The sequence below is a fragment of the Pyrus communis genome, chromosome 7, assembly GCF_041283825.1.
Source record: "Pyrus communis isolate YQ-2024b chromosome 7, ASM4128382v1, whole genome shotgun sequence".
In the NCBI taxonomy this organism is placed as follows: Eukaryota; Viridiplantae; Streptophyta; class Magnoliopsida; order Rosales; family Rosaceae; genus Pyrus; species Pyrus communis.
Window position 1 is genome coordinate 21029162 of NC_142571.1, and position 64957 is coordinate 21094118.

Consider the following 64957-nt stretch of genomic DNA (forward strand, 5'->3'; position numbering starts at 1 on the left):
AGTTTTGAACGTGAGACGTATGAATAAAACTTAATATCCTATTTACAAGAATATTTGATCATTTTCTGTGTCTTACAATATTTTCTCTCTCATGTTAAGCAATAGTTGAATTCGTAACAAGTAATTTACTTCCCTAAATAAAATAAATAAAATATCTTTTTTTTTTCCTCTCTCTTTTTCGATATAAATTTAACTCTATGTTTGTGTTACATTCATAAAAACAAAATGCAAAATTAGACCACTAGGATAAGGATTTCAAGTTCTAAGTGATAAACATTTCTTATAAGCATCATATCATATCAATGTCTCATTCTTTTGATCATCTAGTGACCAAGAATTAATACATGATTACTTTAAAGAAAGTTGAGGTTTCATCATAAAGCCAATTAATAATATGAGAAGTAGTCTAACTTACTTGTAAGCTAATGAACAAATCCAAAACTTATTGTGTGAAATACGAATTTCGAATACGTTCCCAATCACTGAATCATCACGCGGTAGTTAACATCAAGGGTTGAGATATTAAAACAGTTAAGCACATATATGAATTCCAATATAGAAACCCTGAGAATAAAACGCAACAAGCGAACAAATAATATTATTAGCAATGCTACTGACTATCCTAAACTTTACTGCATTGATGTTGTAATTAGGAAACCTACTCTTCCGGCTCTATTATATTATATACTAATTAGAAAATAGATTAAGATTCACTAGTTTGCGTCACGTTTTTGAAAGATTACAATTTTGAAACAGCACATTTTTTACTTTTTCAAAACACAACGTAATACTACAGTTTAGTGATTTTTTTTTTTACTTATAAGTGAGAGGTCTTAAGTTTGATTCTCATCAAAGTCGAATTTGTACCATATTATTGCTAACTTATTGTAAGCTCAACCCTCTTTCCACTTTTTTAATAAATATAATATTGTTTGCTAAAAAAACGCAACATTTTAAAACGAGGCAATGAAAAACACTAAATGCCATACCTCTCAGTCTCATGCATATTTTCAAACTATCCCACGCACGCATGTTACGTCTTCTACTTTGGCGTCTAATCACACACAATATTTAGGGCTTTCAGAGGGATATCGTGGATGGTGTAAAACTACTCACTACGTAATCAAATAGGTCGGCACGTGTTAATGTCTTTTCAATAGAAAAAAGGACCAAATTTAAGGGAGTGGTTGAAAAACTATAGCCTTGAGTTGGGGATGTGATCATGAATACTTACACAACTCAAACTACAAATTTTTACGTAATACATCATATTATTGCTAACTCATTATGAGATTAAGCCCACCTCCTCCCTCTTAGTGTGTACTATTATTTATTCCAAAAAAAAAAAAAATATCATGTGCTAGAGCAAGAAAAAGAGGTTTATCAACAGAAACAGCCGCACAAAATTCACTCCATAGTGCGTTAACGTAGCCTCCCCAAATTGTGAAAGCAACTTGAATAGCTCGAGAGCATCGCTACAATAGTGTCAAGTGCTAGTCCAATCAAATGATACATGGAGATGTCAACAAAAACTAGCACATGTTGTTATATTATCGCAAAATATCATCATGACGGTATGTACTTGTGTCATATAAATTCCCGAAAACTTTAACCCTCTTAATATAGTAAAACCATGTATTCATCCCGTGTCTTCTCTAGAAACATGGAATAATAAAAGGTGATCTATAATCTATGATATGATGAACTACAAATTCGAAAGATGGAATCGATGTTAGAAAGGCAAACCGTGTTTAAGTAGGAAACTTAATATGTGATTGATTTTGTGTTTAACATTGTATACTTAAAATATTGGTTTTCCTCTTGTACAAGGAACCTACCACCCAATACATCAGTGACATTATTCATTCAAGCCAATTACATTTTTCTACAATGTCAACTTACAAGTACTTTTCAAATTTAAATTATTTAATGGATTCAAATATATGTTTTTTCTTTTTTCTTCTGCAAATGATAGCGTTATGGGTTAATTAAGTTTGAGTGTCCCTTTTTATACGTTGGCAGGATTAAGTCCTCATGAGTATATGTTATTGTCCGGGGGATAAGGCTTCGCCCTTAAATCTAATTATTCCCCAACAAGCCTTTACTGTTAATTAATTGTACAATGCCACAATTCTAATATTAATCCCACGATTAACCTATTAAAAGGGTCAACTGACTTATATAATTTAGAGTAGCAATATCGCTTATAGCGATTAGAAAGAAATGTAGTTGGTTAAAAAAATAAAATAAAAGGGTCATCCCTCTCAAAGCTCAACCATATATATTTTGATCGAGACACCACTTTGGACCGATGACCAAATCTAGCCAGTTTTAGGTATGCTGGTGGATGACTTCAATCTGGACAATGTATATACATATTTTTGCAAGATTTGCAGTCGATATCTTAGTGGCAGATGCAATATGGTAGCTGAATCGAAAGTTTTATCCATTTATTGGTTTCGCTTGATTCTCCACTGATCATATCGGGATCCTGTACCGAAACTCAAAAATTCATTTCGGGATGGGATCTCAAAAATCGAAACCGAACCGAAATTATGAGATTCCGAATAATTTTCGGGATTTCGGTATGTTCGGGACAATTGCAGAAATCCAAATCCAGAAATCAATTGCAAAAATCCTAATTACAGAAACCCCGATTGCACAAACCGAAACCAAATCCAAATCCTAGAACCCAATTTTCACACACCATAGAAATCTAATCTTAATTCGAAACAAAATTGCATCAACCAGAGAAAATCAATTCGAACCAGAGCTGCTTCTAATTCTGATACTAGTGAGTTTGTGCTTGGGGCATCCCTTTCATCCTTATTCCTGCTTGCTGGATCTGATGCACCTGATTTGCATGTTGTTTGTATGGTGGCTGGAGTGAGATGAGAGGGTATGGTGTGGTGGCCGGAGTCGAGACTCGGAGAAGGTGGTGGTGTCCAGGTTCGAGATCCACCGACGGAGTGGTGGTGATGGCTAGGTTCGAGATCAACCGACGCAGTGGTGGTGGTGGATTGGGATCGAGGTCGACCGACGGAGTATTAGAGACGAGGACTGACAGAGGTGGATAAGGGAGGACGAGGATCGACAGACGAAGGATTAGGGGGGAGACCAGAGACCAGAGAACAGAGAGGGAGAGAGAGAGACAGTGAGAGTGCGGTCGATTGAGGTTAGGATTAATTTTAAATGAACGGTTGAGATTAAATATCAACCAAATCCAACGGCCTATAATAATTAAAACTATATATTTAATTATATATAAAATTGTCGGGTCGGTTGAAGATTCCCAAACCAAGGCAGGTTGAATTCTAAAACCCGTACCGAAAGCTTCGGTTTCTGTTTAATATGGGTTACCGAACTGTTTAGGATTTGTCGGTTTGGGATTTTTGGGCTTTGGGTTCGGGATTTTTACGGTCTGGGTAGGGAAATTCGGGATTTTTTTTTTCAGCCCTAAATATAGAAGTACTTTTTTAACCACGGAAGCTTTATTGATAACCAACAAATATAAGAAAACTCAAACTCAAATTGTTCTCTAGTATACAAACTAATGCCTCTCAAACTCACTCATACAAACACTATCCCACAGCTATCTATTTGTACTAACCGATGTAGTTGGTTTTACACAAAGTCCCGAGAATATAGGAAATAAAATCATAAAATGAATCCAGACCAAACTAGGAAACATACATACTGATATCTTGCGTTCAAGATATCCCAAATTCCCAATCCTTTCGTGATTCTTGTTTTAGTTTAGGCATGTTCATTTAATGTCAAATCCAACATATTTTAGTCTAAGGAGTTTTTTTCTAGCACACATAAAATAAATGCACATTTAAGTTACACAACTAAATAAGAGTCGTTAGCTCATTTTATCTAACGAGATCTAATGACTATTTTTCAAATGCGTAACTTAAACGTGCACTAAAGAAAGCCCTCAAGCCTTTTGTACCTCTAACTCGTCACTTGTGTATGTGGTTTAGGTCCAAAGTTTTGAAACATTAGTCGGGCCCAAAGTTATCTTGGTCTGGGATTTCAAACCCTAAGCCTTCAATCAAACCCAACTTAAGAAGGGACCAATGACAAACTTTGATTATGTTGCCAACAAATTGGGGTACCTTTGGCCCAAACCTTTCATGTGATCGGGTTTCCATTTTTCAAATTAATTATTTTCATTTATTTATAAATTTTCTTATTATTAGGAAGGAGGAGGATTCAAAATTATTACAATAATTTACGAGAGGAGGTAGTTTCAAATCCGGAACGCATGAGTAGAAACTCAAAACCTATCCACTGAGAGATACGATCACATGCAATCGCGTTTCCATATTTTATCAAAGTGTTACCTAGTCGAATGCATAAAATACAAACGTCCTTGATCTTATCCATGATAACAAAGATTATGACAAAACAGCAACTTAGCAAACCAACGAATTCTTATTTTCCTATATGCACTTGAATACCAGAAGAAACTTCAACAAATTCATAAAATAAGTTATCAGTTGACTTAATCTTTAATCTGGAATATATCTTAAGGTTTAATTAAATTTGATTTATGAGCGATTTTTTAAGAGTGTATGATAATTGGGTGGTTGGATCAGTTGATGAGGCATTATATCACGTAATCCTTCACCTAATTACTCATGAGTCTTGACCTTCCAAAATCCAATTAGGCCGGCCAGCCACCATGCAGTTGATGGTAACTGATGAGATTCTTGGAGTAGCTTCGAAGCGAAATCTCAGTCACTGCGACACACGTAAGTGCACATTGAAAATATGTATGCTTCTTCATCGATCGGTCGCCTCCTTTCATTTAAAAGAAGGCACATGATTCTCACTTTGAATGGAGTTGTTGGACTGGTAGCTGGGATCAATCATGGTAATAATCCTCAGTTTTAATATTCATCCAGTCATATATATGTGTGTGTATGCAGAGCCTTTATCCAAAAGGAATTTCTATTTCTTTTGTAAAAAAGAGGGCTAATTGTGAGATCCACTCCACATCGAATTTCTAGGATTCCAACCGTTTAATTTTTTAAGTTGTACTTTATAGATTGTCATGACAAATATTAGCTAAATTGAAAATGTTTGAGGCATTTAATTGAGTTCAAAAAAATTAATGAAAAACTATGTTCTCACAAACATTGAAATTTCATCATGACATTCAAATGAGTAAATGGTTTCGGATTGAATTGATGTTTTATAAAGATGATCTATGAATGAAGACTAAAAAAATAGATTGTTCGGCTCATTGACATCCGATGTATAATGGGCCCTACTACTAATCCCATTTAAAGAAAAATGAATCCCTTTAGATAAAAGACCTGTGTATGTATATGTATTGTAAAGCATAATAATGTTATTTACATAAGTAAAATTAATGACATTGTTGACATTCTTTATAATATAATTAGTTAGATTCAAGATAAAATAGTAGGTAATATGTCAGTAATGTGATCAATATTGTGTGTCTAAACAACATTAGTGAATCAGAAACTACTCCATTGTATCGGCAAACTTCTAGAGTTAAATGAGAACTAAAACAAGTCTCACCATTAATTGTCATGTCAACTTTTTCCGTTTAAGCTAGGAAATTGTTATAAACACTTCAAAATAGTCATCTTACATTCTTCCAAGTTTAATTTCTCCCTTCATAAATCCTTGAACAATTTTTCTCGCCCACTAAACTTGCATACATAGTGTGTTCGTCCTTTTAACCGCACGACATATAACGTTATTTGTTGAGAAAAAATTACACATGATTATATATAATTAGTTGCGTAAAACTTACTTATAATTGATAATTTATGTTAACTATTCAATTTCACAATTGCTAGTTGGAGAAATTAAAAGGCAAGAAGGAATGCAGGATCCAGATTTTCTCAACTAATTTAATTATGAAAAGCTAGTTTAAATTTTAATTAAGGAATATAAAAAGCATGATACTTGGCAACTCCTGGTTAATGAACTTATATGGACGTGAGTCTGACAAATTTGTAAGGGCGTCTGCATGTGATTGGTGTGGGGACCAGAAAAGGTCCACCGTTGGATCAATATCCTGCGGTAACACAGTAATGACAGATACCTGCATTGCATGGGTATGTTCACGTGCCATACCACCTTGCATTTATTACTCGGGCCAGTGGGCCACCCCGTATGCTTTATGGATCGGGCCTAAGGCAAGTTTCATTTGGGCTTTTAATTTTTTTTCGTCAATTTTTCAACAAAAATGGTTTTGGAAAGATTTTATTTAGGCCTTCATATGAGAAAGGGATCCTCTCTGGATCCCTTCCACCAAATCATCCCCATCAATTAATCTAGACTTTTGAAATTTGATTCAACGGCTAAAAACAGGGGTTCACTTTAAAAGTTATAATAATTTTAGCCGTTCGATTAAATTTCAAAGGCTCAGATTGATTGATGGGAAGGATTTGGTAGAAAGGATCTGGAGATGATCATTTTCCCTTCATATGCACGACATTGACTACAATTTTGAAACCCGTTGTTTGTTTTATTCATACCTTACATATTGTTGAATACACTAAATATTTATTTTTTTAATAAAAAATTAATCTTAACACATCCCACCTACTTTTTTAACTGTATGCTATCTACATAGACTCTACTCTTTCTACTCGCACTCCACGCCAACCTCCTCACGTAGTCCGTATCTATGTTTCAATATTTAGCTACGCTGATCAAAGCCAAATTAAAGAAGGGTGTTTTAACCAAATATTAGTACTACTGTTCATTTTAACGAAAAATCACATTATTACTCTAAAAAGTGAATCTTGGTACTATTCACTTACAACTTTTTGCCATTTTCTTTAAAACTCAAGGTTTTCAAGCTATTTTCATTAGTTTTCCTATTAAAGAATTTAGTTTGGAAAAATTATGTTCGTTTCTATTATGTAATGTAGTTCATGCTTAAGCAAATGAACAATGATCAACTCAATAATGAAAAGAATGTAGTCTACAACAACAATAAAGTCATATCTCATTAAGTTGGATCGACAGTATAAATTCTATAACGTTATTGCGCTTGATTTTATTCTAAATCTTTTGTTAGTCCAAGTACTTCATTTGTTTTCTTAAAATCTCTTTCAAATTCTTCTTAGATAAAGTTAGGATGACTAATCAACCAATCTTTGAGAAACGGTCTCTTATAATTAACTCTCTAACTCTTATACATAGAAGATGAAACTCAATCTTTTTTACTACGAATTCATATATAAGTTGTTTTCTATCACTCATACAACTATTTGATTTAATTCATCAACCCAAATAATGAATAAAATAGAAAATATCTACCCAATTCATTTATGGTCCAAATTTATTTTGTTTTTACCATGAATAATTTTCCTTAGTTACCGCTAGTCATAGTTTCGCCATATCAAAGTGATGGAAAAAAAAAAATCTTTATGTATGGATCATCATAAGACTTTGACCGCACTCAGGGTCCTTAAACCAATTAATAAACGATATCAAATTAACTCTACCTCTTTTGTCTTAATTTTTATCTCATAATTACATTTTTTTTAACTGAAGCATATGTAGGTCTTTATTTCAAACGTCCAAATCATTTTAACCGATTTTTTGTCATTTTATCTTCAATTGCAACCCTCCTACTTTACCTTGGATATCCTCATTTTTAATCTTGTCATTTCTTAATCCAATAGTTATCGCTTATTTTTTGTACATGTTGATATTTAACCACCCAACATTATGTGCCGTAAAGTATTGTTGGCCTATATAGGATTATTACCACTACGCGTTCAGCATCAAGAATTGCCTACAACAAAACGTAGTGGAATCTCAATACCCTGCAAGTTGTGATCCAGTCTCTGTAAAATCAAAATTCAGCCTAAAATGTAATCATTTTGTTGGTTACGATAGGGTCTTCTTTTGAACAAAAATAGTAAATCAACACCCAAGCCAAAACTTCCACGCCTTCACCTCCAAAAAAACATCAAGATCTCCTCTGCTTCAGGTTTTTTTGCAGCTTCTGTAATCTTACCAGAATTCATGAAATCAAACGCAATCGCTTATGGAGGCAGATTGTCTGCCCTACTGTTTGGGTGTCATTCTCATCCTCTCTTATTTGTACAGTCACGGTTAAACCAGCTCAACATTTTATATTCCTATTGCTTTTTGTCTTATTATCTCTATTAAAAAATCAATATAAAATGTTGACGTGGTTTAACCGTGATAGTACAAAATAAGAGAGGATGAAAAAGACACCCAAACAGGAGGGCAGATAATCTGCCTCCATCGCGTATTTGTTCGCTATCATGCAATGCACGTTCAACATGATTTGGGGAGCGTTTATGAAATAATTTTCCTTATTAAAATTTTATGAGATTTAAATAGTTAATTTTATATTAGAATATATAAAACATTTAGTAACAAATTTTATGTAGGATGTAATTAACAATATACGGGGTGCTAATAAATAAACACTTTTGAAAGCTCAATACTTTAGAGAAAAAAAATTAATTTACCTTGTTACACTATAAAAAAAATTAACTTCTAAAAATTAATTAGAGGTATCTTTTCTTTTCCTCCGATTGAGATCTTGAATTGTTTTTTTTAATAAATTAAAATAATGGTTGTTCATTCTAATTTACTAGTTTATATCTCTTTTTTTTTTTTTTAACAAACGATATTAAAGCGAAAATTGAACTTAAGATCTCTTACTTATAAGTGAAAATGATACCACTAGACCGTAGTACTAAGTGACTTTTCTTCCGTTTTGAAAGCATATTTAGCAACAATTTTGACACTTAGCTTTTAGTTTTTGCAATTCGAACTAAATGACCATACGAAGATAATTCTACGCACTTATGAATCAAACATAAATTTTAAGATAAACCCTAGATGAATATGCAATTGTAAACTACGTTATTAGATAAACTTCAAATATTATGTTGTCATAAGGATTTAAGCTTAGGTTTTTAGTCACTTAATACTACAATCTAATAATATTTCTTTTAACTTGTAACTAAAATATTTTAAATTCGAATCTTGTAACCATCTCATTTTCTTTAAAGTTAGTTTTAGTTTAATGGTGGTGTAAGTACTCATTAAACCACACCACTAAGATAAATTAGTAGTAGATATGGAACATCACATGTGGGCATGTGACTATCGTGGGGACTATCATGCAAAATACAGAAACAACTAGTCGACACCCTTTTTAATATTACTAAATAAATCCAAAGCCTCAATTCCAAAATTTGCTTCCTTGTCCTACCAAATAATTCCAACCTACTGAATTGCCAACATCAAACGTTAAAAGTGAGTAGTTTCTCCTTCCTTCACCTCATCCTGGAATTATTTGGAAAGTTGATTGAGCTACGTAGCTGTTTGTTGAGTTAGATTCTATCCCTCCCTTGTGGACGAGGGAACATCCAAATCAAAAAGTGTACCACAAGACTAAGCACGTGGGTTTGATAGATATAACCATGTTAATATACTATGTGTATATACATGTTTATAGATAGATATAACCATGTTAATATGCTATGTGTATATACATGTTTATACAATATATAGCTAATCCAACCTAAAACTTTGGGTGCAAGAATTAATGGTTCTAATTGCTTAAACTATAAGCCATTTGCCAAGCGCTGAAGAACTTAAGAGACTTTCACTAAATCACACAATGCCCCAACCATCAAACTTGTCATCATAGAAGTTGAACTTAAGACCTCTCATATACAAGTGAAATGATACAAGATTGTGTGTGATCTTTTGTTGTATCATAATGTCTAACAAGTTACAATAGATTTGTTCCCTTATGATACCTTTACCTCATCTCTACTAATTAATAAAACACTTATTGTCAACCAAAACCCTATGAAATTACCAGTTTAACCCTCTAATTAAAACATAATATGAATAATAAATATGGGGTAGAAATGTAATTTCACACAACCAAATTTTGCTGTTTTTTTTTTTCCCCAAAACCTCACCTACATGTAATCCTAACATATCTCTATAAAAAAAATAAAAAAAAAATATTCCCACTCCCACATTCTCTATCACTCTCTTCCTCTCTTCTTCTATTTCAAAAAAAAAAATAAAAATTTTTCTCACATACTTTGTGTGCCCATATACTAGTTACCAATTAACTAACCCTTTTTAGCAAGTGGATTGTCTTAGGCCCTGTTTGGTATTGTTTTATTTTATTTATTTTGTGTCTGTTCCATCAAAAGCTACTTCACTTGAAAGTTAAGAAATAAAAGGGTTTGGTAAAAACAAAATATCCTGCTTATTTTAAAAGTAATGGCCTTCATACAACTTTAAATAAGAACTTTTAGGTTGCTTTTATAAAAACCGAGTTGAGTCTTTAATGAATATTTTCAATTCCTTGAATACCCTCATTAGTTATAAACATGACATTATTTATCCTTCTATACATTTTATCCTTTGGAGAACAAAATGACTACCACTAACACCATAACTACAATAACCACCACCACCGTTGTGGCCACCACCACCACTACCACAACCTTCGTTGTTGTCATGGCCACTACTATCATTGCTGCCACTGTCACCATTGCCACCACAATTGCCATCTCTACGGCCCTTACCACCATTGTTCCCTATGCACCCCTAGCCACCACACCCCACTATTGGCACCACCACCATACCCTCCACAATCTCCGCTACCATCACGACCACTGCCACCACTATCGCCCCCACTACGATGTCCAATTTTTCCATTATACAATTATATCACTTTTATATTAAAATTTGACAAATGCTTTTCCACTTCTTTTCGTATTCACAACACTTTTAAAAATACAGTTTACCAAATGCCCAACTGTTGGTTTTAGAGTTGATTATTTTTATAGTACATCAGAGCAGTTTTTAAAAAAAGCGCAACAATCCCAAACTTGCTTATAGTGGATAAGGGACTTACTTTGCAACCCAATGCGTCTCAAGTTCAAACCTTCCCCCTTTCCTTAGTTTAGTTTAGATTAGTAATATCGCTTATCATAATAAAAAAATTGTAACATTTATCATGTCAATTAATGGAAAATCAATAATAATAATGGGTAACAAAAATAAATTTTTCTAAGGGATTAGGGCATGACAAATGCTAATCAAGGTGATTAATTAGGGTAACATAGTCTAAGAGGTCTAATTTAGAGGACAATCAACAATTCATACCATATGTTGGCGAATCAAAAGTGATCAAAGATTGAAATTAAACATTAAAGACATCATGTTTCACATTTTGTAACCGTTTGTTAATTGTTAGTGTACGTAAAATTTATCACTTATTAGCACACAAAACAAAAAAAGATAGTATATTTAATGACCTATAATGTTTCCTAAGTTACTTATGTATGCCTTATTTGGTCGGATTATACATAAACAACATAATTTAATAGAAAAGACTAGGGACATTAATTGGCACTAGAATTATTCATTCTAAAGTGAGAGAGATTCTTGACAAATGGATAGCTCTTGACATGAAGCAATGGCCCCCGCATTACTTGTATGAATAATTCTTTAAAATAATACATACATTTTAACGTCGCTTGAGTAACTTCCAAGACACACACTCACTCTCATAACTGGTTGTCTCGTGGTCAATTTCTTGTGACATTGCCTTCCTCTCTCTCTCTCTCTCTGGTATAAGAAGTTGCAATAGAACTCGAACAAAAACAAAGAGAGAAAAAGGTCTCCATCACCCCCACCATTCACCGCCACAGCACCACCACCACACCCTCCTCAAATTTCAACGCCAACCCAATAATAATCACTCATCCCTCTCTTCAAAGCAACCTTCTTTCTCCCCCACCTCTTCGTCACCACCAAACCAAACCCACCTCACCTTCTCTCTAAATAACCAAACCCCCATTTCACCTTTTCTATTATTCCTCTCTCTCTTTCTCTCTCTCTCTCTCTCTCTCTGTTGCTTCTTTCGTTTGTTTTAATATTATAGTTCAGTTCACAACAAAAGCAGCATGGCTCGGCTCTTCCGATCCAAATCTTGCGATCTCGTCGGACTCACTGAGTTCAACATTCCTCTTCCGAGTCCGTTTTCCCACCACCACAACACCAGCAAAGAAGAAGAAGAGGAAGAAGAAGAATATGAGGAGTTGGGTTTTGAAGACGAGCAGGAGGTTGTCGAAAACCATATGTCTGCCCCATTTCTGTATCCCACGATTAGAACCAGTGGGAAGAATGAAGATCGAGACTTTCAGGGGCATAACGGTCAACAGCAGCAGGAGCAGCACCAGTTTGCCATACTCGACATTTTGGTGGCGGCTCTGAGGAAGTCTTTGATAACTTGCAGCGTGGAGAGGGATGACGTGGCATCGTCTATCGACATCAGTTCTCCGACTGAGGTGAGGCATGTCTCGCATGTCACTTTTGATAGGTTTAATGGGTTTCTGGGTTTGCCTACTGAGCTCGAGCCTGAGGTCCCCATGAAGGCGCCAAGTGCCAGGTCAGAGCCCAACTCCTTTTTTCTTTTTCCAATTTTCTCCCTTGGAATTTGTTGATGATATATTTGTGGGATTTTCGGAATTTGTGAAGTGACTTTATGTGGAATTTTGGAACTTTGGATTTCTTTGAAGTACCAGTTGTCTGAATTTGAAAACTTTGACTTATTGAAGTTTGGGAGTTTCTATGTCACACATCAAACTCGTGAACATGTCACACATCAAAGTATAGTAGAATTGTTGTTAAAGTTCATTCGTACTTGCATTTCGTTTATGTTTGTTTTTCCTAATTGTTGTCCTTTTTGTAGTGAAAATGGAAAAATCTAGTGGCATTATATTGTTATTTTGCAAACTTGCAAATTGGTTTTTACGATTTTTTTTGGTATCCCGGCTTGTATAGGTTGGTCCATTTTATTCTCGATACACAAGAACAGTTATCATAAGATGGTTTCTTGTCCAACAGAAACGGTTTGAACGAGGTTGTGAATCCCCTTCTTTGCGTCAGTCACAAGTTCCGTTACTTCCTTAATCGATCTCCGCAAGAACAGAGTTTTACTGTACTTAGAATTGCCTGTGATTTTAGATTCATATGTGGGAGGGAATTTAGAGGTTAAAAAAGGATGAGGATATGGATTTTGGGAAGTACAAAGATGTGATTCGGACAGAGGCAATCGAGTTCAATTGTTTTACATTTACAGACCGAATAACATCTGCTTCCTGCTGTATGCCTGTACGGCAGCTTTTGTTTTATCCTGCCTTGTTCTTATTTTGGATAGGGACTTAGGCGGATAAGGGAAAGTAACATGGAGGATTTATTGTTTTAGTTTTAGGTTTATAAATGTTGGGTGAACTGGTTCCAATCGTCAATGCAAACCATTTGGTCCCTTCAATTTGTAGTGGCAATGTTTGAAAATGACCTTATCTTGCAAATTGAATTGCATAGGGTAGCACAATCATTTGATCTTTCGGTGTTGTTTTGGAATAATCGTTTCTTTGCGTAGTTTTTTCCTTTTGCTTTTGATTAGCATGTTGTCCTACCAAATTTATATCTGAAGGCAGATTCGGGTAACAATGTATACGGGATCCTGCGAGATGGAACTTTCTGCATCAGCAGTTTTAATACATGTTCGGCATCAAACCATTTTGTCCTAACGTATGTGTTTGTGTACCATTCTATTTGATTAATGCCTAATGGGATACACGATCCTTGTCATGCAGTGCAAGTGTGTTTGGGGTCTCTGCCAAGTCGATGCAGTGTTCTTTTGATAATAACGGCAACAGTGTGCCAACGATACTTCTTATGATGCAAAAGCGATTGTATTCAGGAGGAGGCCTTAAAGTAAGTTGGTATTTCAAATTAGTAGCTAAGATTTACTTTCATGCTTCTCAGCACCTTGTAACAGAACTGAAGGTTGTATTTCATTATTTTCCGTCGTAAAGGCGGAAGGAATATTCAGAATAACTGCTGAAAATGATCAAGAAGAGCGTCTTCGTGACCAGTTGAACAAGGGCATCGTGCCGCATGGAATTGATGTTCATTGTTTAGCAGGCTTGATAAAGGTAAAGCATATTTGACATTTCCAAGTGAAACTCCTACATATGCATTTGTATGCTTATTGGAATAAACAGCCACCGTCTCCTTCAGGATGTTTAGTAATGTTAAAGATGTTTCTGGATTTTCAGTTGCCTCTTCAAGCTTTCAAAATCGTGTAGTGTCTAGATATTTAATGACCCTTTTTTAACTAAACCTTTCATTTATGATATCTAAACTTTATGTTCTATAGTTCTTGGTTTGTGCTCCTTTTTCTCGCTTTTCGTTCTCAACTTCTTTTTCATCTTTTTTCTCCCCTTCTTAAACCCTGTAGGCATGGTTTAGAGAGCTTCCTACAAGGGTACTTGATTCACTCACACCAGAACAGGTGTTGCGCTGCAACACAGAAGATGACTGCACCGAACTTGTGAAGACGCTTCCTCCAACAGAAGCTTCACTGCTTGATTGGGCTATCAATTTGATGGCAGATGTTGCACAGAACGAAGAGCACAATAAGATGAATGCACGCAACATTGCTATGGTTTTTGCACCTAACATGACCGAGGTTTGTAGCCTTTGGTTTCACAAGTTTGTTTATTGTTCTACATGTGAAATGTCTGTGGTTGTGATATGCAGTTTTCCTTGTTTACTTTAAAACTTTGTTCATTTTGAATAATGGTCAAGCTTGATGATAATTTTAGCTTTGAAGTAGAACTACTGCTAATGATATCGACCAGCGTCAATCTCCTTGGCCCTCAAGGTGGGTCACGAACAAATATAAGCTTTGCTATGGACTAAACAAGATTTTTTGCTGCAGATGGCAGATCCTTTGACTGCATTAATACACGCCGTGCAAGTTATGAATTTCCTCAAGACACTGATCTTAAAGATCCTACGCGAGAGAGAGGAATCAGCTGCGGAGGCTATATTGCACTCATCATGCTCTAACCACAACAGACAAACTATGTATTCATTTATGGGTGAATCTTTTGGTCATGATAGCTCATTCATAACCGCCACTTTGGACAGTCCAAAAGCTGACATCGACGAGAAACTTTGGTGCTCTCCGGTAATGACTGATGAGGAAGATGAACTCGAGTCCACTTCACACAGCAGCGCATCTACTAAATGTGTACTCGAGTGTTCAGAAAATGAATGTAGAAATGGATACGAAGCTGGAGATTGGTTGAGTTTGAGGAAAGGAGTGCGGAAGCTATGCAGCCACCCGGTGTTTCAGTTGAGTAAGCCGGCTAAGAAGACTGCGAATCTTGAGATTGTAAATGCTAGGGGAGAAGGCGGAGAAGCATGGGCATAGAGAAATGGGAAGCAGAGGAGTCTGTTTTTGTTTATATGATTGTGGTTTGTGTAAACATTTCATAGTATAGGTGTTAGCATTTTGTTTTGTTCTTCTAGTCAGATAAAAGGTTTGGAAGGAACTAATTAGAGGTTTGAAAAGGGTAGTGAGCTCTTCTGTATGATTTGATTCACAACTTTGTGTGATTTTAATAACAATGTTGGAGATTTGATAAACAATAGGAATGTTGGAGCTTCATAACAAATACAGGAAGGGGTCCTCATTTTTGGAAAAAAAATGGGGATTAATTGTAGGGCTCACTCTACATTGAACTTCAACGGTTCAAACCGTCTATTTTGTGAGTCTCGATTCATAGATTATCTTTGCAAAAATTCAATTCAATCCGAAATCATTTGCCATTTTAATTATAACAATACAATTTCATTGTTTCTTATAGAACAAAGTGTTCGTCAATTTCTTTGAACTCAATCAGATGTCTCAAATATTTCCGATTTGGCTAGTTCTAATCGTTGAAGTTCGTTGTAATGTAAGCCTTGCAACTAATTCTCATTTAAAAAGAAAAAAAGAGAACACTTTCCTTTAGAGGAAAACTAATGAAAATGGTTTGAAAAATTTTAGTTTTAATAAAAAAACCATGTTATAAGTTTTGTTTAATGATTAGTACAAGGCCCATATTAAAGTAGTCCAACTAAAAATGGCCCAACTATAATAAATTATGATTTGTCGATTTTACCCTAACTTTTTAAGGTTGAGTTCTAGATTTTTGTCGTTAATGGAGTTCATCGTTGTTTTGCAGACCTTCTTTTTCTTTGAAACAAAAATGTAGATCCTCATGCTATTTAATTTATATTTTGTATTATTTCGTTGAAATGTAATCGTCGTTATTATTCATAGTGTATTCGAGGTACTGTTTTTCAATTTTTCTTCGTCATTGGAGTTCATCGTTTGTTTCTCCAGAAAATAAATTTGAGATCTGCATGCTATTCAATAATAACGACGGGTCACTGTTTCTGGACTGTAAAAATAAACTCTTTCTGGATTTTAAGTAACACTGTTTTTAGAATCTAAATCACTGTTTCTGGAATCTAAGTTAATGTTTCTGGAATCTAAGTCACTGTTTCTGGATCTAAATGAAATAGACACACTGTTTCTTAAATGTAAGTTAGAAAAGAAATAGTGAAATTCACTGTATTTGGAAAGCAAATTAAGCACCTTGTTTCTTAAATATAATCAACTGATGCATGAAAGAAAAGAAACAGTCAAAGGTTAAAACATAGACTGTTTTTGAAATTTAAATCACTGTTTTTGGAATTTAAGTTACCATTTCTGGATTTTTGTTATTTTCTTTCCAGATACAGTGTTTGTTTGTGCACAGACAAAACAAACACTGTATTTGGAAAGAAAATAACAAAAATCCAAAAACATTGTTATGTTTTGGGTTTTTCATAAATAGTTTTATGTTTTGGTTATTTTTTTTCCCGACACTTTTTCGTCGGTTTATGCTATTAAACTTCCTTGAACTTGTTTCGACGACTTTGTTCTGATGAATACTTCCTTTTTGTACTTTGATTTAGTTGTTTTTGAAATGGGGAATTCGATTTGATAGGAAGACATGAAGTTATTATGACGGTTTCGTGCTGTGTTGAGGTTGGTGAAGAGTCAGGATAATATCGAATTAGGGGTATTTATGTAAGTATAGATTTGTAACGGGTTGGGCTTGTAAGTTTGACCCGTGGACAATAGTTTTGGATAGTTTTTTATTAAACTTTGAGTCATTTTGGTTAAATAACATTTTGAGATGATTTTTGATTAAATATTTGTTGGCCTATGCCCTTTTCATTAAAACTCCATTCCTTCAAGGGTCTCCTGCAACAAATGCCAATTGGTTGCTTTCATGGTCAAAGCCCAATTCATTTTCTTATGTTATATTTCCTTTGAACGAGCTCAAAACAACAAAGCCTTAAAAGGAAAAAGAAAACTCAGAACAAGGCTTTAGGATATGCTTCAGTTTTGCAAGCCGAGGCTGCAGGCCTTAAACATGGTCTTCTTTTGGGCATCAAGGTTGGGTCTCGAACATATTCAGGTGGAAGAGATTCACAGGTTTTCATCAACATAATTAACGGCAAAGCGCAAATTTTTTGGAGAATTATATCTGTCGTATAAAGATTTCAAATATCTACATGCCAAAGTCAAGCGTATCTTTCAAGAAGCCAATATGGCAGATAATGCAGTGGTTCCAAAATAGGACAACATTATCATCATAATTATATTTGGTTCTCACAGTTTCCTAGTGGTATTAAAGATACATGTACCATGTTATATATAAATGATATTCGCTTTCTCCTGCCATCTTAATTTTGACATTTGATTTGTTCATCAATGGCTAAAAGAGGAAGGGGTGTGTAGGAGAAGAAAAATGATGTGCATAAATCATCATATATATAAACGATATTCTATTTTAAGCTAATCTAAATTGCAAAGAGAGTTCAAACTTGGGTGCATAAAAGGAGCATATTTATTCTAACTAACGTGACATTGCTTTTCTTTTAAGTGAACAATAACGAGGATATATAGTATTTTTGGGGATAAGAATTTGATTATGGGAAGTGACGTTGCATGCTCAATTAAGGTTTGGATCTTGATTCATCCCCAAATCTTTGACATAAGATATTCTAAATTAGTTTATTACAATTATTTAGACAATCAATAGCTTTGTCTTTCTTAGACACAATCACTCTAATTACAATATAATTGTTAAGATTACTGCTACCTAAACTTCACCTTCATGGAATTTTTAAGGTAATAACATATAAAATTTTCCTCAGAACCACAAGCAAAATTTTATATTCAAACGTATACACCACGATTATGCTTAAAAATCGTGGCTATGATAAGCAGTATTTTTCTCCAATAGCTATTAGGCCTCGTTTGATACATGATTGACTTAGCCAAAACTATTCACTATTGAAGAGATTTTAAAAGAAGAAATGGACGGCAATTTCCTTATTTTTCCAAGTTGAAAGTTACTCATGAAGAAAAATGTCCCTACTAATCCTTACAAAAATGGTAGGATTAAAAGTGAAAAGTACTTCATGAGCAATAAAATAAGGAGTTTGTCATATATTTCTTCCTTTAAAATACCTTTAATATAGTAAATAGTCATATCCAAGTCAATCCTCTCTAACCTAATTCTGTTGAAGTCTCGCCAAGATATATGTAGACCTTTACTCCAAAAACCCAATTTTGTTTCCTCTTTCCATATTTTTATTTGCATCTCACGAGCTGCAAACAAAGCAGGCTTTAAGGTTTTGAGTTTTCTAGACCTTATACTGAGGGGATCTAGTAAAAGAACCCCATGCACATAAGATTGAAGGGCACTTTTGAAAGAATTTTCTTCTTGTCTAGGTTTTCATGTTGTTAGTGGTAATTTGAGGGATGAGTTCAGTCTAAAAACTTGGGTTAGGGGCGGAGTTACATGAAGTTTGAGTGGAAGAGAATCAATTGCCCTTCTACCCATCTAAACGTACCGAAAAGTAAACTGTTCTTTGGTTATTTTGGGGGCTGCACAACTGATTTGTACTGGAGAAACGAGTTGTGAGATAAACACTATTTTTTGTAAGTGCTCTTTTCATTGTGGTGGATCTCCTTCTTCGCCTCCAAACTGAATGCATCTAGGCTCACTAAACGCGAAATAGCATAAAACTTGGTGTTCTTTGGTTTTTTTTCCTCACTAATATATCTCTTGCCTAGTTGTTACTTCTCTTACACATTGCATGTATAGGCTGACAAAGGTTTGGTTATGATCTGGTGTTGTATTTGTATATCAACAAGAGCAAGATATAGCTTTGGAGGAGAAATATGTAGACGCAAACTACGTTTATGGTATTTGTTAGGGCATGGCATGCCAACTGTAAACTCGAAAAATAACCAAACCAAATCGTTTGGGTTGGTTTTCTTTTGTCCATTGGGTTTATAAAATTGGACTAAACCGGAAAAATCAATTCGTACGCGGTTTTGAATTTTACAGACCATGAGTTAACTGTAAAAATCTGTCCCCATTAACTGAAACTAATTTTGAGCTCTGTTCCCAGAAAAAAAAAACATGTCATGATATGATTGGATTAACCGTAGTTTTTGAACAAGAAAAACATGGCATAATATGATTGGGCATATTATTATGAAACTAGATTGATCTGTACGGAAAAAGTTGACAAGGACACAACTTTTAATAATTGAAAAAAGAGATACGATACTCGTCGGATCTTTTTTGTGAAGATTCTAAATATCCTTCAGTTCTGTCCGTTTATTATACATCGTGTGGTTAGTTTTCGTCAGATACTATTTATGTTTATTTTAAATAATATAATTTAAAATAATTTCTGACCGTATGATGTATAATGAAAGAACAAGATTGAAGGATCCTATCTCTTGAAAAAAATTGGAAAAAGTTTGCCCCGAAGGGGCTTGAAGGTCATGACCTTAGAGAGTAATCTAAAGATCTCAGATTTGATGCGCGAGTTTACTAAATCTGTTGGATCAAATAAAATCTTGTGTAGCTCTTAAAATTTAGCAAGCAACAATGTTAATTAATTTGTAGAGGCTGTTGAATATGCTCTAACATGTCAAATGTAAATATCAATTTTATCCATATTTTTTTGGATGACTTTGGATGCGGTCCCTATTTATCAACGTTCTTTGATTGAAACCTTATTGGTTTTCGATTTTTGATTGAAGTCCTTGAAATTAATGCAATAATGCATTTCTATGTAGGTTATTATAATTTTTAAATTAAAATTTGATATTTGTAGTTATTTATATTAATGAGATTTTAAATAAAATCCATAATTTGTTGAAAATATTAAAAGAAATTATACTTAAATAAAACCCATGATTTGTCATTACTTATATTAATGACATTTTACATACAAAAAATTGGTAATTTTATACGATGCATTTTACATACAAAAAGTTGGTACATTTTATACAAAAAAAAAGGTGATACATTTTATATAATGGGTACATTTCATATAAAAAAAATAACGGGTACATTTTACACAAAAGAGATTGTACTTAAAAAAAAAAGGGTACATTTTACATATAACAAAGTGGTACCTTTTTTTAAGACAAATGGGTACATTATTAATAAATTATGGGTATAAATAAAAGGTCAAAAAAATATGAATACAAATAAAAGTTTGAAAAATGTGGACACAAAAAGAAATTAATATATGGGTACAAACTAAATTGAATAGAAAATTGACACAATTTAAAAAAAGGGTTGCAAATTAAAATGGGTACAAACTAAAAATAAAAATATATGATACAAAATTTAGCCATAAATATAAATATATCAAATGTAACGTTCTAACACTAATTGAATAATTTAGAAATAAAATTTAATTATCTGGATATGTAAAATATTTTATTATTGAAATAATTAATGATGTTTATTAAAACCAAGGGACCTTGATTAAAATTTGAAAATGAATAAGGTTTCAATAAATAGAGTTAAAAAAAGAGGGATAAGAACCTAATTTCTCATTCTTTATATATATATATGTAAAGGGAATTGTTATTGGAACTCCAAAAATCTCATTCTACACTCCAAATTTTCTATATTAAGGAAGAAAAATACATTTGTGAGGAGTGTAGAATGAGATTTTTGGAATGTCAATAACACTTCGTGTAAAATTTCTCCATTTTATAATTGTACGAGGCGGAAAGCTCAAAACAAATTCCAGCGATGAAGTTTGGGGTGTATAGGAGTTGCTTTCAAGTTAAACTATAGTTCATTTGTTACTTGCATTAGCTAATTATGAAATACTTTTCAAGGTTTGTGCAGCATTTCAAAATGCCTTTATAAAACAGAAAATTAACTTAACTCATTAACAAAAAATTGGTGGCATATTTGCACAAAAGTTGAAGTTTAAATGGTATGCTGTAATCCAGATGATGTGGTTATTAGTGATTGGATTATTTATTAAGTGTTGATTAACGTGTTTATTTCCTATTAATGATACATCATTTAGTTTGTAAATTTAATTTAATATTTTGGTCCACTTAGCGTTAACTTATAAGTAATGGGTAGTGCTATTCATCCACACCTTTTTACCTCTCATACACCCTTTTTAGTTTTTGTTCATTGATCTTTAATTCATTTTATCCAACGACCGAAAATTGAGAGAAGTTTGTAAAAGGTACAAATAGGTATGTAGATAGCACCACCCTAAATAATAGTATATACAGTGTGCAATCGATAATACATAAGATCTCCTTAACAAATTTCACATCTTTTTTTTTTTTTTTTTACAATTATTCGTGATTTATCGTACGCTTCATAAGTGAGCTATATTATTCATGACTCGAGCTTTAACTGGTTTGAGGCTACACGCTTAAATGATATTACAAAGTGTTTTTTTTTTGCACGGTATATAACATATTTTTTTGTAGTGAGATTTTGGATGATAAATGCACAAAATCAAAATAATTGAGGTAATAAGCACGTTGGTCAACATTTAAATAATAATTCAATCATCAATAATCACGTCATATGGTTTACAAAATATAGTTTAAATTAGCGTTACCCTTTTTATCATTCAATCATATCATTTTCATTACGCACCTAATAGGTATCACTTATGAATGCAACTACAACCATACGAAACCGAACAAAATGTCACGCATTGTTCTTTTTCAAGTAATTAGTTGCTATTTATTTCAAATCTAATAGTATTAATCAAGCATCAAATGCCACTTTCATATTTTTTTTTTACAATACCAAGCATCAAGCCATTAATAAAAGATCATTAAGTGTCATGTCAACGTTAATCACATAGTTAAACATCAAATGACTAAATAATTAAGAATATAAAAATATCAACTCAAATTTAATCATAGCATAGTAAAATATATATTTAACTCTATAATGTTTAAAAAAAAAAAAAAAAAAAAACCTCTATAAGCCTATAAGCTTTGATCATCTATAAGATTTCGAAATTTACATTGTATAGTTTAATATATAGAGACCTAACCAATCAAATTAAGTTTATTTAACTCGAGTCAATGACCCAATGCTGCCCATCAAACTTAATCTTAAGTCCATAAACTCGAGCAAATAAAGTTACCGCCCTTCTTACACCTCTGTTATCTGCCGCCGTAAAATAATCATGCCCGAATATTATTCCGCCAGGACGTAAAATCCGGTAGGCCCGGTTAATATCGGACCATGCCGAAATAAAATCATGACCTGCATCCACTTCGATTAAGTCTCCAAACACGCCCATCTGGCAAAGCCAGTCAAGCCCCGCCCCGGTCGAAAACGGGACGGGCAAAACCGACTCCGTGGCGTTTACTGACACGACGTTCTGCAGGAATTGGTAAAGCAGAAGAACGTCGCCATTTAGGAGGCTGATGTCGCTAAATCGACCGCGGAAGCCAGGCCAGCCACGGAAGTCGTCGAGGCAAAGGATTTGGGTGGTGTTGAGGCCGAGTTGGTGGGTTAACTCCGCCATGTGGATGGCTGAGGCGCCGAGGAAGGTGCCAACTTCGATGATGGTTTGGGGTTTGAGTTTTTGGATGAGGTTTTGGAAAACGGCGCCTTTGGAGCCCCAGCCTTTGATGCGGCTACGGCGGAGGAGAGGAGCGGCGTGGGGAGGGGGGAAGTTGGTGAAGGGGGAGGTGGAGTTGAAGAGGTGGTCAAGGAGAGTTTGGCGGATGAGGTGAGGAGGGAGTGGGGGAGAGCAGTGAGTGGTGAGTAGGAAGTGGTCGAGGTTAGTTGGGAGGCTTGCTAGTTGGTGGAGTATGGGGGCGGAAGGAGGGAAAGAGGGGGGTGAGGAGGAGGTGGTGGGAGAAGAAGAGGAGTGGTAGCCTAGGGTAAAGGAGATGAGGAGGAGGAGGAGGTAGGCGATGGGTTTGGCTAGCTTTAATATTTTTTGGTGGTGGGGATGGTCTCCTCTCATGGCGGTGGGTGATTTTAGTAGATGCATTATGTTTTAGGAGAGAGAGGGAGAGAGAGAGAGAGAGGGAGAGAGAGAGAGAGGGGGATTGAGGGGGACTGATTCGAACTTAGACCAGGTGTTATGAAAACGACTGGAAAACGTCCTAAGACATGAATCTCCTTGCATGGGCTTATAAGTAAATTGAGCTATTTTTCAATTAATTTTATGATGGGACTTGAACTTCTTCATAGTATCAAAGCAGGTTGTTTAACGTATGAAGCTCAACAGCCATATGTGCTTCACATGATCACATCACCTCATTTGTCTTGCCCATGTGTTTGACTGGAAAATTCGCTAGAGAATGCGTGTTGACATGAATCCCACATTGATGAGAGGAGGAACCTTGCATGAGTTTATATGTTAGGCAAATCTCTATATTACCAATTATTTTTATTGTGCAAACTCAATCTTTTCGGTTTTGACATAGATATGTACCGGGTGAGAGAAAAAGGTTTGAATTATAATGCATGATTACCATGGGAGATTTAAAAAACTAACCATTTTTACCACATTAATTTGATGCTTACTTGATATACATTAAGGACATGTTTACCTAGACTTCCTCTAGTTGTTAATTTCCCTTTTAATAACTAGCTAGCAACCAGGACACGCTTTGTTTGTGCAATTAAATGTACTTTTTTATTTTTTATTGTTTAAGGTATAATTGGAACATCCAAAAGTAGATTATAGAATGTGGCATTTTTGTATATGTTGCTCGACCTTGTTAGACGAAGTCAACAATCAATTATTATCCACGTAACTTGAGGAGTTTTGTTGTGCTTGGAAATCTTATCATGTTGGTCTTCCATGTTTGTAGGACTTGTTTTCAAATGTCTTTTGTAGTCAAACTGTTCGTAATCTGTTTGTAATCTTTTCATCTTTTTGTTTTTAATTTTCAAATTCAAAGTTCCATGTAATTTGGGTTTTCAAACTCACGATGTAATCAAGAAGTTATTATATATACATGCAACCCACAGTTGTTTAGGTAGGTAACTGAAGTGAAAACCCTGAGTTCCTAAGTTTTACATGGTTTCTAGAGTATTTTTTTGTCTAACGACAATGACCCTAGACCTTTCTTTTTCCATCATTGCTTCTATGGCTCAAAACAACGCTTCCCAAACTACCAACCCGACCCACCAAACAACCATTTCCATCCTTTTTCATCCTCCATGACTACTGTTGTGCACATTGAACTTGATAGGACCAACTACCCACTGGGGTTGGCCCAAATTCTTCCCATCCTAAATAGTAGGGATTTAATGGGATATACAGGACCAAATGATCCTTAGTTGGATCAATGGATCTTTGACTGCTTCTGTTTTGTCTGTGGTGGCAAGCAAACAGACTGCTCGAGCTATCTGGGAAGCTTTTGAGCAAAGGTATGTGTCTTCTTCACAAAATTGCATTTTTTTTTTTTTTTTTATGAAATAAATTATTGCAGACCAAAAAAGGTGATCTATCTATGGAGGATTACCTTGATTGCATGAATGCGATAATTGACAATCTTGCCCTAGCTGGGCTACCCATGAATGATGATGAACTAATTCATAATATGTTGAACAATTTGGGGCCGACGTTTGAGATGACTGTTGGTGTTGCTTAAGATCGTGACATACCCATTACTTATCCCACCCTTGAGGCATTACTGTTGACTACAGAACACATAATAACGGAGCAAAATCCTTATTTGGTTGAGAATGTTCCTGTTAATGCCTTCGTTGCTACAAGAGGCCGTAGTGGTGGACGAACTCGTGGCTTTGAAAAAGGTGGATTTCCACCAAACCGTGGTGCAGCCTTCAACCAATAAGGTGTTAACCCTCATAGCAACATCAACCAGTGTAATACATCACGTAATACAGAAAAATTTGTTCCAAATGGTGATAGGATTGTGTGTCAAATTTGTGGCAAACCTGGGTGTGAACACGAAAGATTCCTTGAAACAAGAAACAGGAATAATGTGTACAAAAATAATATTTTTGTGTTTATGATTTTGGGGTTACGATCTCTCTCAAATTTGGTCCTCTGATTCTATCTTCGTAGGGTGTAGGTTTGTGGATGAGTTGTTGATCCAAAGGGTCGTCGGGGCTTGATCTAAGGATGAACAGTTGATGAACGGATGAACACTTTCTTCAAGGGCCGTCGGGGCTTGATCTTGAATAATGGTTGTGTGGATTTCTTCAAAGGCTTTTGGGCTTGATCTTGAAGGTTGATGGATGAGCGGATCTTCAAGGGCTTTTGGGCTTAATCTTGAAGAACGATTGGATGTGTGGATTTGTTGAGGTTGTTGATCCAAAGGGCCGTTGGGGCTTGAGCTTAGGATGAACGGATGAACACTTTCTTCAAGGGCCGTCGGGGCTTGATCTTGAAAGAGGATTTAACGAAGAACGAAGAGAGCTTTCTTGATCCTTCGGGATTTGCTTGAAAGCTTTAGAGTTTCAAAGCTTCAAGGATTTGGGGAGTTCTCTTCCAATTTGGGAGTAGAGAAATGTATTTGTGAATTGGTTGATCCTTGATACCTTGATGGAGAAGCCTATTTATAGGCTTTGAGAATGAATCACCACCACAAAATATTTTTTTCCTTTCCAAGCACCATTGCCTAATTTTCCTACTTAATGCAATATTGAAATTGAAGTGGTGTAACTTATGGCCTAATTTCCCACTTAATACCATTTTAAACTTGAAGTGGTCTAACTTATGGCCTAATTTCCCACTTAATGCAATATTGAAATTGAAGTGGTGTAACTTATGGCCTAATTTCCCACTTAATACCATTTTAAACTTGAAGTGGTCTAACTTATGGCCTAATTTCCCACTTAACACCATTTTAAACTTGAAATGTGTATGCTTTGTCATTGCCCAAATGAGAAAAACTTGCTTTGATCCGTAATGGATTGAAGTGTGCTTGCCTTGTCATTGCCCAACATGAGAAGAAAAACTTGTTTTGATCCTCAATGGATTGAAATGTACTTGCCTTATCATTGCCCAAAATGAGAAGAAAAACTTGTTTAATCCTTCAAGGGTATTTCTTCCTATTTTGTTGAGTCACACGCCATGTGTACAATTTGTACAACACGTGGCGTATGCCATGTATGCCTTGACACGTCAAAACTTTAATGCATTGGTGAACATTTGTTTTACTGAAATTTCGATGTCTGCAAATGCCCCCACTTCAAGGCACGTCGTAGACATGTGCTTGTCACGTGTAGAAGATGCGTTTTGAAGTCCCTTAATGTAGATGTCAACCTAAGGGCCGTCGAGGCTTGATCTTGAATTGGGCTGGAAATTTCTTCAAGGGCCATTGAGGCTTGATCTTGAGTTCGACTGGAAGATTTTCTGGTTTCCTCCAATCGTTGATTTTCCACAGGCTTAGTCTTGAACTGGGCTGGAAATTTCTTCAAGGGCCATCGAGGCTTGATCTTTGAGTTCGACTGGAAGATTTTCTGGTTTCCTCCAATCGTTGATTTTCCTTTGTGCTACTCTTGAACTGGGCTGGAAATTTCTTCAAGGGCCATCGAGGCTTGATCTTGAGTTCGACTGGAAGATTTTCTGGTTTCCTCCAATCGTTGATTTTCCTTTGTGCTACTCTTGAACTGGGCAGCAGGATTCTTTTGGTCTCCCCCGAAGGTCTGATCTTTACTCCTTTTTTCTGTTTCTTTGTTCAATCTCTCCAATTCGTATTGAAGAGGGTTAGAGGATAGCTCAGCATATGCAGTTGTTGCTTTTCTCCACATGCTTTAATGTATCATTTTCACTTGCTTTACTTGCTCCTCTTTGCAGAAGTGGTCCCTTCTCTGGAAGTGTATCAACCGTTGAAGATGACTACTTGAGAGCAACGCTAGGTAAGCAAACAGGGAATAGATTCCAGGCAGTCGGTTCCAGATCGGAAGACTGACTCCAAGTGCCGGCTGATTGCTTCTTTCACTTTGCCATGCGAGTAAGAACAAGGACAAAGAAAAAAACAGGGAAAGAGCATGATATGAGATACTTTTGCTTTTGACCTTGATGATATGAGATACCTTTGCTTTTGAAGAAGCGGCGAATGGATCAGCACATGTATTTGTTGTGCTTGTCTCCACATGCTTCAATCTACCGTTTCCTCCTGGGTCATCTGTACTCCAGGCATCTGGTATCTTCTTTGGGGAAGAAGAAAAAATTGAGTATTTCGAAAGGCTTTGCTGAGAGTGCGCCCTCAGAGGTGAGGAAGAGTTGGGCATTTTTTTTTTTTTGCAGGTCTGCCTTGCCATAAAAGATGAAGGTTGACATATATAGGGATTTCCCAATAGCAAGTGGTGGTACTGTTCCTTTACCATTGTCGACAACTGTTGGGTAATTGAACAGTAAGATTCACGTGTTCTCAACTTTGTCAGAAATCTTTGACAAAGTTGCCCGTGATTTCTGCAAAGCTGGGGTTGCATATGAAGGGTGATGACAAATCTGGAAGAGCCCAGCTTTTGAAATTCAGAGAGTGATGACTCTTCGATCCTTGAATAAGCGGCCCAGCTTTTGAGGTTCGGAGGGTGTTACCTCTTTGATTTATGAACAAACGCTTCTTCGATTTTTGAGCAAGCGTCTCTTCGATTTCTGAACAAATGCTTCTTCGATTTTTTAGCAAACGCCTCTTTGATTTCTGAATGGCAAACAGTAGTGCGGATGCGGCTTTGTCAGAGATCTTTTGACAAAGTTGCACGCGTTTTCTGAAAAGCCGAGAAAGCGTCGCCTAACTTACGCCTTTTATCTGGCTTTTGAGATTTTGAAGAGTGGTGTCTCTTCCATTTTTGAATCGGTGGTCGTGTCGCCTCTTCTCTTTATAGAGGTATCGATTACCTCCAACATCCACATCTTGAAGGTTGCTTATTCCTGAAAATCATCTCCGGTGTATTTTGTTTTAACAGCCCCTTGAGATTTTTCTTCATCCGACCCTTCTCTTTTAACACCTTTGAAAAATGGCCAACCCATCTAATATTTGCTTAGATTTGAGTCTCAGCAGTGTGCCGCGTCAGGGTAAGGTATGGTGCCCGTCTTTTTTATCTTCTAATGGCCCTCTTACAGGTGAAGACTCCGTGATGACGGATGCAACAACAGCTACGATAGTAGCTAGGAACCTCCTTACTCCCAAAGATAGTAGGCTGCTTTCAGGACGGTCCGATGAGTTGGCCGTTCAAGAGTCCCTAGCTCTCAGCGTTCAGTGTGCGGGCTCTGTGTCCAACATGGGCCAACGCCTACTTGCTCGCTCCCGTCAAGTTGAATCGTTGATGGCAGAGGTGGAAAATCTCAAGCAAGAGATCAAACAGCTTAAGCACGAGAATAGAAGTTTGCACGTGCTTGCAAATAACTATTCGACGGGCATGAAGAGGAAGCTTGATGAGCTGCAAGAATCTGAAGGTCGGATTCAAAGTGACCGTCAAAGGCTTGCGGCTTATCTCCAGAGGCACCTTTTTCCTGGGTCATCCAGCGTTCCACCAAGTATTGAGGCCTTGAATGATCTATCTTCGATGCCTTCTGCTTCGATGCCTCCCGCTCTGATGCCTCCCGCTCCTAGAGTTTTGCCAAGTACTGGGGCTTCACGTGAACATCCTTTGTGAAAGCTTCATTTTTTTTTTTTTTTTTTTTGTACGCACTTGTAATTTCTCGAAGATCAATGAACATGCTTTATTTTATTCAGTGTATTGTGCTAAATACAGATAAAACATATACATCACCAAGATGTGTTATTTCCTTTTTATTTATTTATTTATTATTTTGATGATGTGACTGTACTTGAAGTTTTGAAGTTTCAAGTTGCCTATGTACCCTTGGTTGAGGAGGGATCAAGTCATGACGTAGTTCAAATGAATGATGGTTTTTTTTTTTTTTTTTGATGATTTTGCCGTACACAGTTTATGCTCTTGCGGGCCAGGAGCGTGGTGCGTTTGCTTTAGGGGTAGTAGCGCTTCAAAAATCTGCCGTTGATGGGGCCGATCTTCAACCCGTCTTCTGCCATGATTAAGTAGGCGCCATTGGTGTAGATCTCTTGTATTACGTAGGGTCCATCCCACTTTGATGTGAACTTGCTTTTTGTCTTATGAGTTGTAATGATAGGCCTACGCAATGCTAGCACGAGATCTCCGGCTTGGAAAGACCTTGGGCGGACTTTCTTGTTGAATGCCTTGGATAACCGTGCTTGGTAGCATTCCAAGTGTTGTTGAGCTTCGAGCCTTCTCTCATCCAGCGCTTCCAACTCCTGAAGGCGCAACTTTGCATTTTCTTCATCAGTCAAGCCTTCTTGTATAGCCATCCTTAGTGAGGGAATTTGACTTCCGAGCGGTAGAACAGCTTCTACGCCATATACGAGAGAATAAGGTGTAGCTTGGGTAGGAGTCCTATGTGTAGTCCTATATGCCCAAAGTGCTTCACTTATTCTTTCATGCCAATCTCTCTTTGTTCGGCCGATTACCTTTTTCAGGAGGTTGCACAGCGTCTTGTTGAATGCTTCCGCGAGGCCGTTGGTCGGAGCATGATACATGGAAGACTTGTGCTGCTTGAACTTGTATTTTTCGCAAAGCTCGTCCACGAGTCGGTTGGAGAACTGCTTTCCGTTGTCAGTGATAATGTAGCGAGGCACCCCATATCGGTGGATGACATGCTCCTTGATGAAACGAACAACAGTTTCCTTTTTTACTTCCCTTAAAGGGATGGCTTCAGCCCACTTGGAGAAGTAATCTGTTGCAGCTAGGATGTAAGCTTCCCCTGCAGATGACTTTGGCGTAATTGGTCCTACAACGTCCAATCCCCATGCGTCGAACGGCCATGAAGCAACTGTAGGGTGTAATGGTTCAGGCGGTTGATGTATGAAGTTGGCGTGGAATTGGCAGGCTTGGCACCTTTTGGCGTGTTCCAGGCAGTCCTTCACCATGCTCGGCCAGTAGTAACCCATTCTTTTAAGCCGGAAATGTAGCTTTGGTCCAGACTGATGTGCCCCACACACACCTGAATGTGCTTCTTCCATGGCTAGATTAACTTCTTCCTCACCTAGGCATCTCAGGAGCACTCCTTCAAAAGAGCGTCGATAGAGTGTTCCTTTGCAGTAAAGGAAGCGAGGTGCTCGTCGACGTATTTCGGAACGGTGTCTGAGATCATCTGGAAGCTTTCCGTGCTCTAAGTAGTCGATCAGCGGCTGTCTCCACTCTTCAGCATCGACTGGAAGTACTGAGATGACATTTGTATCATCTAGTGACATTTCATTAATGAGCGGAATCACCCATCTTTGGCAAACTGGCACGTCTGCAACTTCATCTTTTCCTAGTGTCATACTCGAGGCTAGATTGGCGAGAGCGTCTGCCATTTGATTTTCCTTTCTTGGCACATGTTCTAGTGTCACAGCTTCGAACTTTTGTAGCAGTTGGGTTGCTAGCCGGAAGTATGGGACGAGATCATCTTTCCTCACCTCATATTCAGTTAAGAGTTGATTGATTATGAGCTTGGAATCGCCATACACCTCAAGAGCTGTGATTTCCATGTTGATCGCCATTTGGTGCCCGATGATCAATGCTTGGTACTCAGCAACATTGTTGGAGCATAGCTCATTCAGTTGGAAGGAGTAAGGTAGTATTTGCCTTTGTGGCGACATGAATACTACTCCTGCCCCCGCTCCGTCTGCTCGTGCGGATCCGTCGAAGAACATCGTCCATGTTGGGAAGATGTCGATGTAGAACACCTCCTCGTCAGGCAAGTCGTCTGAGATTTTCCAATCAGCCGGGATTGGATAATCGGCAAGGAAGTCTGCTAGCGCTTGTCCCTTGACGACTTTAGCTGGGACGTAGATGATCTCATATTGATTAAGAAGCAAAACCCATTTAGCGAGTCGCCCTGTCAAGACTGGCTTAGTCATAACGTATTTGACAGGGTCGGCTTTAGCAACCAAGTGGATGGTGTAAGCATGCATGTAATGTCTGAGTTTCTGAATGGCAAACACCAAAGCGAGGCACATCTTTTCTATTGGGGAATAGTTCAACTCAGCGCCGGTGAGAGTTCGACTGAGGTAGTAAAGTGCTCTTTCTTTTTGGGATTCATTCTCTTGCGCCAAGAGTGCTCCGATTGAACTTTCCTGAGCAGCAATATACAATATGAGTGGTTTCCCGGGCACAGGTGCCCCCAGGACAGGTGGACTTGACAAATATTTCTTTATGCTTTCAAAAGCATTATGGCATGCTTTGTCCCATACGAATGGAACATCTTTCTTCATAAGGCGACTAAACGGTTGACAACGCCCTGCGAGGTTGGAGATGAAGCGTCTGATGAAGGCTAGCCGTCTTTGTAGACTTTTCAGCTCGTGCAGGTTTCTTGGCTCGGGCATGCTTTGAATGGCCTTGATCTTTGATTGGTCTACTTCAATACCACGGTGCTTGACGATGAAGCCGAGGAATTTTCCAGAGGTGACGCCAAACGCACACTTTAACGGGTTCATCTTGAGGTTGTATTTTCGCAATTTTTCGAACACTATTCGCAGATCCTTCAAGTGGTCTGATCTTTTCTTTGTCTTAACCACCACATCATCTACGTAACATTCTACATTTTTATGTAGCATGTCATTGAAGATTTTCTGCATTGCGCGTTGATACGTAGCTCCAGCGTTCTTTAGACCAAAGGGCATCACCTTGTAGCAGTAGATACCTTTTGGAGTACGAAAGGCTGTTAGTTCCTCGTCTTCGAGGGCCATGCGAATTTGATTGTACCCAGAAGAGCCATCCATGAATGATAATGCCTCATGGCCAGTGGTTGCATCCACCATGATTTCAATGATTGGCAAGGGGAAGTCGTCCTTTGGGCAAGCATCGTTGAGGTCCCGGAAGTCTACGCAAACACGTATTTGTCCTGATTTCTTAAGGACAATGACGATGTTGGAGATCCATTTGGGGTATTGCACTTCTCGAATAAAGCCTGCTTCAATTAGCTTATCGATCTCGACCTCGATTTGTGGGATAAGCTCAGATCGATAGCGTCTTTGAGTTTGCTTTATCAGTCGTGTTCCAGGCCTGACCGCAAGATGATGAACATCGATGATAGGGTCCAGGCCGAGCATTTCTTTGTAGGTCCAGGCAAAGACGTCTTTGTACTCTAACAACAGCTGATAATACTCCTCTATCTCATCTGTACTTAATAATGCACTTACGAAGATAGGCTTTGGTTCCTTGCTTGTACCTAAGTTGAGTTCCTTGAGATCATCGACCGTGGCTTGCCCCCCATCTTCGAGCTATGGTGGTGCAGCAGTGATATCTTCCTCGGGGATTTCGTCTTCTTTACCTTCTTGAACCGTGATGTGGAAAACATCTTGGATCTCCTCTTCAGTGCTGTCTTCTCGGGCTTGTCGGCATAAGGATTGTCTGGTGTTCTGGGAGAGGCGCTCCTCGCAATCTTCATAGGAAGGAGCCTTGACCGAGTAATTGAAGAAGTCTTCTGGGAAGAGGTCGCACATTGTGATGGGGATGGACGATCTTTGTGTCGAAATTTCATCATCTCCAACACTTTCACATTGTTCTGGAGGTTGACAAGAGCTGTTTTGCCTCCTTTTCGACTGATAAACTTGTGGACAAGATGGTTGCTGCTTGTCCAATTTCTTCGAAGCGATCTTCGAACTGCATTCCTCACAATCTTCATAGCAAGGAGCCTTGATCGAGTAATTGAAGACGTCTTCGAGGAAGAAAAGATCCCGCATGAACGATCTTTGTGTTGTAATTTCATCATCCTCAACATTTTCATGTAGCTTTAAAGGTTGACGGTAGCTGCTTTGCCCCCTTTCCGATTGGTGCACTTGTGGAGAAGACATATGTTTCTCGTGCAGTTTCTTCGGAGTGACATGAGTCCATCCTTCAATTTCACTTGACTTGGAGCATGCCCTCAACAGTCGAGGTGAAGACTTTGAGTCGAAAGAGCCAGAAGTGACATCTTTCTTAGGGATTTCATCTTCAGTGCCGTTCTCTTGGGTTTGTTGGCATGAAGATTTGCCAGTGTGGACGATGATGCGCCTCCTTACCTTCAGTGGTCCTTTTGTGTCGACCTCTAGGATTGCTTGGCGCTTCATCCTTGAAGGAATCAAGCTTCGAACGTCGCCTTTTTCTGCTAACCCATCGAACTTTTCTTCCTTTGGTGTTGTCTTCCTCTTTCCAAAAGGCTTCTCATTATCTTCAAATCTTTCCGAAGCTGATCGTCGCAGAGGAGAGATAGCTGTGTTGCTTTGTTTCTTAGGCTTTAACAACCCTTAAAAAACAGAGCTTTGGGATGTTGGCGCGTTAAGCCTCTTGAAGATAGAGGTTCGGCCTTGACTACCAATGCGATTAAGCACTGAAATTCTGGAGCTTGAATGGCTCATCCTATCGAAGACCGACGTCCGAGGGGCGGGTTTAGGCTCTTTTTGGTCTTGTTCAATGCTCACGCTGATGTGTTGAGCGCTAGCTTTCTTCACTTGGCTTGAAATCTTCACGGGTGCATTTGGTGTGAAGCCAAGTCCGGCTTTGTTGTTGTCAACTCCGTAACCATGCTCCTTCAACTTCTTTTGAGTTTTGGTGAGGTTACGTTCTTTGTCATTGACAATGTTTGAAACCTTCTTTCCAGCCGCCTCAGAAGAAGCGAAGTCGTACCCGGCCTTTGACATGAGTTTGTAGGCGTTTGGGTCGAAACCTTCCTCGGTCCTCTTGGTTGGAAGAAAGCTTGATTCCACCTTCTTTGGTAAAGCTTTTATGAAGCCTTGTGGTAGTCTTGCGGCCATAGCACCCCCTAGCTGTGTCAGAGGCAAAACTGCATTCGTCTTGAGCAACTTTACATTATCCGTGTGCCACTGTGTGTCGGCTTTTCTTGTTCCAGTTTCGAATGGAGATTGACCATTCTTTCTTCTTGACATCGGGATATACCGGAATATGGGTGCGTTCGGTCCTTCTGACGGCATCCTACTCCCTTTGGTTGTTGCAGGTTTAGCAAACTCGTCATCGTCTTTGCTTGAAGATGGCACGGCCTGCTCTTTTTGCTTTTTAGGCATGGCTTGCCACTCCTGCTTTTTAGGTGCTGCTCTGCCTGTGGATTTGATCTCTTCCGGAAGGGCTTCGGGTACCATCTCTTCATCCATGTAGAACTTGGCATCTGCAAAGTGTGATTCGGCTTCGGTGAATGGCTTGGTGTCACCTTGAATCACCTTCACTCCTTCTCGGTAAAATTTTAGGCATTGGTGAAGAGTGGACGACACTACCCCATTTGCGTGGATCCAAGGTCTTCCTAAGAGCAAGCTGTAGGAAGTTCTTGCATCAATCACGTGGAATATCGTGCTTGATTTGAGCTCACCAATGGTCATCTCTACTCGGATCATGCCCATCGCCCTTTGTCCTCCTTGGTTAAAACCCTGGATCAGCAGACGGCTCAGGGATAGTTCATTCACCTTGATGCCGATTATGGTCATTGTTGATTTTGGCATGATGTTTATGGCTGACCCACCATCCACAAGCATGCGATTGACTTTGTATTCCCTTACGTACCCTAAGACGAAGAGAGGACGGTTGTGAGGCTTTGATCCCAGCAGTAGGTCTTCGTCAGTGAAGTTAATTGCGTCATGGGCGGCACAACATGTGGCACATTCATGTGGCTGAAGCTTCGAGCCTTCGTCGTTACTTTCTCGCACTTCGTGGTCGCCGGGACCTGCCAGGACTGCTGCTAGTGCTCTTCGTATCTTTTTTGGCAATGGTAGCGCTTCCTCGATGCTAAAGTGTGTTGGTAGACCTTCTTCGGGTGTGAGGGTCTTTTCTACCTCAGTGGCGATAGCTTTGCCTTTTGAGGGCTTTTCTATTTCTACTTCAACCATGTGACAGGCCACAGTAGTGCACTGTTGGAAAAAGTCATTTGGGAAGTATTCACGCAAGGAAACGGGAATGCGTGGCTTCTGCTCCGTAGGTTCCCCAACATATGTTGTTTTATCATGCTTTATGTTTCTTTTAGGCTTCGCATTGTTGCGGCCGTGGTGATTTCTTCTTTGTTCCACCTTTGGCTGTATGACTCGTGGTCTTGGTTTCCTTGTCTTTTTGTAGGTTACCAATATCCATCCTTCTTCATCATCAGCATGTGAATCTTGGTCGCTTCTCTCCAATGATGGTTGTGTAGGAGGTGCCGTGCAACTTGAGCATTCACGGGAACGGTCAGGTGTCGTTTGGAGAGGCACAGGATTAAACGATCCAAACGCAATTGTAGTGGTATGCGTTGCGGCCGTGTCCTCAAGGTCGAGCTCAATTTTCCCTTGTTGTGCTAGCTTCATGATGAGTTCTTTAAGAACGAAGCACTTGCCAACAGGATGGCTCACGATACGGTGGTACTTGCAGTACCTAGGATCGTTTGTGCGATTCATTTCTTCAGGACGCTTGCATTCGGGTAGCTCAATCACCTTTTTTTCCAGCAAGTCATCTAACATGGCAGCCATGTCAGAGTCAGGAAAAGGGTACGTTTTCTGTTCCAACTCTCTCAAAGTGCTCTTGTATCTGTCTTGGGTGCGAGAAGGCTCACTTGTCTTTATCTCCTTCGCTTTCTTCTTGGAGGAGATCTTGATGGGCGCTGAGGAGGTCTTGATGGGTGCTGAGGAGGTCTTGATGGGGGTAGTGTTGACGGTGAAAGCTTCCTTAGCGGACTTCTTCCCGGTCTTGTCTACATTTGGGGCGAATACTTTATCCTTATTGAAGTTAGTAATCGGCTCCTTTTTCCCGTGATTAGCGATACTCAGCTCCATGTCGTGGGAACGAGTTGCTAGCTCTTCGAATGTTCTTGGTTTTATGCCTTGGAGGATGTAATGTAACCCCCAGTGCATGCCTTGAACGCACATCTCAATGGCAGAGGTTTCAGAAAGCCGATCTTTGCAATCCAGACTTAAGGAGCGCCATCTATTTATGTAGTCGACGACAGGTTCATCTCTCCACTGTTTCGTACTGGTCAGCTCTAGCATGCTTACAGTACGACGAGTGCTATAGAAACGGTTGAGGAATTCCCTTTCTAGCTGGTCCCAACTGTTGATAGACTCAGGTTCGAGGTCAGTGTACCAGTCAAAAGCGTTACTTTTCAGCGAACGCACAAACTGTTTGACGAGGTAGTCTCCCTCTGTCCCAGCATTGTTGCAAGTTTCAATGAAATGGGTGACATGTTGCTTCGGGTTGCCTTTTCCATCGAACTGCATGAACTTTGGGGGCTGATAACCCCTTGGCATTTTCAAAGCATCAATATTCTTGGAGTAAGGCTTTGAGTACAGTACGGAGTCATGCGAGCTTCCTTCGTACTGTGTCTTGATAGTGCTTGCGATCATTTCCTGTAGTTGCTGGATAGAGAGAGATCCCATGAATGCTGTTGCTTGGTCTAGCTTCGGCTTCTCTTCAACTTTCTCCGCTGGTGGCTCCTCTTCTTCGTCGACTTCTTTCTTTAATAGGCCAACATTTGGGTCGACTTTCACGTCGGGCAGCGCATCTAGTTGGTTGACAAGTGCGGCAATCTGCAAGTCCTTCTCTTCCACAGTCCGTGTGAGCTTTGCGATTGCTTCATTCATCTGAGCTAGCTACTCCTCGATTGAAGTTGCTCCAGTGGTCATGACTTGCATGGTTGTACTGCCGCTTGAATCAGCGTCGGAGAGTAGGGACTCTGAGTATTTCCTCGAGCTTTCTCCCCTTGATGCCCTTAGCGAGGCTAGGGTGATCACAGGCTCGTACCTCAGGTGCTCTTGTTCCTTTGACAGAGTTAATGCAGGGGCGGAAGCTGCGGCAAAAAGAGCTCTTGCCTTACTTCGGGTTATGATGCCCGAAATATCACCACTTGCGGCGATGATGTTCTTGTTCTTTGCTTTGATTGCAGGAACAGCTTGATCCTTTCTTGATGCCATTTGCGTTTTTCGATGATTTGAGGATAGAGATGAGAGGTAGAGAGATCCCACCGGGCGTGCCAAATTTGTGAACACGAAAGATTCCTTGAAACAAGAAACAGGAATAACGTGTACAAAAATAATATTTTTGTGTTTATGATTTTGGGGTTACGATCTCTCTCAAATTTGGTCCTCTGATTCTATCTTCATAGGGTGTAGGTTTGTGGATGAGTTGTTGATCCAAAGGGCCGTCGGGGCTTGATCTAAGGATGAACAGTTGATGAACGGATGAACACTTTCTTCAAGGGCCGTCGGGGCTTGATCTTGAATAATGGTTGTGTGGATTTCTTCAAGGGCTTTTGGGCTTGATCTTGAAGGTTGATGGATGAGCGGATCTTCAAGGGCTTTTGGGCTTAATCTTGAAGAACGATTGGATGTGTGGATTTGTTGAGGTTGTTGATCCAAAGGGCCGTTGGGGCTTGAGCTTAGGATGAACGGATGAACACTTTCTTCAAGGGCCGTCGGGGCTTGATCTTGAAAGAGGATTTAACGAAGAACGAAGAGAGCTTTCTTGATCCTTCGGGATTTGCTTGAAAGCTTTAGAGTTTCAAAGCTTCAAGGATTTGGGGAGTTCTCTTCCAATTTGGGAGTAGAGAAATGTATTTGTGAATTGGTTGATCCTTGATACCTTGATGGAGAAGCCTATTTATAGGCTTTGAGAATGAATCACCACCACAAAATATTTTTTTCCTTTCCAAGCACCATTGCCTAATTTTCCCACTTAATGCAATATTGAAATTGAAGTGGTGTAACTTATGGCCTAATTTCCCACTTAATATCATTTTAAACTTGAAGTGGTCTAACTTATGGCCTAATTTCCCACTTAATGCAATATTGAAATTGAAGTGGTGTAACTTATGGCCTAATTTCCCACTTAATACCATTTTAAACTTGAAGTGGTCTAACTTATGGCCTAATTTCCCACTTAACACCATTTTAAACTTGAAATGTGTATGCTTTGTCATTGCCCAAATGAGAAAAACTTGCTTTGATCCGTAATGGATTGAAGTGTGCTTGCCTTGTCATTGCCCAACATGAGAAGAAAAACTTGTTTTGATCCTCAATGGATTGAAATGTACTTGCCTTGTCATTGCCCAAAATGAGAAGAAAAACTTGTTTAATCCTTCAAGGGTATTTCTTCCTATTTTGTTGAGTCACACGCCATGTGTACAATTTGTACAACACGTGGCGTATGCCATGTATGCCTTGACACATCAAAACTTTAATGCATTGGTGAACATTTGTTTTACTGAAATTTCGATGTCTACACTGGGCATCCAACACTTGATTGCTACCAAATGATGAATGGTACATATGAAGGCAGAATTCCTACCAAGCGTTTCTCAACAATGGCGTCATCATATCCTATCACTTTCAACAAGCAGCCAAATGGAACATGGTTGCTGGACACAGGTACAAATGCGCATATTACCCCAGAAATCCAAAATTTGGTCAATCCAAGGGAATACAATGGTAATGATGGTGTAGGAGGTGTAGGTAACGATTCTAGCATCCCTATATCTCACTATGGTTCTAATCAATTATATACTAATGCTTGCTCATTTGACTTAAATAACATTCTTCATTGTCCCACTGCCTCCACAAATATTATTTCCGCACATAGGTTTACTTTAGATAACCATTGCTACCTACTCATATTTCCACATTTTTCCTTGTCAAGGACCTCAAGACCCGGAAGACACTTTTCTGAGGGAGATGTGAGAATGGGTTATACCCATTTCCAAGTGGTAGTGGACAAGTCAAATATCTAGTTTTAGCCTTTGTGGGAGTAAGAGTCTCAGTTCAAAAGTGGCATGCTCGACTTGGTCATCTTGCCAACTCAACAATAAAGTTTTTAATTTCAAATCAGTTGGTACCAATTCTTGGTACTTCAAATGTAACTTTTTGCGAGTCGTGTCCCTTAAGAAAGAGTACTAGGTTAGTTTTCAATATCTTTGCGTCTGTTACTCAATTTCCGTTGCAACTTTTACATTCAGATGTATGGTGTTCTCCAATTATTTCCAATGAAGGTTTTCATTATTATTTTCTTTTTGTGGATGATTATTCTAGATATTCTTGGATTTTTCCCATGAAAAAAAAATCTCAAGTCTTTGAAAATTTGGTTGAATTTAAAGCTAAAGTGGAAAAAAATGTTTAATTTGTCAATCAAAACCCTTCAATGTGATGAAGGTGGTGAATATAAAAATCATGCTTTCCAAACTTTCTTGCACTCAATGGCATTTCTCAACGGTTTTCATGTCCCAAATATCCTGAACAAAATGGAATTACGGAACGAAAACATCGACATATTGTTGAAACAAGTATTGTTATGCTTTCATAATCTTAGGTGCCACAAAATTTTGGTTTGATGCATGCTTGACTACCACATATATATATATATATATATATATATATATATATTTAATAAATCGAATACCTACTCGTATTTTGTCTAATCTATCACCATATGAGAAACTTTTTCAAAGAAAACCCAATTATGAAATGTTAAAAGTTTTTGGTTGTCAATGTTTTCCTTGGTTAATGCCATACACACAAAATAAGCTTCAATCAAAGTCAAAATCTTGTGTTTTCTAGGGTATTCTTTGAACCATCAAGGCTACAAATGCATGGACTTGACCACGAGACGTATATATTTGTCTCGCACGAGGACAATTTCCCTTTTAAGGGATTCACATCTCCTTTAGAAAATGTTGACACACAAGGTACGATTCCCTCCCTGACATATTGTTCACGTTTCCCTTATCCCACTCTACAAATCTGCCTCAATTACCTAACTCTAGCTAGCCTACTTTAGCCGTGACCCAAGAAACCTTTTCTAATCCAACCACATCACCTTCCACCACATCTCAACCTTATCCAACTATTCCCACATATTCAACCCATGTAGAATCTACCAACCTATTCCCATTGTGACTTTATAACTTAACCAACCATTAGGGTCCCTTTCATTATCAAATGAGCAAGTGTTAGTGCCTCCAGACCTGTGCCAATGCAATATGTGCCTCCCAATGTGCTTGAACATCGTATGATGACATGTTCTAAATTTGGGATTCAAAAATCAAATCCTAAGTATGCTATGCATGTAAATGTTGATCATTTTCTTGTTGAACCTACATGTTTTAGTCAGGCTGTCAAGCACCAAGACTGGAGGAATGCAATGGTTCAAGAATTTAATGTTTTGCAAAGATGTGGAATGTGGAGTTTGGTTCCATATCATCCCAAGATGAACTTGCTGCCAAATAAATGGGTTTTCAAAATTAAGAGTCATGCAAACGGTACCATAAAGAGACATAAAACTCGTCTAGTTGCTAATGGTTTTTATAAAAAATATGGAGTGGATTTCAACGAGACATTCAGTCCCGTAGTCAAGCACAGCACCACAAAACTTGTGCTTAGTCTTGCAATCTCAAAGAGGTGGCATGTTAGGCAACTCCATGTCCAGAATGCTTTCCTGCATGGTTATTTAAATGAAGAAGTATATATGCACCAACTATCGAGGTTCATTGAAAAACAATTCCTAAATCATGTATGTAAGTTGCAACACTCCATTTAAGGTTTAAAACAAGCCTTGAGGGCTTGGTTTCAACGGTTCTCAGAGTTTTTGCTTCAGTTTGGCTTTCAAGAATCTATTTGTGATTACAGTCTGTTTGTCTACAATTATAAAGGTGTGTATCTCATTTTGTTAATCTATATGTAGATGCTATATTGATCACAGGGAACAATTCTCATTAAATGGCACGACTGATTAAGAAATTGGGCACAATGTTCTCTATGAAAGATTTGGGACCATTAAATTACTTCATGGGTGTTGAAGTGAAGTATGATGGTAACTCTATGCATCTAAGTCAATCCAAGCATACCTTTGATTTACTTACACGTACTAAATTTACAGAAGCCAAACCCATCTCAACTTCAGTTTCATGTGGACAAAAGCTGAGTGCATATGTGGGTGATCCATTTGACAAACCAGAATTGTATCGAAGTGTTGTTAGAGCCCTAAAATACATAACTATTACTCGGCCAGACATGTCCTATGCCATTAATCAAGTATGTCAATTTATGCACTCCCCTAACTACTCACTGGATGGATATGAAGAGGATTATTTGTTAGTTGAAGGCCACACATAACCATGGACTTGTATGCAAGCCTGAAAGTTCACGGTTGACAGCGTTCTCAGATGCAGATTATGTTGGCAATCTAGACACACGACATTCCACATGTGGCTTTTGTATTTACTTGGGCTCTAATCTTGTGTCTTGGAGTTTGAATAAGCAGAAAACAGTTTCACAATTAAGTGCTGAAGCTGAGTATAGGCAATTGGCTTATGCCACATCTGAATTATCCTGGCTCAAGTCTCTGCAAGGATTTGCACTTGCATTTTGCACAGCCCACTATTTGGTGTGATAATATTTCCTCCATAGCCCTAGCTTCAAATCCAAACTTTCATTCATACACTAAACATTTAGAGGTTGACTACCACTATGTGAGAGAGAAGATGGTGCGTGGACAATTATTTGTTAATTATATTTGTTCCTAGGATTAGCTTACTGATGTGTTTACCGAAGGGTTGTCTTCAGCTCGTATTAAGTTGCTAGTGTCCAAGCTTCCATTCATTCCATCACCTGTTAGCTTGCGGGGGGCTGTTAGACAAAGTCAACAGTCAATTAATATCCACGAAACTTGAGGAGTTTTGGTGTGCTTGGAAATCTTATCCCATTGGTCTTCCATATTTGTAGGACTTGTTTTCAAATGTCTTTTGTAGTCAAACTGTTCATAATCTGTTTGTAATTTTTCATCTTTCTGTTTGTAATTTTCAAATTCAAAGTTCCATGTAATTTGGGTTTTCAAACCCACGATGTAATCATGAAGTTATTATATATACATGCAACCCACAGTTGTTTGCGTAGGTAACTGAAGTGAAAAACCTGAGTTCCTAAGTTTTACAGACCTAACCACCAAAAACAATGATATGGTACATTTCCATTCCATCTAGGTACTTTAAGATCAACATATTACATATTACATTTTTTTTTTTATATAACCCTTTCTCTCGATATCTTTTTATATCTAATGGTTCAAACATCAATGAATGCAAAATGAAAAAATAATAGCACCAATTTAAAGATATATTTTGATATCTTTTGATGTACATCCAAAAGTACATCTCAGGGTGGAGTAATTGTTAGACACCTTGCAGTTTTTTTGGGCTATGAGAAACATAAATGGAGGAAAATAATGAACCTGCGAGGAACAACCCTCCTAGCATGCAAAGCTAAGAGGATCAGATGCTCCCAAGCATTCCTACTTTTGTGGTGAGAGGTGAAGAGGGAGAAACTTCTTTTGATTTTCAAAATTTGACAAAAGAAACCAGAGCAGAAGTGCGTACAGATTTAATCGTGAATTGGGAACCAAGAAGAGACATGTTAAACCAAGGGGGTTTCCAGGCTATTCGTAACAACTCTCCCACAATCACATGCCACAGTAGGACTGCAACATGCTGCTGAAGATTTGATTGCCTTTAGGTTAATTTGACGAAACCACATCTCCCAACCAACCCAAAGATCTTGACAGAATAAAATGCAGCATCTTACCTACCTGCAAATAAATTCCCCAAACACTCAAATATCAGCTTGAAAATCAAAGGGAATAATCTTCAGAGAGACCCAAATCGATAGGAAAATTTTACTCGAACTTATAGATTGATTCTTGCTTCATTTGTCTTGCAATTTGGCAATTTGAACTGAAAATCGGTTAAGTTCGAGGGCAACATCGTAGAACAAAACTTCTATACTTACCTAGCTATGAGACCTAAAAAAAGAAAAAAAAACAAAAACTTGCTTGCGCAAAATTACTTTAACGCTTATATTTTTTTTTCTTTTTAAATATTTTCTTTCAATTATGTTTTAAAGGATATAATTATAGTTTCACTAGTTTTTAGTTTTTTTTTTTTAAATTAATTAATTTTTGGTTAATAAACAAGATTTTATTAATATATAGTTTAGATATTGGCATGCCAATAAAGTTCTATTATACATTTTCTCTTATAGGAAAAGGTTTTAAATTCGAATTATCTTCTTCCTTTAAAAAAAAAAAAAACCGAAATATTTCAAATTCGGCCAAATTGTATTTAATTTTTTTTGTCCTTAGTGTTTTTTTTTCTTTCACTGTAGTCCGAGTCCAATATATCAACTAATTTGATTTTTTGCAACAAAACGTTTGCCTTATTTGACGGATCAGAATAACAATGCTAACAAAATGAAACTACCAGGGTAAAAAACGCAACAAAAGAAACTCGAACGAAAGTGACAATTCGAGTAAACTACATGATTTTTTTTTCTTAATGTTCAAATATGGGACGCCACCAGTACCACAATATTGTAGTATTACTCCACACTGATAACTAGGAAAGTTATGTGGATGAGTAATTTGATAAATAATTATGAATGACACTAGTTTCGGCTCTTAATATCGCCGTATAAAAAAATAAAAAAATGTTATTTTTATCACATATTTGTAACATTTTTATACTCTGTAACAGACATGTGATCTACATGTATTGGTAGCTCTACTTTCATTAAAGAAATAATACAAATAACCTACAAATAAATAATAAATGTAACATTACGTATGTGAATGTCATGTTAATAATGTTATATGGCTATACAATTTATGAAGTCCAATTTCATTACAAAAAAAAATAAAAAAAATGAAAAAAACAACACTTCAACGTCAGTCAATTTTAATTTTCTTTGGGATTTAGACGTTGCCTCCCCTTACATTGTACAGCTGACGAGCAATAATTTTGAAACTGACGACCAATAAAAACTTCTGAAGTTGAGCAGATTATTTCTTTGGCATTCGGAAACGATAGAAAATGAAATGCCTCTGCAATCTGCATGTTGCATCACAAGGGCGCACAAAGAAGGGACCAAAGGGAAAAAAAAATTCGAAAAAGATATGCCCCTACCAATTAAAATTTCCACTTGTATCTATAACAAAAAGTTGATATTCTGGGACATCATCTAATTTCGTTTCGCTAAATCTAACCAACTCTTTTGAGCTCTGATCTCATCTGAGGCATGACAAATCACACTATCCAGTTGGCAAAGAGTGGATTGCTAATTTCCTCTCTAAACTTTCGCCTAACTTTCAATGTAATTCCTAAACTTTTAAATTGGAAAATCAAGAACTTGAACTAATTTTTTTGGCCGATTTTTCCCCTACCGTTAGTTTTCTATAGATTAATGATAACTATTTTCACGTGCACATCACATGACTCTCCTTTGAGAACAAAAACATCACTTCGCTAGACTTTCCAACATAAAAGCTATAGAATCACACAAATTTGTACGTATCAACATTCTAGAAATCTAAGGTTTTCAATTATTTTAAAAAACGAAGCAACTAAACTACCTTCACATGTCGTGCACATGTTTTTATTTAACAAAAATTTAGATGGAATGAATATAAAACTAACAGCATGAGGGAAATCAGCCAAAAAAAATAGTTTTGAGTCCTTAATTTTCCAATTAAAACGTTTAGTGAGGAATTCATAAGCTAAGTGAAAATTCAGAAGAAAAGCAAACAGTTTACTCAGTTGGCGAATATATGAAGATACAAAGCCTTCTAAACTTCAATCAAGTTATTTTGGCTAAGAAGAATTCGTACACACAAGCACCGAAAAAACCGAAACAAAAGCCAAGAACCTAGCAGCAAAACTTGTAACAGGATCAGAATTTGTGGCGCATTGCTACATGCATTTTATGAGTTACAAACTGAGACAGACATTATGTGCAGAACACATGCTTCCATCCCTAAAGCACTTGTGAACTAAATCTGTCTTCTCCCACCACTTGTTTCATCTGATGCCAAAATCCAGTGCATGCAAACGGACTTACAACACAACTCGTCTACCTAATCGCTTAAAGGCTAAAGACCTGACAACTTTCGCTGCTTCGCTCCGATCTGTCACGCATCACCGAGCACAGCAGCTACTTTAGGAAAACACCTACTATCAACAGACACATGTTTCCATATGCAATCATCCATAAGGGCCAATTCACTTGCCGTCCTGTCCATCACCATTTCCATGCCCACCGGCTGAGGTCCCCTGGCCATCACCACCTGCCCCAGACTCAGAGGCGTCTTGCTTGCTTCCTCCACGCCCATCATTTGGGCCTCCAGCTGAATTTGGGCCACCACTACCACCACCATGTGTGGCCTCAGTATGAAGCATGGAAGGCATGCCATTAGGCCCTCCAGGTCTCATTCCCATTTGCCCTTGCATGGCTTGTTGGTGCTGCTGTGGATCGTGCATTTGATGCATGTTATTGAACTGCATCGGCATCTTTGGGGAGAAAATACCCTGTTGCTGAGCCATTGCTGCTGCCTGAGGATGTTGCATGTAATACCCCGCCTGTTGCATTGCAGGATGTGGGGCCATCTGCAAGTGTTGAAACATAGATGATAAGCATGGATAGAAAAGACGAATCAGTAAAACATCGAGTCATGCTTACTACTCCCACCTGGGGAGGCGCAGCTGGTGCCTGTGGTTGCGCATCAGCAATTGCTGCTAAATACATCAGATTCTTTTGAAGCAGAGCCTGGTACCTAAATCATCAAATTTGCAATAAGAAAAGTCATATCCAAAAATCATAATAGGGAGACTGCCATGAAATGAATGGCCAACGGTACCCCCTTCCATATCAATAAATGTGTAAAATCAGTTTAACTAATGCAACAATTGCAATACTAAACAAGTTCTTAACATTAAGGATCTTATTATCAATGATACCAATACAAAACATGAGGCTAGTTCTAACTTATAAGAGACAAGTGCAATCAATTGTATATACAGCCCCAGCATATAACTAAAAACATAATTCACACAAATGCATGTGTGGTGAGAGAGAGAGAGAGAGAGAGAGAGAGAGAGAGAGAGAGAGAGAGAGAGAGAGAGAGAGAGAGAGAGAGAGAGGGTTTACTGAGCACACTCAGCAAGTTTTCCAAGATTTTGATTATCCAATATTGCCAGAATCAACTTTTTGTTGTCATCAAGGTACTGCATCAAGAATTTAAAAACACATTATAAATAGATACTTTAAATTCCGATGCACATCAAGTGAGATCCAATAGCATACTTAACAATCAAGGTGAATATCCAGAAATATCAACAACAAAATAACTGTACCACATACAACTTAGATCCACGTTATATCAACGGTGCCAGTAATTATCAGCCTATTATAAATTCAGGGGAAAGTAATTAAAGCTATTAAAACCATACATGAAGAGAGCAACATTGTACATGATGCGAAAAAAGGCTACAGTCATCCTAAAATCTGAATATGACAAGTAACAACATAAGATACTATCATCTAATGCTGGCAATGATCATCGTATGTCTTAATTCTTCGTCAATTTTAGGTTCAAAAAAGCATAATTGAACCTTTCAAATGAGCTTCTCGCTTATATGGAAATTTTTGGAAAAACATCAACCTTATCTATGACTTTATCCAACTACTCACTAGCTTAGGGTTTCAGACAATGAAGATTTGGGAGAGAGTAACTGAGCATAGATTGAAGCAAGAAACACGGTCTCAGACAATCAATTCGGGTTCATACTAGGGCACTCGATTATGGAGGTAATCTATCTCTTACAAAAATTGATGAAATAATATAGAGGCATGCAAAAGAATTTGAACATGGTCTTTATAGATTTGGAAAAAGCGTATAATAAGGTCCCAAGAAAAATTCTTTGGACAATTCTAGAGAAAAAGGAGTATGAGTAGCACATATCCAAGTAATAAAGAATAAGTATGATATGTATGATGGAGCAAGGACTACACTAAGAACTCATGAAGGACAACTGAAAGCTTTCCCATAACCATAGGGTTACACCAAGGCTCAACTTTAGGTCTTGCCATTTTGCATTGGTAATGGACGAGTTAACGATACATATTCAAGATGATATCCCTTGGTATATGCTTTTCGCAGAAGACAAAGTGAGTGCTGATAGATGAAACGCATGTGGGAGTAAATACAAAACTTAACCTTTGGCGGGAGGTGTTAGGAATCTAAAGGTCTTCGTCTAAGTAGGTCAAAGACAGAATATATAGGGTGCAAGTTATGTGGGAATGGGGTTCCGAATGAGATAGGGGTGAGGATTGGAGACTAGAAAGTACCGAAGATTCGAACCCTTCGTTATTTTGGATCTATCTTGCAAAAGAAAATAGAATTGAATGGATATCCCAATCATAGAATACAAGCTAGATGGATGAAATGGAAGATAAGATAAGAGAAAACCGGTTAAGATGGTTTGGACATGTGAACCGAGGACCTACAAATGCTCCAGTTAATGCGATTATGAGATTGAGGCTCGGGGCAAAAGGGGTAGATGAAGACCTTAGAAGACTTAGAGAGAGAATTTAAGAAAAGATATGGAGTACTTGGAGCTATGGAATACTTGGAGCAAAACCGGACACAGTGGTGTTCTAGGATTCATACAGCTAACCCCACTTAGTGGGATAAGGCTTTGTTGTTGTATCAAGAATCCTGGTCTCGTAAATAAGAACAGACATCTTAGGTGACAAGAGAACTATATCATGTCTGCCTTGATCTCCAATTCAGGGGAGACTGGTAACCAGTGAAACAAAATCTGCACAGCAGTAGAGTAACTAGATAGCTTCTCAACATGAAATCCAGTGGCCAGAAGGCTGATCGAGGGAAAAATCTTAACAGACATTAAATATTGAGTTAATATTTGATTTCCGTCTGCATAGACGCTGCTTACAATATGAATCAGTATTCTTAATTTCTTATTGGTTTCGTTGTTCTCTTCACAGTCTCAGCCAACAGTAGTTCAAAACTCTATAAATGGTCATCACCTATGATACATCAGTCACCACTATACAACAACAGCGGGTCTTATCGAATTCCTCCCTAAATATCGTCAGCTAAAGGGCTCTCTTATATGCAGAACAAAATTTAACAAATTTTATTCAAGTAATCACAACTAACATAACAAAAAATTAAGGAAAAACCCAGAAAACAATTAACAGTTAACAGTTTCAAATAAACAAGGGAAAAAGGGTACCTTCTGAATTTGCTCGGTGGTGATGTTAGTGGGAGGAAATGAAGGCATGACGGGGATCATTTGCGGTGGCTGCTGCATCTTTTTTTCTTCCAAAATTCTCTCTGGTTTGGGGAATACAAAACCCTAACCCTAAATCAGCCCCCAAAAGAGAAACAAAATCAATTAGAAGCAGAATTAAGAGGAAAAGGGACGAAGTTAATGGGGTTGAGAGACAGAGAGAGACAAGGGAAGGGCGGTCGAGTGAGAGTAGAGGAAAAGGGGAGGTGGGAACAAAGATTTTGAAAGCGGATTTAGGGGAACATCTTTTCGGTTTTCGGTTTTGGATGTCGACGAGGTTTCTCGACTTTTAAAGACAAAATAAAACAAAAAATAAAAATTCTTTTATAATTTCTACATTTATCGCTTTAATAAGCTAACAAAAATTACTCATGTTAGAGCACTTCCAGTGTTGGAAGCCTCAGGACAACTGCTCATTAAATCCCCTCAAATGAATAGTAACTATCATTAATAAATAATAATTATCTTTTGCATCTACATCTCTAAATTGAATAGCTATGGCAATAGGTAATAAAATATTAGTATTTTTTATTTTATAAAATAATAAAAAATAATTTTGTTTGTAATTGTAGATAGGATTTTTAATCTGTCACGTTGCCCCACGTGTCATTAAATAAGAAATTACAACTCAAAATATTTGAGAAAATATAAAATTGTGGTGTAAGGTTGAAAATAATGATAATATATTTATAGACAAGGTTCTATAAAACGATAGGCGCTAGTCGGGCGGTGGGCTAGCGCCTAGCGCCTAGACGGATTTAGGTAAATTTCTTATATATTTGTTGACCCTAAAAATTAAAAAGCCTACGCGACGCGCATGCCGAATAACTAATGAGCTAACTACGTCATTCGGTTGATGCGAGGCGTGCCAACTCGTCGGCCGAGCTCGGTCGAGGAGTAAAATTTGTTGATGTTGCTTTGAGCGCGCTGCTGACTTCTTAATCTTTCAACTACAGCCGAGGAAGGAACAAGTCTCGACCTTTAGGTTCTCGAGCCTGAAGACAAGGCTGCTCGTTCTGCGAAGTTCATTAATCGTCAGTGCCGGCTTCGGTCACAGTGATTATATTTGTAAGAGTATAAGCACGTCGAATTGACACCAAATTATATAGACACAAGTACTCAAAGGAGATGTATGTCTTAATGGTAAATGTGGTTTGGCCGTCAGAATGCCGAACTCTGAAACTCACTTGTGAGTATCCAATCCTAAAATCACTTGGCGTTCAATGTGCCGAATGTCGTAACTTGTAACACCTTACTTCGTCGAGAAGGCTAATAAGATGACCTCTGCCAATAAGGATTTGAAAACCCTTCTTAACCGAGACTTGGATAGGTAACCAGTTGGCCTCGACGCAGTGTTACTTATCCAAACTGAAGGTGCTCCTTAGTCGGCTGATTCTACGGCAACAATGTTGTTTATCCAAATTGAAGATGTTCGTTGGTTGCCTACACAGTGTTGTTTATCCAAACTAAAGATGTGTCGGCGGAAAAAGAAAATAAAAAAATCTCAAGATGTTTGAGAGGTTTGCATAGGGCAATTGTGTGTTGAATTAGAGAAGAGTTGAATAATGCACTCTGCTCTCTATTTATAGCAACAAATCTTCCTTACAATCGAGTTGAAACCACACTCGGACTAAGACTCCTTATTCTGATCTGACTCTATCTCGACCAATCCTACTCTTATTAGGATTTTGAACTCACCTCCCTTTTTAAGCCGTATCCATTGCTGGTCGAGAATCCACATTGCATTAGGACCCCTTATCGTACTGGGACTTCGACCCATCACTCCTTCTTGCAATAGGACTCGACCACCTTCACTGAACAACCCAGGACCGCTAGGCAGCCCATAGTATACTTGGAAAAGCCTTGGGCCGAACATAAATCTACACTCGGCCTGATAATATTATTTTGGGCCCAAACAATATTGTATGAATTAATTAAATTAACTATATCAGATGTAAATGATTATTGAATAATATGTTATTTCTTATAGAAGAACATACAAATGTTATTTCTTATTGAATAATATGCTTGCGTAGAAAAAAAAAACAAAATATTATCTAAATAATTTATAATTTATATAACATACATATAATATAATATACATATATATATAATATAATTTACATATATATATATAATATAATATACATATACATACATATATATATATATATATGTATATATATATATGTATATACATATATATATATATATATATCCTAAACTTGTAAGTGGGTGATGACATATAACATTTATATAAAAAGCCCACGCAAGTGGGTGGTCCTTAGTTATCAGTCATCACCCTTCAAGTAGTAGTTGTCCACCCTGTTTCACATCACCCAAGGTAGACCTCAATCATCACCAGCTTTTTACCTTGGAAAGTGAAATGTCATTTGTATAACCTGTTCGTTTCTTCTTTGCCTTTTCAGAACCTCAAAATTGGATCTTTTAGTCTCTCTTTCTCTCTCTGCACTCTCTTCCATCACCTTCGTTCTTCTTCTTCGCCCTTTCAGAAGAATCAGAACCTCAAAATTGGATCTCAAATCCAACTTGCACCACCATATAATGAAATGTTTAATAGTCTCTCTCTCAGGGGCTCTACAAAATTGCAGCGAGTTTGGGATTTGCAGCGAGATTCAAATCGCCTAAACTGCCGCCTAGCGAGCGCCTATGCGGCAGCCTAAGTCCTGCCCGCCTAACTAAACGTTTTGGTCTAAATCAGGTCAGAGCTCCACCGCCTAGCGCCTAGGCCGATTTTTAGAACACTGTTTATAAAAAAATTAAATCATTTTTTTTTCTTTTATATTTTTTCTGATTTTTTTATTAATTTTTTACATTTTTTTATTAATTTTTTACATTTTTAATTAATTCTTTACATTTTTTTTATTAATTTTTTTATGTGGCCAACGTCATCCTAACGTCAGCCATGCATCAGTGCCCTCAGGCACTCGGGTCGTTGATTCATGCCTCCCCTCTCCCATAGGCCCGCCCCTAGCCCAATTGGTCGCATGGGCTGGAGCAAGGAAGGTTGGCTATTGGGTTTTTTTGGTCCCCAGTCCATCGGGCTATACCCTCCGGTGGACTTGCTCTTATGTACTAGAGAATCTACCACTTAAAAAGGGAACTCTCTATATTCTTTGTCACTTTCATGTTTTTGACACAATGCGTTATAATATTATTACGGGAACAGGCGTTAAACTATGAGTTGACATAAAATTCATGTAGAATTGTACTTTGAGAGAGTTCTCATAATATTTTTGATAATGATGTTGAACACTAATAACTAACTATTTAATCTACTAACAGTAATAAATTGTATTTATGTGTCCATAATTGGTACTTAAATTGTTTGTATTATAATTGATTGTGTTTGTAATTAAGATTTGATCGTGGAATTGGAAACCATCAATTTAGCTCAATGAGAAAAATCCAAATCTTCAATCTATTGAAATTCTCATTAAAAAAAAACATTTCTAAAAATATAAATAATTTACCTTTTCTGCCATCTTTTTTTTTTTTTTTTTTTTTGTCAGAAGATAGAATTTTATTGGTTTAAATACGAGTAGTTACATTTGCATCTTCTACTAAAACATTAAAAAGAAACTGTGGACCTTTTCTGCCATTTGACTGTGAAAATATTTTAGTATAAATAAATTAATTAATTTTTTGTTCAAAAGTATAAAGAAATGATTTGTTTGTCTGAGAAAGAGGAGAGAGAAAGAATGAGAGAATTGAAACGGTGGAATGAGTTTGTGACAAATCCTCCGACACGCCCAAAGTACCAAAGGATCAGGATCCTCTCCTGAGTAAAGGGTGAGGATCCTTTTGACCAAACTCATCGAACCGCTGAAATTTTAACTAACGGTTACCAACAAGGCCTCTAAAAGTGATCAGTTACTACTGTTGAAGTAAAAGTCAGAGGAGAAGTCGACTTTTCACTCAACAAAGTCCCTCCCCACTTCCAACTTCAAATCTCGGAACACTCCAATCCTACTCCGAAACACCTTAATCTTGGCTCCTAACATCTGGAAACGCCTGTTCCCATCACGAACCAGGTGGCCAATCACCCTCCCCCAGTTCCCAATCGGCATATCTCGGCCGTTCCGAATCCCAACCAATCCCTGAATGAAGATAAACCTCTTTAGGCTTTGCTTTGGGTTTTTTTGGCCCCCTCTTGGGCACCCAAGCTGCTCCATGGTGGGGTGCACTTGTTTCTATCTTTCTTCATCATCGTAATGTTCCATATTCTGGTAATTCTCAACTTGTTTAGTCATGGATGCTTCAACTTGAGAAAATATAAAATTGTGGTGTAAGGTCAAAGATAATGATAAGATATTTATAGACAAGGTTCTAAAAAACGCTAGGCGCTAGTCGGGTAGTAGGCTAACGCCTAGCGCCTAGGCGGGATCTAGGCAGGAGCCTAGGAGAATTTAGGTAAATTTATTATATATTATATGAATTAATTAAATTTACTATTTCAGATGTAAATAATTTATAATTTATTTATATAATATATATCCCAAACTCATAAGTGTGTGATGACATATAACATTTATATAAAAAGCCCACACAAGTGGGTGGTCCTCAGTCATCAGTCATCACCCTTCAAGTAGTAGTTATCCACCCTATTTCACATCACCCAAGGTAGACCTCAGTCATCACCAGCTTTTTACCTTGGAAAGTGAAATGTCATTTGTATAACTTGTTCATTTCTTCTTCTTAGCCTTTTCAAAACCTCAAAATTGGATCTTTTAGTCTCTCTCTCTCTCTCTCTCTCTCTCTTTCTCTCTCTCTTCGCACTCTCTTCCCTCATTTTCGTTCTTCTTCTTCGCCCTTTCAGAAGAATCAGAACCTCAAAATTGGATCTCAAATCCAACTTGCGCCACCACAGAATGAAATGTTTCCTCTCTATCTCCCTCCCTCACTCCCTCTTTCTCTTTCTCTTCGCAGTCTCTCTTCCTCTTCGCACTCTCTCTTCCCTCATCTTCACAAAGACAAGCTGCAAAAATTCACCGAGGGTTTGCAAAATTGCAGCGAGTTTGGGATTTGCAGCGAGATTCAAACCGCCTAAACTACCACCTAGCGTCGCCTAGCCCGCTTGGAGAGCGCCTAGGCGGCTGCCTAAGTCCTCCTCGCCTAATTGAACGTTTTGGTCTAAATCGGGTTGGAGCTCCATCGCCTAGCGCCTAGGCCAATTTTTAGAACATTGTTTATAGAAAAATTAAATCATTTTTTTTACTTTTATATTTTTTTAAATTTTTTATTTATTAATTTTTTACATTTTTTTATTAATTTTTTTATGTGCCCGATGTCACCCTAACGTCAGCCGTGCATCAGCGCCCTCAGGCACTTGGGCCGTTGATTTCTGCCTCACCTCTCCCACGGGTTCGCCCCTAGCCCAATTGCCCACATGGGTTGGAGCAAGGAAGGTTGGCTATTGGGTTTTTTTGGCCCCCTGTCCACCGGGCTATACCCTCTGGTGGACTTGCTCTTATGTACTAGAGAGTCTGCCGCTTAAAAAGGGAACTCTCTATATTCTTTGTCACTTCATGTGTTTGGCACAATGCGTTATAACATGATTACGAGAATTGACGTTAAACTATGAGTTGACACAAAATTCATGTAGAATTCCACTTTGAGAGAGTTCTCATAATATCTTTGATAATAATGTCAGATACTAATAACTAATTATTTAATCTACTAACAGTAATAAATTGTATTTATGTGTCCATAATTGGTACTTAAATTGTTTGTATTATAAGAGCGATTGTGTTTGATAATTAAGATTTGATCGTGGAATTGGAAACCATCAATTTAGTTCAATGAGAAAAATCCAAATCTTCAATCTATTGAAATTCTCATTAAAAAAAATATTTCTAAAATATAAATAATTTACCTTTTCTGCCATCTTTTTATTTTTTTGGGTCGAAAAATAGAATTTTAATGGATTAAATTGAGTAGCTACATTTGCATCTTCTCCTAAAACATTAAAAAGAATTCTGAATCTGACTGTGAAAATATTTTAGTATAAAGAAATTAATTAATTATTTGTTCAAAAGTATAAAGAAATGATTTGTTTGTCTGAGAAAGAGGAGAGAGAAAGAAAGGGAGAACTGAAACGGTGGAATGAGTTTGTGACAGATCCTACGACACACCCAAAGTACCAAACTCAGTTACTACTGTTGGAGTAAAAGTCAGAGGAGAAGTCGACTTTTCACTCAGCAAAGTCCCTCCCCACTTCCAACTCCAATCCTACTCCGGAACACCTTAATCCTGGCTCCTAACATCTGGAAACGCTTCTTCCCACCGCGAACCAGGCGGCCAATCACCCTTCCCCGGTTCCCAATCGGCATATCTCTGCCGTTCCGAATCCCAACCAATCCCGGAATGAAGATAAACCTCTTCAGGCTCTGCTCCGGCCTCAAAGTCTTCGGCTACTTCATGATCCTCCTCGTTGCTGCCATCATCTCCGTCTCCTACTATACCGTCGTCGTCGTCACTTGGGCACCCAAGCTGCTCCACGGCGGGGTGCACTCGTTTCTAGCTTTCTTCATCATCGTAATGTTCCATATTCTGGTAATTCTCAACTTGTTCAGTCATGGATGCTTCAAGTTTTCTCCTTTTTTTTTCTGTTGTATTTAATTTTAATTAAAGGGTATTTGGAAAATTAGAAATTATAAACAACCCACTTTTTATTTTGCAAAAAGGATTTGTTTTTTGTTTTGTGGGTTGTGTGTTAATTCCAGTTGATTGATACGGTTAGATAGCGTTTAGGTACATTAATTAGACTGACAGCTGCTGCAATGGGCACAATTTAGATTAGTTTGTACAATTTACTAATTTAGATTAATGGATGAGCTTGAACGAAGTTGGTCTCGAATGTCTGACGAGCTAATAAGATTTTAATTTGAAATGAGACCCGAAATTTGGGGATACAAATCAAATATCGGGTTCAGTTGCTGGCTGGTTTACAACTCTTCTCAAAAACTTAGGTTAGTAAGTAGAGAGGTACATTTGATACTTATATCGAGAACCCGTGGGAGCTTTGAAGAAAGTTTAGGTTCCACCATAAAACCAATTGACAATATGGGGAGTAGCCCAACTCACTTATAAGCACTTGCAAGGTCTATTCTCTCATCAATGTGGGACGCTGGTAATATGGGGAGTAGCCCAACTCACTTATAAGCACTTGCAAGGTCCATCCTCTCATCAATGTGGGACGCATTCTCAACACGTCCCCTCATGTGTGGCGAATTTTTAGGCCAAACAAGCGGACATCACGAATTGGGTGACATGGAGCATGTATGGCCGTTGGGCTTCACATGTGGAGCAACTTGCTCTGATACCATGAAGAAGGTTTAGGTTTCACCACAAAACCAATCGGCAATATGGGAAGTAGCCCAATTTACTTATAAGCACAAGCAAGGTCCATCCTCTCATCAATGTGGGATGCATTCTCAACACGCTGCCATTGATAGATATTAAAGGAGTGAATGTTGATTCCTTGCCATGTAGAATTTTTTCAATCTTGTTATAGCAAACTTTAAAGAGAAAATACATTATTAAATAATGTTATTTGTTTATGACTTCTGAGAAAGCCAAATTGAGTAGAAATATTGATCTGAAAGAAAATTAACTCTTGTGTTTGGCCCTCGTTTTCAATTTGCATTTGTGTTGCAGCTTGTAATGTTACTGTGGAGTTACTTTATGGTAGTCTTTACAGACCCTGGTTCTGTTCCGGAAAACTGGAAACCTCTAATAGACGAGGAAAATTTGGAGGCCGGTAGTTCTCTGACTTTGTCAGAAAATATCGAACCCAAGGCTTTCACTTCAACACAACCTTTAGATGGAGGAGAAAGACGACCACAAGTACGGTATTGTAGTCGATGCCAAAATGGCAAGCCACCACGATGCCATCATTGCTCTGTCTGTAAGCAACTTTCTGCTAAGGTTGACGATATATATATATATTGTTTACATTCAGTGATCAGCGAAACTGTCTATTAAGTGATTAAGAAAATAATTTTGTTTTCTTATATGCACTGTAGGTCAAAGATGTGTACTTAAGATGGATCACCATTGTGTTTGGGTGGTGAATTGTGTTGGTGCACGCAACTACAAGTTTTTTCTTCTTTTCTTGGTAATGCCATATTCCTTTGCAGTCACGAATTAAGAACTTTTTGTAGATTTCCTTCCCCACCAAATTTTTTGTTCAAGGGCCCTAATCCGGCAGAATCTAGGGCTGGGAACAGTAGATGCTTGAGTTGTCTTTGACGTGTGTTGTGTTGGGGGAAGTGGGGTGGTAGAGAGAGCTGGGAAATGACAATATGAAATAAATACCTTCTGGCGTGCAAATAAATTAAAAGTGCGGATAATTGGCTATTTACTCTCCTTTTGGTTTTGCTCACTCTTTCCAGTTTCTGTTTGTGCCTTGAAAGCTTTATACATTTCTGGAGACGACGATGGATACCTTAGTTTTGCTGCCAAATTTTGTTGATTTTTTCTCTGACGCCAAGGATCATTCCGAATCTCCTGGCCATCTTGCAGTCATTTTTTTGACTTTTGGTAATATTCCACCGAGTAAATCATCGGTTCCACTTTCATTGTTTACGTGTTTCTTACAGATTGTTTACCTTGTTGCAGTGCTTAATTTAGCCTTTGCACTGAGTCTTCTTTGTTTTGTGGTTATGCATGGGTCCCTTCTGTCTAGCAACACCACTACAGTTGAGGTAATACACTCACCTGCTACTTTGTTTCTACTGTTTTTGAGATTTATGAACATTTGTGCAGCTTGCACTTATCATTTGAGACCTGAATTAATTTATACAGTTTCGCCAGTTGGTTATTACCTTCTGCTTGACTTTCTATATTAATTTTATGAACTTTTTTTTTTACATGCATTGTAAGATAAGAATTTGCTATAGTTGCCTAAAATGATCCAAATTTCAGAGTAACCTGAACCTACAAAGAATTATATAACGCCACATATTTATCATATCTTATTAGATCGTATAATTAAATGCAACCATTTGAAACAATGTTTCAGGTTCATGAAAAGAAAGGAACAATCAGATGGAAGTATGACTTGGGCAGGAAGAAGAATTTTGAGCAGGTGGTACTCTCTCTCTCTCACTCACTGTTTATGTAAGCCCTTCTTCCATCAGACATTTGATGATTCTTAACTCTTTTCCCCATCCTGTAGGTTTTTGGCACGAAGAAGGCACTGTGGCTCTTACCACTGTTCTCAAAAGAGGATTTAGACAACGTACCTGCTCTTCGGGGACTGGAATTTCCGACACTTTCAGATACTGAGGCTTGATGCTTGGTGAACTCCCATACTTTTACCTCCCACCAGCCGTTTAGATATTTTTATGGACTCATACATACTGGTCACTTTGGGTCTGAAAAGGTGTGTTAATTACCCCGTGTCCAATTTAGTCCACTTAGTCTTTGGTTAGGAGAGGATCTAAATTTGAGTCGTGGTTTTCGTTTTATATTTTTGAAAATTGAAGAAAAATTGGCTTCAGAAGGATCATCCTAACAGGAAAACTCAGTTAGCAACCCATCAATTGTTATACAAATTGTTTTTCTGCTCCATTTTTTGCCCCTCATCCAAACTATGTGTACCCCAATTTCTTGGATACGGGAAAGAAGCCGTGTTGAAGTAGTCGCGTCAAAGATATTATACTGAAATGTTCATAAATCTATATGGATGTGTAGCTTAGTTTGCCCTACCTCCTCAAATTATTCGTTGCCGGAAATTGTGATTTCCAGTAACTCATATTCACATTGCAAGGGATGTTCATGTGCGCTTGGGGTGATAATTTGGATGTCCAGTTGGCTGAAAACTGGGTTGATGTTCTCACCAAATATTTTCTGATCATAAATCAAGGCGAATGTGTGCACCACTAGTTAAAGGTAGTTTTGATTAACTTCCTCCCTCTCTTCTTTCTTTCAAATTTAACTGTTAATCTTCAGCAAAAAAATTTGCTTATTTTTAGCTACGCTCCTAGAATTTCATTTTGATCTCACTTTACCTTCTGTATCTCAAAAGTCATCACTTTATTCCTTGAAACTCAATTCGTTCCATTTGACTTGTGAACTCTCTCCTCCCTAAAACTTATAGGTCACTTCCTGAAACATATGTGGGACCTAACACACAATAAAACTGTGCCACATTTGCAATAAATTTGACTATAAACTTCGATTATGAATTAACATCTAACAATCAGAGAATATTAAGTTTAAAAGAAATTGAAGAGATGAAAAAAATGAAAAAGAAATTAATTAGCTTGGCACACTCAAATCAAATTCACGTAAGAAATTGACATATCGAAGGTAATGTGGAGCGCATTTTGAATTTTGTAGAGACGATTTTTAGGTTTCAGGGGGTAAAATAAGATCAAAATCGAGTTTCAAGAGACGGAGTGGTGTGAACCATAAATTTCAAGAAATAAAGTGATGACTTTTGAATTACAAAAATGAAATTAGATTAAAATCAAATTTAAAAAAGTGTAACTAAAACCAGGCCAAGCAAGTTTCAGGTAGCGTGAGTACTTAGTCCCAACTCTTGCAAGGGGACAGAGGACAGAGGTACAATATTTAAGTCTACATGATACGTGTTGTTTTGCGAGTGGTTACACGTCACGAAAGAGAAGATGCCCGGGAAGATTTTATATTTATGAGTATCAATATTATTCGCAACCATGCAATACTAGGGAAGGCAACATCTTAACCTCTACTTTTTTTTATAATTTATATAATAATGTTATTCTTACTATAATTTTATACTATATTTTTTTACCATCTTAGATGACAGATGAGTTGGACAACCACATCATCTAAATTAATTAACATTTAATTAAAATGTTAATCAATAATTAATAAAAATATTGTTAATTAAATAATGATTGTGGTATACGATGAGTCTCCTTCTTCCACCTAAGATTGTTTAAGTGTTTTAATTAATAAAAAATTGAAATTAAATGATGTAGCTTGTCCAACTCATCTGCCACCTAAGATGATAAAGAAATGTGGTATAAAATTGTGGTAAGAATAACATTATTCTAATTCAATTTATAACATAAACTTGATTCAAACAGCTCTCTAACCTTTTAATTATTTAATAATGAATCAATGATGAAATTACACCCACACAAACCTGAGACTTATCCCAACCAATCTCCTTGTTTCTTTCTGATTAAACTGATTACTAATGCTGTTAAATTATTTTTAAACTATTCCGTATAATCTGGGTTTTCAAACCCATGATGTAATCATGAAATTATATATACATGCAACCCACATTTGTTTGGGTACGTAACTGAAGTGAAAAACCTGAGTTCCTAAGTTTTACATGGTTTGTAGAGCATTTTTTGTCTAACGACAATGATCCTAGACCTTTCTTTTTCCATCACTGCTTCCATGGCTCAAAACAAAGATACTGCTTCCCCAACTACCAACCATATCCCTCACAACAACCCCACCCCCCCCCCCCCCCCCCACAAAAAAAAAGAGACAACCATTTCCATCCTTTTTATCCTCTATGACTATTGCAGTGCACATTAAGCTTGATAGGACCAACTACCTACTGAGATTGGCCTAAATTCTTCCCATCCTAAAGAGTAGGGATTTAATGGGATATACATGACCAAATGATCCTTACTTGGATCAATGGATCTTTAATTGCTTTTGTTTTGTCTGTGGTGGCAAGCAAACAGACTGCTCGAGCTACTTAGGAAGCTCTTGAGCAAAGGTATGCGTCTTCTTCACAAAATTGCATTTTGCTTTTAAGAAAAGAATTATTGCAAACTAAAAAGGGTGATCTATGTGTGGCGGATTACCTTGATCGCATGAATGCGATAGCTGACAATCTTGCCCTAGTTGGGCAACCTGTGAATGATGATGAAGTAGTTTAGATTGTGTTGAACAATCTAGGGTAGGCGTTTGAGATGACTATTAGTGTTGCTCAAACTCGTGACATACCCATTACTTATCCCACCCTTGAGGCATTACTGTTGACTACGGAATGCATAATGGCAGAGCAAAATCCTCCTGTGGTTGAGAATATTCATGTTAATCCATTCGTTGCTACAAGAGGCTGTGGTGGTGGACGAACTTGTGGCTCTGGAAGACATGGATTTCCACCAAATCGTGGTGCAACCTTCAACCAATGAGGTTATAACCCTCGTAACAACATTAACTAGAGTAATACATCAGGTAACACACAAAAAATTTGTTTCAAATGGTGATAGGATTGTGTATCGAATTTGTGGCAAAGCTGGGCATCCAGCACTTGATTGCTACCAAAGGATGAATGGTGCATATGAAGCCAGAATTGCTACCAAGTGTTTCTCAGCAATGGCGTCATCCTCTCCTGTCACTCTTAACAAGCAACCAAATGGAACATGGCTGCTGGACACGAGTGCAAATGCGTATATTACTCCAGAAATCCAAAATTTGGTCAATCCAAAGGGATACAATGGTAATGATGGTGTAAGGGGTGTAGGTAACGAATCTGTCATCCCTATATCGCACTATGGTTCTAATCAATTATATACTAATGCTTGGTCATTTGACATAAATAACATCTTTCATTGTCCCATTGCCTCCACAAATATTATTTCCACACATAGGTTTACTTTAGATAACGATTGCTACCTACTCATATTTCCACATTTTTTCCTTGTTAAGGACCTCAAGACCCGGAAGACATTTTTCCGAGGGAGATGTGAGAATGGGTTATACCCATTTCCAAGTGGTAGTGGACAAGTCAAATATCCAGTTTCAACCTTTGTGAATTAGAGTCTTAGTTCAAAAGTGGCATGCTCGACTTGGTCATCTTGCCAACTCAACAATAAAGTTTTAAATTTCAAATAAGTTGGTACCAATTCTTGGTACTTCAAATGTAATTTCTTTTTTTTTTTTTTTTTTTTTTCTTTCTTTTGAGTCGTGTCCTTTAGGAAAGAGCACTAGGTCACCTTTCAATGTCTTTGAGTCTGTTTTTCAATTTCCATTGCAACTTTTACATTCAGATGTATGGTGTTCTCTAATTATTTCCAATGAAGGTTTTCGTTATTATTTGCTTTTTGTGGATGATTATTCTAGATATTTTTGGATTTTTCCCATGAAAAACAAATCTCAAGTCCTTGAAATTTTTGTCGAATTTAAAGCTAAAGTGGAAAAAATGTTTAATTTGTCAATCAAAACCCTTCAATGTGATGAAGGTGGTGAATATAAAAGTCATGCTTTCCAAAACTTTCTTGCACTAATGGCATTTCTCAACGGTTTTAATATCCCAAACATCATGAACATAATGGAATTACGGAATAAAAACATCAACATATTGTTGAAGCAAGTATTGGTATACTTTCACAATCTCAGGTGCCCACAAAATTTTGGTCTGATGCATGCTTGACTACCACATATATATTTAATAAATCGAATGCCAACTCGTGTTTTATCTAATCTGTCACCATATGAGAAACTTTTTCAAAGAAAACCCAAATATGAAATGTTAAAAGTTTTTGGTTGTCGATGTTTTCCTTGGTTAATGCCATACACATAAAATAAGCTTCAACCAAAGTCAAATCTTGTGTTTACCTAGGGTATTCTTTGAATCATTAAGGCTACAAATGCATTGACTTAACCACAAGATGTATATATTTGTCTCACCACATCCTATTCAACATGGACAATTTCCTTTTTAAGGGACTCACATCTCCTTCAGAAAATGTTGACACACAATGTACAATTCCCTCCCCTGACATATTGTTTACATTTCCCTTATCCCACTCTCCAAACCTGCCTCAATTACCTAACTCTAACCAGCCTACTTTAGCCGTGACCCAAGAAACCTCTTCTAATCTAACCACATCACTTTCCACCACCTCTCAGCCCTTATCCAACTATTCCCACATATTGAGCCCATGTAGAATCTACCAATCCTATTCCCACCGTGACTTTAGAACCTAACTAGCCTTTAGGGCCATTTCCACCATCAAATGAGCAAGTGTTAGTGCCTCCAGAACCTGTGCTAGTGCAATCCGTGCCTCTTAATGCTCCTGAACATTGTATGATGACACGTTCCAAATCTAGGATTCAAAAACCAAATCCTAAGTATGCTATGCATGTAAATGTTAATCATTTTCCTGTTGAACCTACATGTTTAAGTTAGGCTGTTAAGCACCAAGACTGGAGGAATGCAATGGTTCAGGAATTTAATGCTTTGCAAAGATGTGGAACGTGGAGTTTGGTTCCATATCATCTCAAGATGAACTTGCCGCCAAATAAATGGGTTTTCAAAATTAAGAGACGTGCAGATGGTAACATAGAGAGACATAAAGCTTGCTTAGTTGCTAATGGTTTTCATAAAAAAAATTGGATTTCAATGAGACATTTAGTCTCGTAGTCAAGCACAGCACCATAAGACTTGTGCTTAGTCTTGCAGTCTCAAAGAGGTGGCATGTTAGGCAACTCGATGTCCAAAATGCTTTCCTGCATAGTTATTTAAATGAAGAAGTAGATATGTGCCAGCCGTCGAGGTTCATTGACAAACAATTCCCAAATCATGTTTGTAAGTTGCAACGCTCCATTTGTGATTTAAAACAAGTCCCGAGGGCTTGGTTTCGATAGTTCTCAGATTTTTTGCTTCAGCTTGGCTTTCAAGAATCTAGCTGTGATTACAGTTTGTTTGTCTACATTGATAAAGGCATGTATCCTATTTTGTTAATCTATGTAGATGATATATTGATCACAAGGAACAATTCTTATCAAATGGCATGAGTGATTAAGAAACTGGGCACACTGTTCTCTATGAAAGATTTGGGACCACTAAATTACTTCCTGGGTGTTGAAGTGAAGTATAATGGTAACTCTATGCATCTAAGTCAATCCAAGTATGCCTTGGATTTACTTACACATACTAAATTTACAAAAGCCAAACCCATCTGAACTCCAGTTTCATCTGGACAAAAACTGACTGCATATGTGGGTGATCCATTTGACAAACTAGAATTGTATCCAAGTGTTGTTAGAGCCCTACAGTACATAACTATTACTCGGCCAGACTTGTCCTATGTCGTTAATCAAGTATGCCAATTTATACACTCCCCTAAAACTACTCACTAGATGGCTGTGAAGAGGATTCTTAGTTACTTGAAGGCCACGCATAATCATGGACTTGTATACAAGCCTGGAAGTTCACGTTTAACAGCGTTCTCAGATGCAGATTATGCTGGCAATCCAGACACACAACATTCCACATGTGGCTCTCTTATTACTTGGGTTCTAATCTTGTGTCTTAGAGTTCGAAGAAGCAGAAAACAGTTTCACGATCGAGTGCTGAAGATGAGTATAGGTAATCAGCTTATACTGCAGCTGAATTATCCTGGCTTAGATCTCTACAAGGATTTGCACTTGCGTCTTGCATAGCCCACTATGTGGTCCTAAACCCTAGCATCAAATCCAATCTTTCATTCACACATTAAATATTTAGAGGTTGACTATCACTATGTGAGAGAGAAGATGGTGCGTGGACATTTGTTTGTTAATTATATTTGTTCCCAGGATCAGCTTGCTGATGTGTTTACCAAAGGGTTGTCTTCATCTCATTTTAAGTTGCTAGTGTCCAAGCTTCCAGTAATTCCATTGCCTGTTAGCTTGTAAGGGGCTGTTAGACGAAGTCAACAATCAGTTACTATCCACGTAACTTGAGGAGTTTTGGTGTGCTTGGAAATCTTATCCCATTGGTCTTCCATGTTTATAGGACTTGTTTTCAAATGTCTTTTGTAGTCAAACTGTTCGTAATCTGTTTGTAATCTTTTCATCTTTCTGTTAGTAATTTTCAAATTCAAAGTTCCATGTAATTTGACTTTTCAAACCCACAATGTAATCATGAAGATATTATATATACATGCAACTCACAGTTTTTGGGTAGGTAACTAAAGTAAAAAACCTGAATTCCTAAGTTTTACAGACCTAACCACCAAAAACAATGGTATGATACATTTCCATTCCATCTAGATGCTGTAAGATCAACATATTACATTTTTTTTTTTTTTTACAACCCTTTCTCTCGATATCTTTTGATGTCTAATGGTTCAAACATCAACGAATACGAAAAGAAAACATAACATCACAAATTTAAAGATATATTTTGATATCTTTTGATGTACATCCAAAGTACATCTCTCAAAGCTGGTGTAAGCATTACATATGTGAATGCCATGTTAACAAGAGATTTTTTAGTGTAACTAGAACACGAGATGGTACACGATGTGTCATTATACAAATGGTGGGATATGTGTGTTAAAAAGTTAACAACTTAAAAAATAAAATTTTCCACTACTCATATAAAAATACATGATATATCACTTGTATTCCCGTCACAATAAAAATTTCTCCATATTACCACGGCTATACAATTTATGAAGTCAAATTTCATTACGAAAAAAGAAAAAAAGAAAAAAAAAACAACACTTAAACATCAGTCAATTTTAATTTTCTTTAGGATTTAGACGTTGCCTCCCCCAAATCGTACAGCTGACGAGCAATAATTTTAAAACTGACG

The 64957-nt window shown here is 37.5% G+C and overlaps 4 protein-coding genes across 5 annotated transcripts; 2 read left to right on the forward strand and 2 right to left on the reverse strand.

The window, feature by feature from the left end:
* The first annotated feature begins 11557 nt into the window (after positions 1-11557).
* Positions 11558-15528, forward strand: LOC137735501 (rho GTPase-activating protein 3). The gene is made up of 5 exons (XM_068474932.2): positions 11558-12469; positions 13683-13803; positions 13905-14024; positions 14330-14560; positions 14813-15528. The coding sequence occupies exons 1-5, from the start codon at positions 11985-11987 to the stop codon at positions 15308-15310; spliced, it is 1455 nt and encodes a 484-aa protein (XP_068331033.2). The 5' UTR covers positions 11558-11984; the 3' UTR covers positions 15311-15528.
* Positions 15529-22176: 6648 nt separating this feature from the next.
* LOC137734364 (S-adenosyl-L-methionine-dependent methyltransferases superfamily protein) lies at positions 22177-23322 on the reverse strand. The gene has a single exon (XM_068473642.2). It carries the CDS (start codon positions 23293-23295, stop codon positions 22360-22362), a length of 936 nt encoding a protein of 311 aa, XP_068329743.2. The 5' UTR covers positions 23296-23322; the 3' UTR covers positions 22177-22359.
* A 21537-nt stretch (positions 23323-44859) lies between these two features.
* On the reverse strand, positions 44860-48712 carry LOC137733887 (GRF1-interacting factor 3). Its single transcript, XM_068473090.2, has 4 exons — positions 48331-48712; positions 46220-46296; positions 45761-45845; positions 44860-45678 (listed from the first exon to the last, which is right to left on the reverse strand). The coding sequence occupies exons 1-4, from the start codon at positions 48406-48408 to the stop codon at positions 45295-45297; spliced, it is 624 nt and encodes a 207-aa protein (XP_068329191.2). The 5' UTR covers positions 48409-48712; the 3' UTR covers positions 44860-45294.
* Positions 48713-54447: 5735 nt separating this feature from the next.
* LOC137734125 (putative protein S-acyltransferase 12) lies at positions 54448-58121 on the forward strand. 2 transcript variants are annotated; one of them, XM_088696511.1, is made up of 7 exons: positions 54448-54963; positions 56068-56317; positions 56436-56527; positions 56826-56952; positions 57031-57116; positions 57434-57499; positions 57590-58121. In XM_088696511.1, exons 1-7 carry the CDS (start codon positions 54775-54777, stop codon positions 57704-57706), a joined length of 927 nt encoding a protein of 308 aa, XP_088552637.1. In that variant the 5' UTR covers positions 54448-54774; the 3' UTR covers positions 57707-58121. The 2 variants fall into 2 exon arrangements, with proteins under 2 accessions (XP_088552637.1, XP_088552638.1); XM_088696512.1 differs by having other exon boundaries at positions 54479-54963; positions 57098-57116.
* Positions 58122-64957: the final 6836 nt, after the last annotated feature.

What these genes read in the sequence shown, in the direction of transcription:
- LOC137734125 (XM_088696511.1), top strand. Translation starts at nt 54,775, where the DNA reads ATGAAGATAAACCTCTTCAGGCTCTGCTCCGGCCTCAAAGTCTTCGGC. An exon ending in AGTCATTTTTTTGACTTTTG is followed by an intron (nt 56,953 to 57,030) that starts GTAATATTCCAC and finishes ACCTTGTTGCAG; the next exon opens with TGCTTAATTTAGCCTTTGCA. An exon ending in GCAACACCACTACAGTTGAG is followed by an intron (nt 57,117 to 57,433) that starts GTAATACACTCA and finishes ACAATGTTTCAG; the next exon opens with GTTCATGAAAAGAAAGGAAC.
- LOC137735501 (XM_068474932.2), top strand. Translation starts at nt 11,985, where the DNA reads ATGGCTCGGCTCTTCCGATCCAAATCTTGCGATCTCGTCGGACTCACT. An exon ending in ATTCAGGAGGAGGCCTTAAA is followed by an intron (nt 13,804 to 13,904) that starts GTAAGTTGGTAT and finishes TCCGTCGTAAAG; the next exon opens with GCGGAAGGAATATTCAGAAT. An exon ending in TTGCACCTAACATGACCGAG is followed by an intron (nt 14,561 to 14,812) that starts GTTTGTAGCCTT and finishes TTTTTGCTGCAG; the next exon opens with ATGGCAGATCCTTTGACTGC.
- LOC137733887 (XM_068473090.2), bottom strand. Translation starts at nt 48,408, where the DNA reads ATGCAGCAGCCACCGCAAATGATCCCCGTCATGCCTTCATTTCCTCCC. An exon ending in CCACCGAGCAAATTCAGAAG is followed by an intron (nt 46,297 to 48,330) that starts GTACCCTTTTTC and finishes TTCTTGATGCAG; the next exon opens with TACCTTGATGACAACAAAAA. An exon ending in AAACTTGCTGAGTGTGCTCA is followed by an intron (nt 45,846 to 46,219) that starts GTAAACCCTCTC and finishes TTGATGATTTAG; the next exon opens with GTACCAGGCTCTGCTTCAAA.
- LOC137734364 (XM_068473642.2), bottom strand. Translation starts at nt 23,295, where the DNA reads ATGCATCTACTAAAATCACCCACCGCCATGAGAGGAGACCATCCCCAC.